A 72089-nucleotide genomic window follows, 5' to 3' on the forward strand; every position below is an offset into this window, starting at 1 on the left:
GGCAAAGGAAAGTACATAATGAGTCATAATTTGGTCTAAATCCTCAACCAACTAAGGGTGGCCGAAACATGCATAGACTCACTTAGGTTGCATGAAATCATACAAGCATATGAACCCAAATTCATTTCTATAACATTTATCATAAAGAACATCATGAGCATATTTGATTTAGGTTCTATGCTTCCTAGGTTTAGAAACCCACATTGGCCGAAACATACAAGGTCCAAAACTTGGTTACAAATAGCATGTAAACATGTGAACCCTAAACAATTTCCATGCATTTATCATAGGCAACCACATGAGCATATTAGGTTAAAGTTTCAAGCTTCCTAAGTCCACAAACATAGGTGGCCGAATGCCACAAAACATAGGTTCTAAGCATGTGAGTACCCTATAACTTTCATAGCATATCATAGAGAAGAACATAAACATGTTAGGGTTGAATTTAGGCTTGCCTAAGCCCTACATTTCACTTGGCCGAAAGTTCACCATGTGAAAACCTAACCCTAATCAACATGAAATCTCAAGTGCATTATGTTATCTTCATATCCTTTCATAAGGTAAAATATAATTAAGCTAGATTTGAAGTTGAGCTTCCTTAAGGTATTTAATCCCTTCATGGCCGAAACCCTAAGGTAAGGTCCTACTAGTTCTAAACAACATACAAGTATAAAACATCAAGAGAACATACATAACATATTATGGAAAACTTCATACTTGATACTTCTTCTAGGGTTTTTCAACCAAATACAAGCATGTGAGTACCCTATAAATTTCATAGCATATCATAAGAAGAACATAAACATGTTAGGGTTGAATTTAAGCTTGCCTAAGCCCTACATTTTATTTTGGCCGAAAGTTTACCATGTGAAAACCTAACCCTAAGCAACATGAAATCTCAAGTGCATTATGTTATCTTCATATCCTTTCATAAGGTAAAACATAAGCAAGCTAGATTTGAAATTGAGCCTTTCTAAGGTATTTAATCCCTTCTTGGCCGAAACCCTAAGGTAAGGTCCCACTAGTTCTAAGCAACATACAAGTACAAAACATCAAGAGAACATTCATATCACATCATAGAAGAGATCATAAGCATGTTAGTTTTTAAATTGAGCTTCCCTAGGGTTTTAAGTCTCTTCATGGATGAACCCTAAGGTGGGGTTTTACCTAACTCCAAGCCACATACAAGCATGAAATATCAAGGTCATATTCATAGCATATCATGAGGAAAGAAAACTTAAGCATGTGGGTTTTGGTTTTGAGCTTCCATAAGCTTTACAAGTGTCATGGCCGAAAGTTCCCAAAAGAAACCCTAGGTTGTTAATCCATCTAAACTCGAACAAAATCATATAACAACTTGTACCACAGGTGAGGGGATACTCACATCCTCTTGCTTGGTCTTTTCCCTAAGAGAAGATACCCTTTGTGAAGAGGAAGAAGAAAGCTTCTCCTTCTAGTGCTCCCTTTTGCTTCTCTTGCTTGTGAGAGATAGATCTTGAGGATCCCTTCTTGTGGTTTGGTTTTCTTAGGGAGAAAACCTTAGTTGGATTTTCGGAAAGGGGAGAGGGGATACTCTAGGTCACGGCAATGGTGAGGAAAGGGAAGAAAAAAATGAAAACTCTTCTTTGTTTTTCCTCTTATGCTAGGTGGGAGTAAGAAGCAAAAGAAACTTTGCTTTCCCTTCTTCTTAATTCATCCTTTATTCTCTTAATGATGAAGAAAATGTTTTCATTCATCCCCTTAGTTCCTCTCCTCTCATTCCCTCTTGTATCTCCACAAAAATGGAAAAAGAATGAGGAAGGAAAAGACAACTTGGCTTGCTTCTTAATCAAGAGAAGGAGGAAGAAAGCTACTTGATGTTTTCTTGCTTCCTTCTCTTAATCATACCTTTTTATCTTTATCTATAATTTCCATTCTTTATTCAACAATAACTTATGATGGTCTAGTGGTAATTCCATAATCCTTAGCTTAAGAAGGTTCAAGGTTCAATCCTTGATCAATTCTTTTTTTTTTTTATATATATTTTTGGTTCTATCTTATCTTCTTTTATTCTAAGAGAAAATCTCCACATATTTAGCTTAAGAAATTCGTGGGTGTTACAGTACCCCATACCTCATAGAAAGTTCGTCCTCGAACTTTAGAATAGCTCCGGGTACTTTTGTTTCATATCGTCCTCAAGTTTCCAGGTTGCCTCTTCGAACCATTGATTTTGCCATAGGACTTTTACTAAAGGTACTTCTTTGTTCCTTAACCTTTTGACTCCTCTATCCAGTATTTGGAGGGGTTTACTTTCATAACTTAGGTCCTCTTGAACTTGTACTGTCTGTGGCTCAATCACTTGATCTGTACTGGAAATACACTTCTTGATCATTGAGACGTGAAATACGTTGTGAATAGCTGCCATCTCCTGGGGCAGCTCTAGCTTGTACGCCACCTGACCTACTCTTTTCAGTATCCGATATGGTCCCACATATCGTGGACTTAGCTTGCCCTTCTTCCCAAATCTCATTATTCCTTTCATCGAAGCTACCTTGAGAAATATCGAGTCTCCGATACTGAATTCTAACGGCCTACGCCGTTTGTCGACATAGCTCTTTTGTCGGCTCTGAGCAGTTTCTATTCTCTGACGAATATTCTGTATAGCTCGGGTGGTGTCATCAATAAAATCTGTTCGGAGTCCCATTTCTTTCTTTTCTCCACCTTCGTACCAGCATATAGGTGACCTACATTTCCTTCCATACAGAGCTTCATAAGGCGCCATTCCAATGGTAGTTTGGTAGCTATTATTGTAAGCGAATTCCGCCAAACATAAATATCGGCACCAACTTCCTTTGAAGTCTAAAGCGCAAGCTCGTAACATGTCCTCTAGCACTTGGTTCACCCTTTCTGTTTGTCCGTCAGTCTGAGGGTGGAAGGCAGTACTGAACAATAGCCTTGTGCCAAGAGCCTTCTGAACACATTCCCAAAAATGTGAGATAAAGTGACCATCTCTGTCAGAAATAATGGTCTTAGGAATCCCATGTAATCTGATAACTTCCTTAACATATAATTGGGCCAATTGCTCTGTTGAATATGTCATCTTGATTGCTAAAAAGTGTGCGGACTTCGTCAGTCTGTCCACAATTACCCATATAGCATCATACCCATTTGTTGTCTTGGGTAGTCCCGAGATGAAATCCATAGAAATGTCTTCCCATTTCCATTCAGGAATCTGAATTTGCTGCAGTAACCCTCCAGGTCTCTGATGTTCTGCTTTGACCTTCTGGCAAGTCAGGCAAGAACTGACATATTGAGCCACATCTCTTTTCATGCCGAACCACCAGAATTTCTTCTTCAAATCTTGGTACATTTTGGTGGATCCTGGATGCATCGCATAAGGCGTTGCGTGAGATTCCACGAATATACTTTTCCGTAACTCTGGGTCATCGGGTATACATAACCGATCTCGGAGATAGAGTACTCCATTATCCGCGATACGAAATCCGTTATCCTTTCCTTCTTGAACCTCTTGCTTGATCCTTTGGGTGCTTGGGTCGCGACCTTGCTTCTCTAATACGTCGTCAAATAGCGTTGGTGCTATCATCAGAGTAGAGAGCCTTTCTGAAATGATTCCGATCCCATAACACATCTTTTCCCGTTGCTCCCCAATAAACTCGAACTTCAATTCGGCTTCCGGTTGGAAGACTAATTTTCTTTTACGACACTCGATTGAAGAGCCGTATTTGCTCAGGAAATTCATGCCTAGTATAATATCAAAATCCTGCATGTCGAGTTTTATCAGATCGTAGTAGAGTTCTCTGTCTGCGATTCGGATAGGCACGGCTCGTAGCATCTGATCGGAAGGCATCACTTCTCCCGAAGGCAAGGTTGTTAAGAATTTTCCATTTATGACTTGTGGTGGTACTTCTAACTTTTTCGTGAAGGATGTGGAGACAAACGAGTGGGTTGCTCCAGTATCAAATAATACAGTAACATACTGACTGAAAATAGATAGCTGACCTGTGACTACTGTAGAAGCACTCGCCACGTCCTCCTTGGTGAGAGAGAAAACCCTGGTATTCGTCGTCACTGGTGGGGCTTCTAATCTCTCTTGGCTAATCAGGGTCCCTTCCAGAGCTGCTTGCATCTGATGTAGTTGTGCGGGGGTACTCCTATTTTGGTCATTCTGCTGAGATGGTACCTGGAACCGGGTAGGGCAGTCTCTGACCATATGTCCTTCCTGTCCACAATTGTAGCACTTTCTTGTACCCTGGTGGCATACTCCGGAATGCTGCTTTCCGCAAGTGGCACACAGAGGGTACCTCGGCTGCTTATTTGCTGGACCACTTTTACTTTTGTTCTATTGTTTTCTTTTTCCAGCGGAATTTCCTTTCCAGTTCGTCTTGGTACTCTGCGATTTCTGTCCTTCCGTCTGTGCTAGACTCTTTCCTTTGTTCATCACCTTTTGATAATGTTCGGTGATCAAGGCACTGCTGACTAGCTCTTTCGTGGTTTGCGGTCTATTAACTCCGCCAGCCACATTCAAAGCTATTTCAGGTCGGAGCATCTTCAACATTAGTCTGACCCGTTCTCTTTCTGTGCTGACCAACTCTGAACATAGGCGTGCGAGGCGGTTGAAGCGCTTTACGGCGTCACTAACTGATAAATCGCCTGGCTGGAACTCAGTGAACTCATCATAATGCCGATTTGTCACTCGCATATGAAAATATTCCTCCAGAAACTCTGCTTCAAAATCTGCCCAGTTCATCAGATTGACTTGTCTCTTAGCCTTAACTCTTTCCCACCACATCCTTGCGTCTCCGGTAAAATAGAAAGACACGCACTTGATCTTTTCCGGTATGGGCCAATCCAGCAGTTCTACGATATTTTCCACCGTCTTGAACCAGGCCTGGGCGTCCCATGGCTCACATGTACCCGTAAAATTCTCCGGCTTTAGTCTCAGTCACTGTATCAAATAAGTCTCTTGTCGAACTACTGGAACAGGGGCTACTGGTGGCACCGGGGCAGCTGCAGGTATGACAGGCATAGTGTTTTGATTTGCTGGCGGGGTGACCGGATTTCCTTGCTGACCCATCAGAGTAGTGATCAATTGTTGTTGTTCGGTGATTTGACGCTGGAGGTCTGTGACTACCTAGGTTAGGTCTGGTGGAGTTACTGTCTCATCGGTTCTGCCACCGCATCTTCTAGTAGCCATGATTATCTTCATAAATGACAACAATGCTAGCATAAGTCGTTATAGTTCCTAACTAGACTAACATAAGGTAGTTATCATTCTTAACACGACCTAGCATAAGTTATCGTCAATCCTATCCTACCATCATATATCCCTAGACTAACATCATAACAATAAGATAGGCATGTATACTTAAATAAACATATCAGGCACAAAATAAAGTAAGCATAGAAAATTCTTACTTGGAGCGGCAGGATGGAGGCTTGATGTGTGTAGTGAGATGGCTAACCTGGCTCTGATACCAACCTGTAACGCCCGCCCCTTATCCCACTCCTGTCTAGTGAGGGCGGGGTTACTTTCTTTGACTTAGCTTACATAACCATACATACAGCGGAAGCATATATATTTTTTTCTAGAATCATACTAAGCATATGACATGAAATAACATGGTTCAACTTAAATAGTCATATTATTCATTTCTAACACATGCATAGGGAATCATGAAAGACATCACATAACATAACATATTATTCATAAGTTCACTTCAGCAGGTCATTTTATTTCTTTATCCAAGTCACCATCATATCGTAAGCATGGATGCAAGATGTCCTTTAAAACATGGGTAATGTCATGTGCAATATGCCTTTTAAAACATGATTTATGTCATGTGTGAGATGTCTTAAAACTGTTAGTTAGAGCCCTAGAGCCAATCATTTGATGATTGTATGGACTCATTGTATCATATTCTTATATATTAATAAAGACATTTGTTTGGTTATTATACTTATTTATATTAGTGCCAAATAGACTAAGTATAATAGTGTCCTTGAGTAGAAGCTTCATACCTATATCAATCGATTAGTTGAATCGATAGTGAGATGATATAGGGAACACTACTCTAAATCATTCCTAGTCGAGTATTAGCATTCAGGGACAATGTTAATGCAATAAGACTAGCATGTAGGTCAGCTCGATGACTTGATCTCACAAGTCATGGATATAGAGATATCAAGCTGACACATGGGTATACATTGGAGAATGTATACTGAATGACCCACCATGAGAAAGTATCATGGATCGTTATATGAGTGTCATATACTTTCTCATGTGGCTATTAGTATGTCTATTAGTCCTTAGACCTGAAGTCACCATGGATCCCTACATAAGGAGTTATGTACTTTGGTTTCGTCAAACGTCACCCGTAACTGGGTGGACTATAAAGGCGATTACTGGGTATGTAACGAATTATGCAAAGGGATGTGAGTGATGTAGATGGGATCTATCCCTCCTATATGACGGGAGTGACATCGATATTCTTGATAGAGTAAGACCACGAAGTGTATGGCCATACCCAAATGAGTCAATATGAGATATTGAGCTCATTTGATTGAGTGAGTCTACTTGGAGTTCAAGATTTAGATTGGTCAGAGGATGACACGGTCTATGCCTCACATTGATCAATCTAGATGTCTAGGATAGAAGGACACTTGTCATATATTGTGAGGAGTCACAATTAGTAGTCACAAGGTGATGTTGGATCTCGACATTTCTTGTAACTTGGGTAGCAATGATGTATTGCTAGATGCCACTCATTGCTTATGTTTCTAAAGGAGTTTAGAGACATTGCCAACGTTACAAGAACCTATTGGGTCACACACAAAGAACAAGTGGATGGAGATTGGGTTCATATGATGAACCAATTGGATTAAGTTCATATGATGAACCAAGATGATTAGATTCATTTGATGAATCAAATTGGATTAAGAGTAATCCAAATTGGGCTAATTGAGTTGGACTCAAGTTGATTCATGTATTCAATGAGTCTAATTTAGATTATGACTCATTAAATCAACTTAATTTAATGAATTAGATTCATTATATTAAGTTGGCTTGAATCAAATGGTTAGATTAGATCAACCATGGAAGAGATTTGGTCAAGTTTGACTTGACTTGAGAGGGAGAGGAAGAGTCAAGTTTGACTTGACTAATTTCCACATCATTAGTGAGATGGCAAGATGTGGACCAATGATAATGCTCCACATCATCATGGTATGCCACATCATGGAGGTTACAAGCCTCCATTCTCATTAATGTGGCCGGCCACATTAAATGAGTAGGAGTTACTCATGTGGCCGGCCACACAAGTGAATCAATGGGAATGAATTTTGATTTATTGCTCTCATTCATTTCATCTCCTTCCTCTAGCCATTTTCTTCTCCCTTTCCTCCTTCTTGGCCGAGAGTTTCAAGCAAGGTGAAGAGGAATGTGTTAAGGTCCAAAGAAAAGGGTGAAGTGAAGGTCACAAAGGAGGATACCTAGAGGAGTATGTGAGATTCCTTTCCTTTCTCTCCTTTTTCTCCCTTTTCAAATCCTACCCGAGAGCTCTAGAAAGTTCTAGCACAATTGGGGCTCTCTTCTCCATCCTTTGAGTGTGAAAGACACTCCTTGTTCGTGTGGATATCATTAGAGGAGTGTCTACGTTGATACTTTGGAGATCCGACACGTACCTTGGACGAGCGGGATTTGCGAGGGCACGCACCAAAGGTATAAAGTGTTTTCCTTTGTAGATCTACTGTAGATCATTGTTTATAACTTGTACTTGTGTTTTCGAAATTTTTCTTTGCACGGATCCTACGGCTTTGGGTGATTCGGGGTTTCTGCGACGCGAAAAGCAGTTTTCGCGGCCCGAAAAACCCAACAGTGGTATCAGAGCCACGTGCAAGGCGAGTACGAGTTTATTTTTTGGTTTTATGAAAACTAAAGTTTCTGTAATTTTCTGTAAAATTATGATTTTATAGTTTTTATGGGTAATTTTTCCGTAGAAGCGAAGCACAAGTGTCTCGGCACTTGTAGGCTTCGGCTACCGGAAAGATTTTTCCAAAACGGCTTCGTTTTGCCCCAAATCCGTTTGGGACAGCAGGCTTGGGTGCCATTAGATCGCAAAGCAGCAACTCACGATGGTTAGATCGTGGGTAGGGGTACTGCCCCTAACCCCGCAAGGGGATTTGCTCCGCGATTGCACCCGAAATCGCTAAAAACGAACCCGCAGGGAAGATTTTTCCGAAACGGCAATGTCTCGACCCAAATCGTTTTGGGACAGCGAGTTTGGGCGCTGTTGGATCGCAAAGGAACCCTCGCGATGGTTAGATCGCGGGTAGGGGCGCTGCCCCTAGCCCCACAAGGGGATCCGTTCCGCGATTGCGCCCGAAATCGCTAAACGGGACCGCCGGGAAATTTCACTTGTAAAAATTGTAAAAATTATTTTTAAAATTATAGAAAAATTATGAAAATATATAATTTTGAATTATATATTAATTTTGTGATAGTCATGGCCCAAAAACCCAATATGATTGGTTGTGTTGTAATTCATAATACGGCCTGCGTGCCGTTATGTGTTTGCGCGTGTTGTATGTTTTTATTTATTCGCGACCTGCGCGTCGTGCCTTCTCTTATATTCTTGTTGTAAATTAGATTTGGACTCGAATGTAACTCGAGTTTCAAATTGTAATGTACAAATTGGAGCTGTGGAGGGTCCACACGAGACGGAGTTCCGAGGCGGGCACGAGCAACACAAAGGTGGTCAAAGGGAGGAGCTTGGAGAAGCTGTTGACCATAGGTTGACCATTCGATCTTCTCATTGGCTTGAGAAGATCGTAGTAGGGCCATGACTAAATCACAAATATATATTAATTAGTTAATTGCTTATGTATATGATGCATGTTTAATAAGTAATTAATTAATTAGTGCCTTACGATTAGATTAGATCTAAGTCGTGCACATGATGCACCCTTGCGATTAGATTAGATCTAAGTCATGCACAAGATGCATCCTTTTCGATTAGATTAGATCTCGAGTGAACCAACTCTAAATGCCTAACAGTGCCGTGATACCTATCACTACCTCGATCACATGTATTGTTGAATCTGCCAAAGCAGAGCAATACATATTATCTTGGTAGGGTACGGAGGGGCAATCTTGGTCCCGCCTATCAACGCATGGGTGAATACAAACTCAATTAGATTGAGTATTCCTAGTTACTCGGTTGGATCGAGTCAACTATAGGCATTCTTCCAATAGTTGGAATGATAGGTCAAAATCACATCTATATTAACTCTCGGGCGTATTAGCCAAAGCTAACTCGAGTTTTAATATAAATGCGGATATTGATTTTATAAACAAGAGTTGCATAGAGATGTAATTGGTAATCGTTACCTACCGATCATACTAAGCCTTGGGCGTATTAGCCAAAGCTAACTCAAGGGTTAGTATGATGTGGATCTTGTCCCACAAGAATTATAGAATTCAGTGGGAGCATCATTTAATTAAAGGCCTAATTAAATGATTTTAAAAGAATATGATATTTATTTCTGCAAATTTTCTGTTGTAGATAACCATGACGTCGAATACGAACTCTTTCTCCCTGCGTTCTGTCCTTAAGAAGGACAAGCTCAACGGAGCAAATTTCCTGGTACAGGAACCTGAGAATAGTTCTCACTCAGGAACGTAAACTGTACGTTCTGGAGCAGCCCATTCCGGAGGCTCCTCCTGCCACTGCCACGCGAGCTGACCGGGATGCTTACAAGAAGCATCAAGATGACGCATTAGATGTGTCCTGTCTTATGCTCGCAACCATGAACTTTGAGCTTCAGAAGCAACATGAGTTGATGAGCGCTTACGATATGGTTGAACATCTTTGTCACCTATATCAAGGACAAGCAAGGCACTGGAAGAGGAACTCCATAGAATACCTGGAAGATCTTACGAAGAAGAGAAATAAGATTTCTACTTCAGGTATACATGTTATAGAAGTCAACCTCTCTATTTCTTCATCGTGGGTATTAGATACCGGATGTGCTTCGCATATTTGTACTAATGTACAAGCGCTGAGAAATAGCAGGGCATTGACGAAGGGTGAGATAGACCTACGAGTAGGCAATGGAGCACGAGTTGCTGCTATTGCTGTAGGAACTTATCATCTATCTCTTCCCTTTGGGCTTGTACTAGAATTAGATGATTGTTGTTATGTGCCTGCCTTGACTAAGAACATAATTTCAGTTTCTTGTTTGGACAAGAAAGGATTCTCGTTTATAATAAAGAACAAATGTTGTTCTGTCTATTTAAACGATATGTTCTATTGTAGTGCACCTCTAATAAACGGACTCTGTATTCTAGACCTTGAGAGCCCTATCTATAACATAAATACCAAGAGGTTCAAGTCAAATGACATGAACCAAACCTACCTCTGGCACTGTCGCTTAGGTCATATAAATGACAAGCGCTTATCCCAGCTCCATAAGGATGGTATGCTGGACTCATTTGATTTTGAATCATATGAGGTATGCGAGTCATGCCTACGAGGCAAGATGACCAAGACTCCCTTTAGTGGGCACAGCGAGAGAGCGACTGATTTGTTAGGACTCATACATAGTGATGTATGTGGCCCTTTCAATGTCGCTGCTAGAGGCGGTTATAGGTACTTCATCACATTTACTGATGACTTCAGTAGATATGGTTATGTGTACTTAATGACACATAAGTCTGAATCCTTTGAAAAGTTCAAAGAATTCAAGAATGAAGTACAGAACCAGCTTGGCAAGAGTATTAAGATACTTCGATCCGATCGAGGTGGAGAATACCTTAGCCATGAGTTCCGTGACTATCTAGTTGAGTGTGGGATTCTATCCCAACTCACTCCTCCTAGAACACCACAGTGGAATGGTGTATCCGAACAGAGGAATCGTACCTTATTAGATATGGTACGATCTATGATGAGTCACACAGATCTTCCGACATATCTATGGGGATATGCTCTAGACACGGCAGCTTTTATACTTAACCGAGTTCCATCAAAGGCCGTGATAAAGACACCATATAGGATATGGACTGGGAGAGATGCCCAGGTGTCTTTCATGAGGATTTGGGGTTGTGAGGCTTACGTTAGACGTCAAGTCTCAGACAAGTTAGGACCCAAATCTGACAAGTGTTACTTTATTGGATATCCCAAGGAAACTAAGGGATATTACTTCTATATTCCCAGTCAGCACAAGGTAGTTGTGGCAAAGATTGGGGTCTTTCTAGAAAGGGACTTTGTTTCTAGAAAGACTAGTGGGAGTGCGTTCGATCTTGAAGAAGTTCAAGATGCGAACAATAGCACTGATGCCTCGATGGAAGTTGAACTGGAACCACAAAGTGTTGTGGATGATGTTGTTCCACAAAGAGTTGAGAAACAACAACCAGTTCAAGTAGACATACCTCTTCGTAGGTCTGATAGGGTACGTCATCAGCCTGAGAGATACTCATTTCTCTTGTCTGACCATGATGACGTTGTGCTCATAGAGGATGAGCCTACCACCTATCAGGAAGCTGTGATGAGACCAGATTCCGAGAAATGGCTAGAAGCCATGAGATCCGAGATGGAATCCATGTACACCAACCAAGTATGGACTTTGGTTGATCCACCTGAAGGGGTAAAATCCATAGGGTGTAAGTGGGTCTTTAAGAGAAAGACTGACATGGATGGACTTATTTATAAGGGTCGCTTGGTAGCTAAAGGTTTCAAGCAGATTCATGGTATTGACTATGATGAAACCTTTTCTCCAGTAGCGATGTTTAAGTCCATTCAGATCATGCTTGCTATTGCAGCCTACCATGACTATGAGATATGGCAGATGGATGTCAAAACCATGTTTCTGAATGGAAACCTGCTCGAGGATGTGTACATGACACAACCTGAGGGTTTTGCAGATCCACAGCATACTAGCAGAGTATGCAAGCTGCATAGGTCCATTTATGGACTAAAGCAAGCTTCTCGGAGCTGGAATCTTCGTTTTGATGATGCAATCAAACAGTTTGGTTTCATCAAGAATGAAGATGAGTCTTGTGTCTACAAGAAGGTTGTAGGAGATATAGTTGTCTTCCTCATATTGTATGTGGATGACATACTACTCATTGGGAAGGACATCCCTATGCTTCAGTCTGTCAAGACCTGGCTAGGGAGTTGCTTCTCAATGAAGGACTTAGGTGAGGCATCCCGCATTCTAGGAATACAGATCTATAGGGATAGATCTAAGAGATTTCTTGGCCTAAGTCAGAGTACATACATTGACAAGGTACTCCTTCGGTTTGCCATGCAGAACTCCAAGAAGGGATTTCTGCCGATGTCACATGGCGTGAGTCTTTCGAAGACTCAAGATCCCTCTTCTAGAGAGGAGAGAGACCGTATGGATCAGATCCCTTATGCCTCAGCCATAGGATCGATCATGTACGCCATGCTATGTACTCGACCTGATGTCTCGTATGCTTTGAGCATGACGAGCAGATACCAGTCAGATCCAGGTGAAAGTCACAGGATAGCGGTCAAGAATATTCTTAAGTACTTGAGAAGGACTAAAGAATATTTCTTGATATATGGAGGCAATGATGAGCTGGGGTTACAGTGATGCTAGCTTCCAGACCGACCAGGATGACTATAGATCGCAATCGAGGTTCGTGTTTTGCTTAAATGGTGGTGCTGTGAGTGGAAGAGTTCGAGCGGGACACGAGTGATTCTACAAATGAGGCCGAGTATATTCTGCATCGAGGCGAAGGAGGCGCTTGATCCGTAAGTTCATCATCGAACTTGGGGTGGCTCCTAGCATCGCTGACCCAGTTGAGCTCTATTGTGACAACAATGGAGCTATAGCACAGGCGAAGGAACCTCGCTCACACCAGCGGACCAAGCACATACTACGGCGCTTCCATCTCATTCGAGAGATTATCGATAGAGGAGATGTGAAGATCTGCAGAGTACCTACAGAGGCTAACATCGCAGATCCCTTGACCAAGGCTTTGGCATAGAGGAAGCATGATGGTCACACTAGGTCATTAGGCCTTAGAGCCTATACTGATTGGCACTAGTGCTAGTGGGAGATTGTTAGTTAGAGCCCTAGAGCCAATCATTTGATGATTGTATGGACTCATTGTATCATATTCTTGTATATTAATAAAGGCATTTGTTTGGTTATTATACTTATTTATATTAGTGCCAAATAGACTAAGTATAATAGTGTCCTTGAGTAGAAACTTCATACCTATATCAATCGATTAGTTGAATCGATAGTGAGATGATATAGGGAACACTGCTCTAAATCATTCCTACTCGAGTATTAACATTCAGGGACAATGTTAATGCAATAAGACTAGCATGTAGGTCAGCTCGATGACTTGATCTCACAAGTCATGGATATAGAGATATCAAGCTGACACATGGGTATACATTGGAGAATGTATACTGAATGACCCGCCATGAGAAAGTATCATGGATCGTTATATGAGTGTCATATACTTTCTCATGTGGCTATTAGTATGACTATTAGTCCTTAGACCTGAAGTCACCATGGATCCCTACATAAGGAGTTATGTACTTTGGTTTCGTCAAACGTCACCCGTAACTGGGTGGACTATAAAGGCGATTACTGAGTATGTAACGAATTATGCAAAGGGATGTGAGTGATGTAGATGGGATCTATCCCTCCTATATGACGGGAGTGACATCGATATTCTTAATAGAGTAAGACCACGAAGTGTATGGCCATACCCAAATGAGTCAATATGAGATATTGAGCTTATTTGATTGAGTGAGTCTACTTGGAGTTCAAGATTTAGATTGGTCAGAGGATGACACGGTCTATGCCTCACATTGATCAATCTAGATGTCTAGGATAGAAAGACACTTGTCATATATTGTGAGGAGTCACAATTAGTAGTCACAAGGTGATGTTGGATCTCGACATTTCTTGTAACTTGGGTAGCAATGATGTATTGCTAGATGCCACTCATTGCTTATGTTTCTAAAGGAGTTTAGAGACATTGCCAACGTTACAAGAACCTATTGGGTCACACACAAAGAACAAGTGGATGGAGATTGGGTTCATATGATGAACCAATTGGATTACGTTCATATGATGAACCAAGATGATTAGATTCATTTGATGAATCAAATTGGATTAAGAGTAATCCAAATTGGGCTAATTGAGTTGGACTCAAGTTGATTCATGTATTCAATGAGTCTAATTTAGATTATGACTCATTAAATCAACTTAATTTAATGAATTAGATTCATTATATTAAGTTGGCTTGAATCAAATAGTTAGATTAGATCAACCATGGAAGAGATTTGGTCAAGTTTGACTTGACTTGAGAGGGAGAGGAAGAGTCAAGTTTGACTTGACTAATTTCCACATCATTAGTGAGATGGCAAGATGTGGACCAATGATGATGCTCCACATCATCATGGTATGCCACATCATGGAGGTTACAAGCCTCCATTCTCATTAATGTGGCCGGCCACATTAAATGAGTAGGAGTTACTCATGTGGCCGGCCACACAAGTGAATCAATGGGAATGAATTTTGATTTATTGCTCTCATTCATTTCATCTCCTTCCTCTAGCCATTCTCTTCTCCCTTTCCTCTTTCTTGGCCGAGAGTTTCAAGCAAGGTGAAGAGGAATGTGTTAAGGTCCAAAGAAAAGGGTGAAGTGAAGGTCACAAAGGAGGATACCTAGAGGAGTATGTGAGATTCCTTTCCTTTCTCTCCCTTTTCAAATCCTACCCGAGAGCTCTAGAAAGTGCTAGCACACTTGGGGCTCTCTTCTCCATCCTTTGAGTGTGAAAGACACTCCTTGTTCGTGTGGATATCATTAGAGGAGTGTCTACGTTGATACTTTAGAGATCCGACACGTACCTTGGACGAGCGGGATTTGCGAGGGCACGCACCAAAAGTATAAAGTGTTTTCCTTTGTAGATCTACTGTAGATCGTTGTTTATAACTCGTACTTGTGTTTTCGAAATTTTTCTTTGCACGGATCCTACGGCTTTGGGTGATTCGGTGTTTCCGCGACGCGAAAAGCGGTTTTCGCGGCCCGAAAAACCCAACAAAAATAGTATCATATAGTACTTGAAAATAATCTCAACATGAAGGGGCCCGGCTTAGTACCACATATATACATAATCCGCGCATCCTAAGTAGACCCAAGGTAGCTAGTCTTGAACCTACTAGGAACTAGACCCGTAGCTCGGCCTAGGGGCACGTAAAGAGTCCACCCTTTACTAGGCCCGTAATTCGACCTAGGGGCGCATAAGGAGCCCACCCTTTTGGTACAAGCCATTCAAAGTAAAATACATGTCAGATCATATCTTTATCATTTCATAACCTATTCGTGTCATTCATAGCATATCATATTCATGTCATTCATAGCATATCATGTCCATGTCATTCATATCATATCATGTTCATGTCATTCATAGCATATCATGTTCATGTCATTCATAGCATATCAAGTTCATGTCATTCATAAGGTATGCATAAATGGGCACATAGCCTTGCATACTGGGCACATAGCCATCATATTTGGGCACGTAGCCATCACATTTGGGCACATAGCCAATATAGGTATCATTCTCATGCATGGTTCATAAGCATAGTTAAACGAGCATATATAATATATCATGGAAGGAAAAGAAAACATAATCATTCATGGATCACGAGTTAACTTTTCCTAATTCATATCATGGCAAAGGAAAGTACATAATGAGTCATAATTTGGTCTAAATCCTCAACCAACTAAGGGTGGCCGAAACATGCATAGACTCACTTAGGTTGCATGAAATCATACAAGCATATGAACCCAAATTCATTTCTATGCTTCCTAGGTTTAGAAACCCACATTGGCCGAAACATACAAGGTCCAAAACTTGGTTACAAATAGCATGTAAACATGTGAACCCTAAACAATTTCCATGCATTTATCATAGGCAACCACATGAGCATATTAGGTTAAAGTTTCAAGCTTCCTAAGTCCACAAACATAGGTGGCCGAATGCCACAAAACATAGGTTCTAAGCATGTGAGTACCCTATAACTTTCATAGCATATCATAGAGAAGAACATAAACATGTTAGGGTTGAATTTAGGCTTGCCTAAGCCCTACATTTCACTTGGCCGAAAGTTCACCATGTGAAAACCTAACCCTAATCAACATGAAATCTCAAGTGCATTATGTTATCTTCATATCCTTTCATAAGGTAAAATATAATTAAGCTAGATTTGAAGTTGAGCTTCCTTAAGGTATTTAATCCCTTCATGGCCGAAACCCTAAGGTAAGGTCCTACTAGTTCTAAACAACATACAAGTATAAAACATCAAGAGAACATACATAACATATTATGGAAAACTTCATACTTGATATTTCTTCTAGGGTTTTTCAACCAAATACAAGCATGTGAGTACCCTATAAATTTCATAGCATATCATAAGAAGAACATAAACATGTTAGGGTTGAATTTAAGCTTGCCTAAGCCCTACATTTTATTTTGGCCGAAAGTTTACCATGTGAAAACGTAACCCTAAGCAACATGAAATCTCAAGTGCATTATGTTATCTTCATATCCTTTCATAAGGTAAAACATAAGCAAGCTAGATTTGAAATTGAGCCTTTCTAAGGTATTTAATCCCTTCTTGGCCGAAACCCTAAGGTAAGGTCCCACTAGTTCTAAGCAACATACAAGTACAAAACATCAAGAGAACATTCATATCACATCATAGAAGAGATCATAAGCATGTTAGTTTTTAAATTGAGCTTCCCTAGGGTTTTAAGTCTCTTCATGGACGAACCCTAAGGTGGGGTTTTACCTAACTCCAAGCCACATACAAGCATGAAATATCAAGGTCATATTCATAGCATATCATGAGGAAAGAAAACTTAAGCATGTGGGTTTTGGTTTTGAGCTTCCATAAGCTTTACAAGTGTCATGGCCGAAAGTTCCCAAAAGAAACCCTAGGTTGTTAATCCATCTAAACTCGAACAAAATCATATAACAACTTGTACCACAGGTGAGGGGATACTCACATCCTCTTGCTTGGTCTTTTCCCTAAGAGAAGATACCCTTTGTGAAGAGGAAGAAGAAAGCTTCTCCTTCTAGTGCTCCCTTTTGCTTCTCTTGCTTGTGAGAGATAGATCTTGAGGATCCCTTCTTGTGGTTTGGTTTTCTTAGGGAGAAAACCTTAGTTGTATTTTCGGAAAGGGGAGAGGGGATACTCTAGGTCACGACAATGGTGAGGAAAGGGAAGAAAAAAATGAAAACTCTTCTTTGTTTTTCCTCTTATGCTAGGTGGGAGTAAGAAGCAAAAGAAACTTTGCTTTCCCTTCTTCTTAATTCATCCTTTATTCTCTTAATGATGAAGAAAATGTTTTCATTCATCCCCTTAGGTCCTCTCCTCTCATTCCCTCTTGTATCTCCACGAAAATGGAAAAAGAATGAGGAAGGAAAAGACAACTTGGCTTGCTTCTTAATTATGAGAAGGAGGAAGAAAGCTACTTGATGTTTTCTTGCTTCCTTCTCTTAATCATACCTTTTTATCTTTATCTATAATTTCCATTCTTTATTCAACAATAACTTATGATGGTCTAGTGGTAATTCCATAATCCTTAGCTTAAGAAGGTTCAAGGTTCAATCCTTGATCAATTCCTTTTTCTTTTATATATTTTTGGTTCTATCTTATCTTCTTTTATTCTAAGAGAAAATCTCCACATATTTAGCTTAAGAAATTCATGGGTGTTACAAGACCGTAGTGTCTTGATACTTTTACCAAGGCATTTCTCCACATCAGCCTTATACTCTTTGAACTTATCAAAGCACTAGGACTTGCGGCGCATTAAATAAATATATCTATATCTTGAATAATTGTCTATAAAAGAGGCAAAGTATTCGAAACCACCTCTTGTCTGGATAGATATAGGACCACACAAATCAGAATGAACCAGTTCTAACACATCTTTGGCTCTATACCCCTTGGCCTTAAAAGGTCTCTTGGTCATTTTACCTTCCAAGTAAGATTCACAGGTTGGAAAATTTTCCAACTCCAATGAACCCAAGAGTCCATCAGCTATGAGTCTTTGAATCCTACTTAAGTAAATATGACCAAGCCTTAGATGTCAAAGATATGTTTGGTTCATTTTCGAAAGTTCCTTTCTCTTATGAGAATTAGAAAATGTGTTATTTGTTGGATCAAAAGCGCTAGAGGGGGGGAGGGGTGAATAACGCTCATGGCTATTTCGTGTTTCGGAGTTGGAAATCGTTCGAGAGTTAAAGCAGCGGAAACAAAAAGACAATCACACAAACTCGAGGAGTTACTTGGTTCGAAGCCTGTGGCGACTCCTACTCCAAGGCCCGCGATCGTTGATCGCTTCTAGTGGGCAACAACTATAAGCTCGTTAATGTGTTTACAAGATGAAGTACAGTGATTTAAAAGAAGCGACTAAATAATACCAACGACAGTAAGAAAAACTGAAGATTCGGAGCTCCAGGTCGTCGGTGTCAATTCGCAGCACTTCTAGGTCGTCTCGTTGCTAGCACCTTGAAGAAAGTAAGCTTAGAACTTGTTATATTTGGCTGTAGCTCGAATCCCTCTTTTATACAGTGCTGGAGGCGCCTCCAAGCCTGTCCAAGGCACCTCCAGGTCGCCGAGTCGCACGCATGGATCAACACAAACCTGGTCGCACCTTATCTGGTTTAAGGCGCCTTCAAGCCTTGGTCCAAGGCGCCTTCAGTCCCAAAGAAGGGGCCTCCAGCTCCTCTGGACAACTGGCTTCGGCTTGCACCCGAGGCGCCTCCAAGCTCCATGGAGGCGCCTCGGACACTGTTCATCTGAGGCTTAACTTATTCCTTTTGTACTTGCAAGATATGTTAGTCCCAAAATAATACGGTACCCTGCAAGACAAAGTTAGAACTGATATAAACATGATAAATTAAGAGTTTGACAGTCACCGGACTGTCCGGGTCTGACTTCGGATTTCCGACCGAAAACCCTAGGTCGACCCGACGCCTACTGTTCCCTCTACGGGGAACACGTCCTCACCTACTCTCCTCAGGAGAGATTACCTGATGCCAGTTCGATCCTCCAGATGGACTGGACTTTCCGCTTAGGGTTACCACCCCCTAGGACCTAGGGTTACCGCCCCCTAGGGCTTTTCTCCACCTAGGGTTACCACCCCCTAGGACCTAAGGTTGCCGCCTCTTTGGGTTTTTCTCCACCTAGGGTTACCACCCCCTAGGACCTAAGGTTACCCCCCCTAAGGTTTTTCCTTCACCTAGGGTTACCACCCCTTAGGACCTAGGGTTACCACCCCCTAGGGTTTTCACCTTGCCTAACCGCAGCTAGGACTTTTGCCTAAGTATCACTTAGGACTTTCTTGCAAACTCCATGAATATATTAGATAACAAATAATCTTAACTTTGAATCTCTTTGCCATTATCAAAACTAAAGTTCGATCGTCGGATGCTTCTCGCACCAACAATCTCCCCCTTTTTGATTATGGCAACCGAAATTCAAAGTTAAGAAAAAAGATGCAATAAAGAAAGGCATAACTAGCATAAATTTAGCACAAGGAAAATAAGTTAGTCCAAGAGTTTTATAAATTTTGTAGAATGCTCCCCCTTAATAAAAGCTCTCCTTAAATTTATAAATTTTCAAACTTTCTTTAATTCAAACTTTCTTTAATTTCCTTTTGAATTTCTTCTACTCTCCCCCTTTGCCATATATCAAAAATGAATAAGTAAGAATGATCAATGACCTTAGCTTATTTTGAGAAACTTAACTTTTAAAAAAGTTTAGAGAAGGAAAAATAGAGGGTTAACCAAAATTTGATAAGCACTTAGCTTTTTTAGAATTAATAATCATTGTAAAACTTTTAGCTAAGTGAGAATTTTTTTTTTGAAAACATGGCTTTTTCGTTTAAAACTAGCTAAGATAAAATTATATTGACTTTGAAAAGTAACTTAGCTAATTTTTTATATCAAAACATTTAGTTAAACTTTGAACAAATACTTAGCAAATCTTGAAAAAAGCTTTTTAAATATTTAGTTAGATTTGAAAGCTCTTTGAAAAATATTTAGCTGCTAAAACTTGAAATGTTTTTGAAAATATTTAGTTTTGAAAGGTAGTTAGCCAAAATTTATGCAAACTTAGGTTAAGTTTTGAAAGATTGAAACAAACAATTTTCGAAAGGTAAGTTTTGAAAATAGTAAGCTAAGTTTTGCAATTGGAGAGGCCTTTTTGAAAAAATATTTCATAAAAATTTTTTAAAGCCTTTTAAAAAACCATTAATTTCGAATAGCCTTTTTAAAAGCTTTTAAAAAGTTGGGTTAACTTAATTTTTGAAATAAAATTCAAAAAGTCCTTTAGTTAATTTTGAAGATGACTATAGAGGTTAAAAGAAATTTTAAGAATTTGAAAATCCTTAAAGGCAATGGAGGAGCAATAAGCTTAAGACCCTAATGTCCAAGCATGAGCTGGGTTAAATAGATTGTAAATTATTCAATTTTCTTTTGCAAGGTATCAGAGCCCTAAAGCGCTAACTGAGTCAATTTATAGTGTTAATATTCTTAACCAACTATCTAACCTTTAGATACTGACTGCATGCCTAGAGAGCAACAGTTTTTACTTGGTTAGTCAAGTTAAGTTAGTAATCCAGTTAGATTTGACTAGTGCTGGATCATTCAACTTGATTAATGTAAAGTTAGTATTTAACGCCCAGACTTACTATGATGCACAGAAATAAGCATTCTGGAGTCCAGGTTGTACCCTATGCATCTCACGTTGTTCTAAGTTTCTTTCAAACACAAACAAGTTATGCCTAGTGTGTTTGTGAGATGCTCTGGCTGAAGCTAGGGGAGCATAATATCTAATGGAAAGATTCTAGGCTAAGTCCAAATTTTGAAAGACTAATAAGACTGGGATTTTGAAAACATTATTTTTCCTAGAATTTGAAAAGTAAATTTTAAGATTAGGCAATTTTTGAAAAAAAAAATTTAAAGGTAGATGTAGGAAATTTGTTTGAAAATAAAGATCTATTCTACCCAACACATTCCTACTTGTCTTCTAAGTGTACTGAACTCGAGTTCAGGTAAGGGTTTTGTGAAGATGTCAGCTAGGCTAGATTTGGACTCAACATGGTTAAGTACAATTTCACCTCTAGCTACATGATCCCTTACAAAATGGTGTTTTACCTCTATGTGTTTAGTTCTAGAGTGGTGAATTGGATTTATCTCTAGTCATATGTCTGGAGCATCCACTATCCAACATCCATTGATCCAATTCTTTATATTCCACTACAACAAAAACCTTCATAGACATCAGTTTTCCACCGGTGTCTATTTCATTTTCGACCGATGTCTATAAAGTCGATGTTAAAAGTCTGTCATTTTAGACATCGGGTTAAAACCGGTGTAGTATCACTTAACGACACCGGTCTTTGAATCGGTTATTAACCGGTGTAGTATCACTTAACGACACCATTTCATCAACGGTGTAAAACCGATATAATATTAGTTAATAACACCGGTTTTGCAGCGGTAGAAAATCGATGTAATATCAGTATTTTTTAACAGTACAAATTTGATTTCTGAAATAATAACAAAAAAAATACACAAATATTCATAAATTACACAAATATTCTTCATTCAACATTATCCATAAAATACACAAATATTCATAAATTATATAAATATTCTTCTTAGAACAGTATCCATAAAATACACAAACATTCTTTTTACATCAAAAGCTAATAGATATCATAATCAAGGTAGAACATTCTTTTAACAACACATCAAAGTAGAACCGCACTTCAAATGTAATCTAGCATGCATTCAGCCCACTCGAACCGCACTTCATCAATTTCAACTCTGGAGTACTTGAGATTTGTAAACTGTAAAAACACATAAATAATATATTAGTAAACCAAGACCAAAAATCATAGTTGAAAAAGTAGTAAGAGCACCAGGTAACAAGATGACTAATTTGAATGCTTAAAAAGAGACATATTCATCATTTATCTCAACCACATCAATGCTTACTTCAATGCTTGCAATAAGGATCTTCAGTGGTTCACAAGGTATCAGAAAGTTGAATTTGCAGTTACAAATGAAGTAAAAGAATCATATTCAGCTGTCAAAAGATAACTAGGTCCATGCTCTTAGAGAGAACCATACAAAACAAAATGAAAGGTTTCGAACATAAAAAAAAAATGTTAGTCATGCCAAGACTGAGATCACTCATCTATCTATCATTTCAACCTAATAAATTAGTTACTTTGGTTTTGCAAAGTCTCCCAATTATGTAGGAACCTCAGTAGCTTTTATCCCAAGTTCAGAGAAGAAGAATAATAATGAGGAAAATCAATTTCTGTATTTACAACACTATTTTGATGTTAAATGTTGTTAACATGTTTGTTTAACGTTGTTGTCTCCTTGTTTAGGAGCATTCTTCATAGCCCGCATGAATTTTTAAACAAAATCATGTCTAGTACTGTTTTTCATTTTTCTTATTGATGGAATTGAACCCAAATCCATCGCTAAGAATTAATTTGTCTCTGGAGCACAAAAAATTATGAATTTTCATAACCTCAATCAAAGCATTAGTTTGCTTTTTGTTCTAGCATCTAAAGCAAAAGAAAGTACATAAAGGAGAGAGGATAAGGAATAACCATGACAAGAAACCAGGAAAATATATAATAACAGTAGTCCTTCAAAGACAATGAAAATCAAGCAACTAACTTAAATCTGAAGGTGATGCGTAAGTTCGAAAATCTTAATAAAATACTTTGAGTGAGGCCATATTGATAACAGGTAGTCGAAGATTGTAAACCTCAAATTTCATTCCCATGCTCTGATGAATCAAGGTATAGCAAGATTTTAAGATTTACGAACTACTAAACAAAAATATCATGAGGAAGAATCTATAGAAGTACCTGGACAACATGGGAAAATTCATTAAGGAATGCATTTTGTGTGGCTAGGGACAGATGACTGCAAGCCAAAACCTCCAGCATATGCTTGATAGCCAAATCAAGAACTCCAATAAAAGAATACCATGTAAGTAAATGGAAGGAGATAAGGTCAAAAGCATCAAAGATAAATGCACAAATATACAAACAAAGCATAGAGAACCTTCCAACATTGTAGTGAACATGATTAGATATATAACTCCAACCATTTTCTCTGTAAACGAAGAGTGCATTCCTGTAAGCTCGAATCGCATGTTGTCTCTACATTTTACAGAATGAATGTTTTACAATTAGCACATAAAATTTTGAACATGCTTTAAATATCTGAGACACAAGTTTCAATATGAAGATAAATTTGACATGCAATCGAGTACCTGATCAGAAATGTAGTAACGGTTTCCAGACAAAATAAGATGAAAACCATACTTGCGTAACATTGGTGGGATGGAAAGCAAATAGTAGTAGGATGCTTGTTCAAGCAATCGACCTGCCAAATAATTATCTAGTTTTGTGATCTCGTAACAGCAAACTCATGCATGTAAAATGGAAATTGTTAGCGTTGATGGCAAAGTCTGATGGAATGATGACTTATGGACTTGCAACAATACAACAAAGAATAGTGAACATATATATACCAGTCGTGAAGGCATACTCAGCCGATGTCGTATCCTTTTCCCAGTCCTTCCATCTGTGTATCTGCCCAAGAGAAGATTATCAATGCAAAGTGGATACTGCAACAGCTAAACTAAATCATCCTCAGGCAATGCTATGGAATTATTCAGAATGATACATTATGTAATCCACTACTCTGTCACTACAGATTCGCCTTTGCTCTTCTAAGGACCATTATAAGAGCACTATTTACCACATGAAACACAGCCAAAAAGAAGATCATAATGTGCAACTAGTGCAAGCCTGTGGCAGTAATCAGTTGCTCCTTTTCCTACAAGTGATCGCAACTGAACATTTTAGTGAAAGCTTCTTAGATTTTGTTTACAATAGATTATTTTCAACCAAACAATCAGAGAATTGGAAGTTGTTGTGCACTACTCACTGGGGGGCATTCAACCACTGAACCACCAGCAGCTAAAATCCTGCGCTTCAGCTGTGACTCCGTCAGCACCAGCGCGAGCAGCCGCCTTTTATTTCCGCCAGTTGACTCTGCATCAGGGCGACATGGCAGCATAGAATCTGCAACTACCTTTGGCACGCAGATTTTTACGATCTGGTCCTGACTAAACGTCAACAGCAAGGAGATGAAGCCGAGAATCATCAACTCTGCGAAAACCACAATGGATCACAGAGTTACAGTAATTCATCTATTCCGGATACCATGCACGTCGAAAGAGTGCTCCAATTTAGGTATGAACTTTCTAGTTTTACCGGCTTTCACCTTCTCAAGAACTTCAAAAAGAGTTCTCTTTTGCCTCTTGATAAACCACTGACAACGAAGTCAAAGCAGATGTAACTGTCAGTCATATGAGAAAATGATGCTGATGCAGGACAAGATGGAGTAGCATAATTCCAAGCTAGGAAAAAGATAAGCCATTCAAGGATCTGAAGTATGAAATTATCAGGACAATTTCTCACTTGCAGCCCCAGACATTCCAGAAACTGAAAGATGATTAATCTTTAAGATATAAACTGAGAATTTATAAAACCATGCTTCCTCGTGAAACATGACTGATAACTCGTAAAGAAACCGCTTTCGCTTCATTTAATTTCTTGATGTTACTGATAACTCCCAAAGAAACAACAAAGCAAAACAACTTTTTGTATTCGCAAACCAAGTTCATCCTGATCAAGATAGTTTAGATTTTTTTTTCCCAATACATACATACATAGATCAAGATTGAGACAAATGCCTCATAATTTTCCTTTAAAAATTATAGTAAAAAAATTAAATTCCTGAGCAACTTTCCTGTCAAGAAAAATACCCAAACACATATCAAACAAAGTGAAGCTTTGACTCACCTCCCCGACATGATGAAGTCCCTTCTCCAGTAACAGGGAGATGATGATGATGGCCAACTCAAAAATCGAGCAATCGACCTGCCTATCCGTGAGCTACGCCATAGGACTCAAAAATCGGCCCGGCGTCGAAGATGGAACCCTCAAACGTCATGCCTTTCTTAGGGTTAAATCGGCCACCCATGTCGCCGCTCCACCGCCTGCCTTGAACGTGCATCGCCTCATACCCCTCCCCCTCGAACCACCGCTCCCACTCCAGGTGGCGGCAAAGGGGGAGCCGTCGGAAGGGCGCCCACGAAGGCGAGGTCGTGATTGCCGGAGAGGTAGATCTGGCGCAGAAGGGGAGATAGCGGGAGGGGAGGGATAGGAGGAAGTAAGTCGATGCCCCTTCTGTGTACGAGCTCCTGGATCTCGGTGCTGTTCTCTCTTCCTTCGGATTCCCTCACGTTGCCGACCAACCGTGCCATGGTGGTCATGGGTGTCCTCTCATTGTTCGGATCTCGTTGGGCCCTACCTTAGCCGGGAAGAGCGAAGAGAGGAAGGAGGAGGAGGAAGAGAGGATCGGACAAGGAGGCAGAACGAAACGATTTATGCTACGATTTTGCTTAGGACCGAAGCAGATGGTTTTGATCATGGGAGAGGAAGGGGCGTCGATCCAGGAAGGGGTGTCGGGGAAGAAGGAAGGGGCGTGGATCGAAGGGGAAGAGGGAGATGAGGTTGAGAGAGATGGTCGGAGGTTTAGGTTTAGGTTTAGGCTGAGAGAATCAAGGGGCACGATATTGGTTTAGGTTTGGAGGGAACTTTGTGAAGTGTTGTAAATTTTAGCTGATGGAAAAATTAAATTATTATTTTTGGTTCATTAACACCGGGTTTTAAAAATCGTTGTTAAAACCGGTGTCTATTAACAAAAAAAAAAGGCGCTCATAGACATCGGCTAAAAAACCGATGTCTATGAGTGAAAATCTGCGCTCATAGACACTGGTTTTTGGAAAAATCGGTGTAAAATACTCAAAGACATCGGTTTTTGCTTAAAACCGTTGTTGTTCCACCGATGTCTATGAGGGTTTTTCTTGTAGTGTTCCTACACATAAAGTTATTGAATTGGAATCTATTAAATGAAAAGATAGTGAAGTTATTAATTTAGCTAGTTTTGAAAAAGATATTAAGGTTAATTAAATTTTGAAAAAGTATTAAGTTAATTAAATTTGAAAAACTTTTAAAGTTAATTAAGTTTGAAAAAGTTTTTAAGTTAATTAAGTTTGAAAAAGTTAATTAATTTTGAAAAAGTTTTTAAGTTAATTAAAAATATAAAGTTAATTATTTTTTAAAAAATATTAAGTTGATTAAAAATTTTTAATTTAATTTTAATTTAATTTAATTTAATTTAATTTTACTTTTAATTTTAATTTTAATTTAATTTTAATTTAATTTAATTTAATTTTAATTTTAATTTTAATTTAATTTATTTAATTTTTAGTCCTTAATCATCTCACCCGATCTGAATTTTTCAATCAGGGGAACTTATAATTATGTGAGATGAATTAGGTTCAATTACGGGGTTTGGGTTTGGTTTAACTTTATATTAGATTCAGGTTTAGCTTTGGGCTCAACAAATAGGCATTATTTGGATAAACTTCTGGGCTATGGTGAGTCACTTGGACATCATTAAAGTAACCATGTCTTCGAGGTTTTTCAAATAGTCCTATCCACTGAACTTAGTACAAAACCTTGGTCTAACTAGTTAGGATCCATAAATGATCGCTTCGGTCAGTTCCACTTAGCCAGATGCACCAGGTCAAAGTCATATCTTCCTAGACATGCATAGACTAAGCTTCCCTAACGTACTATCATCCAATACTTCACCAGTACCGTGGGTCAAGTTAAACTTAGCCTTTTTTATTCTAGTCCTAATTATCCTGTCGGGTAGGTTGTGTTTAGTTATCCTGTCGGGTAGGTTCCTTTTTTGAGGTGCCAGTTATTCTGGAGCCTCCATTATTGATTTTCCTTTAATTACATTATTTGTTAAAATAATATTTTATTTATTAAGTTAATGTTAATTTTATTTATTTGTTTGTTAAGATAATTTATTAAAATAATTTTAATTTAATTAAAGATAATTTTTATTTATTTATTTGTTAAGATAATTGAACTAATTTAATTATTTATTAGTTAAAATAACTTTTCATTTTGCTCCCCCTGGATCATAGCCTTAATAAGGTCTATCAAGGTAATGTACTTGATCCTTGGGGACCCAGTATTGACCAAGTCCAACTTAATTGACCAGGTTGGACTTGGGCACCCATGCTTGGACTAGTTTACTATTTGGTTTGTTGACTAACGATAGGTAAGACCGATATTTCCTTCTAGATTTAAAATCTAGTCCAGTTCTATTATAAACGGCTCTTTGAGCCCCAAGAATTAGGTCCAGGTTCTTGGACCCTAAAGAAAACTGTTCTAGGATAGTCTTCAAATCCTTGACTTGACTTCTCAGGTTGGAATTCTCTTCCTCAAGTTTTTGAACTTGAGTTGAGGTTCCAGTCTGAGCTGGGTCAGTCAATGATTCGGTATTAGTCACTTCTTTAAGGAGTGTTACCTCCTTTAGAAGCGACTTGATTCGAACTTTGGACTTAGCTACTTTATGCATTAAGTAATTGATTAAACTATATAAATGACTTTTACTTACAGAGGGGGTTGGCCCTTCGGAAATGGATGCGGATCCGTGACTTCTCTCGGACTCGGCTTCCGATTTGTCCTCGCTTTTGGTGTAGTCCCCGGCTATCAATACAAGGAAGCTAACTTGCTCGACTTCTTCGTCGTCGGATTCCTCGGAAGAAGATTCGTCCCAAGTTGCCTTCAGAGCCTTCTTCCTTCTTGGTTTCTTCGGGTCCTTTTGATTCGGGCAGTTCACCTTGATGTGCCCCTTCTGATTGCACCTGTAGCAAGTCACCTCGAATTTGACCTTTGAGCTTGTTTGGGCTTCTTTGGTCTGGATGACTGTTTTGACATCCTTTTTGTTGAAGCCTTTCTTTTTGTAGAGTTTCTTCATTAGGTTGACGAATTCGGTTGTGAGCTCGTCGTCGTCTTCTGAATCTTGTTCCTTTTCTGATTCTTGTTCGGTTCTACGTTTTGATTTTGACTCGCGTGCTCTTCCTGTACCTGCAATCAAGGCCAACCCTTTCTCGACCGGACGTGAGTTAGTCGTGAAGCTCAAACTCAGAAAACAACTCATCTAATTTAATAGTAGAGAGATCCTTAGAAACCTTGTAAGCATCTACCATGGATGCCCACAAGGTGTTCCTTGGAAAGGCGTTTAAGGAGTACCTTATGATGTCCCGGTTATCTACCTTCTGTCCGATCGCATGGAGACCATTGAGTAGTTCTTGAATTCGGGCATGGAGCTGGCTAGCCGTCTCACCTTCTTGCATTTTTAAGTTATACAATTTATTGAACAATAAATCTCGCTACCTTACTTTGGTATCGGAGGTCCCTTTGTGAAGCTCGATCAGCTTCTCCCATAGCTCCTTGGTGCTCGAGAATGGACCGACGTGGTTTAGATCCTCCTTTGTTAGTCCGCACTGGAGGGTACAAGTTGCTCTGGCATTTGCCTCCACCTTCTTGATTAATGCTGGTTCCCAGTCCTCGCAGGGTGTAGGTTTGCCGTCTTTATCAGTTGGTAGATCCAATCTAGTCTTGATGATAATCCATGTCTCGAATTGGATTTTGAGGAAATTCTCCATTCGTCCTTTCCAGTATCCGAAGTCTTCTCCGGTGAAGAGCGGGAGACGAACGGTGCTATATCCTTCTTGCTGAGCCATTTAGTTAATATGCAAAAACATAATAGAAGAGATTTCCCAAGACTACATCTTGGATTAGTAGTGCGGGAATAAGTTAAAAATAACGAACTCGAGTGGTGTTGCACCGACTTCGAGTTAAAACTGATTCGAAGGAAAAATAATTAGAATTTAGCTATTAAGCTAATTCTAATTGACTCCGTAAAACTGAAAATACCACGAAAAAATTACTTGAACGGTGGTTGCACCGATTAAAAGCGACCCCGCTCTGATACCAATTGTTGGATCGAAAGCGCTAGAGGGGGTGGGTGAATAGCGCTCGTGGCTATTTCGTGTTTCGGAGTTGGAAATCGTTCGAGAGTTAAAGCAGTGGAAACAAAAAGACAATCACACAAGAACTCGAGGAGTTACTTTGTTTGGAGCCTGTGGCGACTCCTACTCCAAGGCCCGCGATCGTTGATCACTTTCGGTGGGTAACAACTATAAGCTCGTTAATGTGTTTACAAGATGAAGTACAGTGATTTAAAAGAAGCGACTAAATAATACCAACGACAGTAAGAAAAACTGAAGATTCGGAGCTCCGGGTCATCGGTGTCAATTCGCATCACTTCTAGGTCGTCTCGTTGGCAGCATGTTGAAGAAAGTAAGCTTAGAACTTGTTATCTTTGGCTACTGCTCGAATCCCTCTTTTATACAGTGCTGGAGGCGCCTCCAAGCCTGTCCAAGGTGCCTCTAGGCCGCCGAGTCACACGCGTGGATCAGCACAAACCTGGTCACACCTTATCTGGTTTAAGGCACCTTCAAGCCTCTTCAAGACACCTTCAAGCCTTGGTCCATGGCGCCTTCAGTCCCAAAGAAGGTGCCTCCAACTCCTCTGGACAGCTGGCTTCGGCTTGCACCCAAGGCGCCTCCAAGCTCCATGGAGGCGCCTCGGATGATCGGACACTGTTTATCCGAGGCTTAACTTATTCCTTTTGTACCTGCAAGATATGTTAGTCCCAAAACAATACGGTACCCTGTAAGACAAAGTTAGAACTGATATAAATATGATAAATTAAGAGTTTGACAGTCACCGGACTGTCCAAGTCTGACTTCGAATTTCTGACCGGAAACCCTAGGTCGACCCGATGCCTACTGTTCCCTCTACGGGAAACGCGCCCTCACCTACTCTCCTCAGGAGAGATTACCTGGTGCTAGTTCGGTCCTCCAAAGGGACTGGACTTTCCGCCTCGGGTTACCACCCCGTAGGACCTAAGGTTGCCGCCCCTTAGGGTTTTTCTCCACCTAGGGTTACCACCCCCTAGGACCTAAGGTTACCCCCCCTCAGGTTTTTCCTTCACCTAGGGTTACCACCCCCTAGGGTTTTCACCTTGCCTAACCGCAGCTAGGACTTTTGCCTAATGATCACTTAGGACTTTCCTGCAAGCTCCATGAACATATTAAATAAAAAATAATCTTAACTTTGAATCCCTTTGTCATTATCAAAACTAAAGTTCGATCGTCGGATGCTTCCCGCACCAACATTATTAATTTCCATTTGTTGCTTTGTGGAAGAAATTGAATTTGAAGTATATAAATTACCAACTAATGCACTAGAACATATAATAACCCTATTTCTCTTTATAACCACATTGTTATTGAAAGAAACAAAATATCCATCCAAATACAGTTTAGAAACTAAAATTAAATTCTTTCTAAAACTGGGTACATAAAGATAATTTCTTAAAACCAAACTTCTATTTCTATCAAAAGATAAGTAGACGTCTCTCACTGCAACAGCCGCCACCTTAGTAGCATTACCCATGTAGACGGTTATCTCTCATTCAAATAGTCGTCGGGTTTCCTGGAACCCCTGCAAAGATTTGCAAACATGATCAGTGGCTCCCGTATCTACACACCAGGTGCTGGTAGATAACACCGCTAAACATGTTTCAACAACTAGAGCATGAGATATCCCTTTATTGTTCTCTTTCCTATGAGGACAGTCTGCCTTCCAATGTCCTGACTGCTTGCAGATAAATCACTTGCCCTTCATCTTCTTCATTCCAACTTTTGGTCCTGTACCTTGAGGTTTATTCACCTTCTTTCCTGAGGCAACCTGTTTCTTCTTCTTCTTTCCTTTCGGTTTAAAAGTAGGACCATTTTTAGCATAGTGAATATGAGAATTATGACGAAATAGCCCTTCTGCTGCCTAAAGTTCTGTCAGTAGTTCCACCAATGAATACATCCTTTTATTCATATTATAGTTTAGGCATAATTGCTCAAAACTTCTGGGTAGCATTTGGAGAATCATATCGATCTGGATTTCCCCATCAATTTCTCCTCCTAGGATTTATATTTCGTTCAGATAAGCCATCATCTTTAGGATATGGTCCCTAAGGGGAGTACCCTCTATCATGGTGGCTGTCATTAATTTCCTCATAGCTTCTTGCCTAGAGGCCCGATCCTGGTGACCAAAGAGATCCTTGAGATTGTTCATTATATCATAAACTGTTGGTAAATCTTGATGCTGATGTTGCAATACATTTAACATTGAAGCCAAAATGTAACACCGCGCCATCTCATCTACTTTTACCCATTTCCTATGATACTCAATCTCCTCTTGGGTAGATTCACCATTGGCGCATTAGGGCAAGCCTCAGTCAGTACAAACTTATAGCTCTCAACAGTTAGAACAATGTCCAGATTTCTTTTCCAATCTATATAGTTAGGACCAGTAAGTTTGTTCTCTTTTAGTATGATGGCCAGTGGGTTGAAAGTCATCCTAAGAATCACAAAAGTAACTTTGGTTAGGACTCTAAATTTAAAATAATATTGATTCCTCAAACAATACTATTTAAATTAACCAACACCTCAAATCACCGTGAATTTTGCATGCCACGATAGTGTGGACGTATACAAAATCAAACATTTGAAAGAGGAGGTTTTACCCATTAATTTTATTCTTGTCAACCTAACTTTTTGACAAATAAAATTAATAGTTAGTTTTCCTTCGGTCACACAAATAATAGCAGTGACTCCGATGGGGAGGATACTATTAGACGTGCCTAAGTGTATACCATTACTTGACACTTAGTTCATTAATAAGATTGTGCCCCTTCCGATGGGGAAGATCACACGCTCTTGATTAATTTCCTATAGTTATCCAAAATGGAAGTTTGATCTAGTGATCTACAAACAAACTCATCCGATATGGAGAAAGGCACTCAGAGCCAACGCACAAGTTTGTTTGCATCACATACAAACCAGTAATGGAGACCATGGAATTTATTTAAAAAATTTCTCTCCCACTTAGTTATTTAAGGTGAGGAATTTTAACCTATGCAAGCATACATCACATGCACACACACACATCACAGTAAATAAAAGCAATAAATTTGGAAATTAATTTTCCAACTATTATGGCCTTTTTCCATCACTGTCCTCCGTGTGCTCCAACCCTAGCTGCTGCTATTTTTAGCCACCGCCATGGGGTCCAATCGTCGCATCTATCTTGCTTCTTATTCCGCTACGCCTCTGGTCCTTCTGTAGCACCATGCCTCGCAAGGATACGATCCATGATAAAAATAGAATTTTACATATATCGATCCTATATTCCACGAAGGAATGTACATGTAATCTAGATCGAAAATAAAATTCTAAAATCCTAGGGCTAATACAGCTCCTGTTGTATTAGTTACATACAATCATGCACACATAAAAATAATGCCCTTGACATGTCCAAGGGTCCAATCCCACACAATATCTATATGTCATAATAGTTGGAGCCAGCAATCACAAAGTTAGCACATCCTACTATTATCCTGTCTAAATTATGTATGACATGTGCATAATCTATTTGAAAATCAAACACATAGAGCCAAACCCTAGCTATGATATCAATTGTTGGTTGGTCCTAAGAAGATCGTACCGGCTCCACTGCACAAAAATTGTGTACAAGTGTCGAACCTTTCCTAAACAACCTATTGTGTTCTTTAGAAATTAAATTAGGAATCGCAAACGGAACTTAACATTATTGATTCCAAATTTAACTTATCTATTCTTAATGATTTAGATTTGGATCGCAAATGATGCTTAACATTATTGATCCAAATCCACCTATGTTATAAATTCAATTAAATATTAATTTCCAAAATTGGCTTCCAGGTTAAACATGGTGAGGCACTAGGTCTTCTTGGAGATGGGAGCAACCACCACTTCCTAGACAAAGCCTTTTAAAGAAATCTAATATTTAATTTCCTTATATAACTCTAGGTTTAACCAAAAAGAATAATCGAATCAGAAATTCGAAAAATAAAAGAAAAACACAAGCTCGAAAAACTAGAATCTAATGCCTCTTGTGTTTGGAATTCTTACAAAGAAAATAACTAGCATGATGCTGAAGAAAATTATTAGTTATACCTCTTCTTGTAAGCTAATAACCTCGAGATCTTCTGCCGTATTCCTCACCTCGCCTTGGACATCGTGTGGGCGACGATCCTCCAAGATGAACACCACCCAAAGCTTTCTTCTTCCTTCTCTAAAATCCCGCCACCACCACCACCAAGGAAAAGAGAGCAAGGGGAAAGGAAGAGGGGAGAGGGTCGGCCACAAGAAGAGCTCCAACAAGAGAATAAGAATTGTTATCTCATGAGGCCTCTCCTCCCCCTCTTTTATATTATTTACCCAGGGCAAATAAGGAAAGATTTTTACAAAAAATTAAAATCTTCCTCTTGTTTTTCCTTTTCCCCTTTTATTTTTCCTTTTCTTTCCTCTTGATTGATTCAATCATCAATCATTGATTGGTTTAATTGATTGGCCGGCCCCTTGCTTGGGCACCAAGTAAGGGTGGCCAGCCCTAAGATAAAGGAAAAATAATTTTGTAAAAATTTTATAAGCAAAGAAGGAATGCTCTTATAAAATTTTACAAGCTCTCTTTTAATTTCCTAATGTGGATGTTAAAAAAGGAAAGTTTTAAAAATTAAAACCAAGTTTTAAAATTTAAAACTTCTTTTCTAAAATTTCCTTTTTTTAACATGGTTACAAAAATAGAAAGTTTCAAATTTAAAACTCCCTTCCTTTTTTTCTAAAACCATGAGGATGGTTTAAAAAGGAAAGTTTTAAAACTTTTAAACTTTCTTTTAAAACATGTGGCCTAATTCAAATAAGGAAAGTTTTATAATTTTAAAATCTCTCTTTTAAACTTGTTATCTACAAAGAGAAGATTTTAAAAATTCAAAACGCCCCTCCTAATTTGAAATATAGTGGTTGACCCCTCCTTTTCTTGGGCACCAAGCATAGGGCCGACCCTCTTGTGGAGATGGTGGCCGGTCCTTGGCTTGGTCACCAAACCTTGGGTCGGCCCCCCTTCTTGGACACTAAGATGGGCTTTTATTTGGATGAACTTGAGACTTTAACGAGGCTACAACAGGGACCTAGAGGAGAAATTGGTTTTGGCCTTCCGATGAGCTTGAGTATCCCGTGTTCGCCCTGAACACACAACTTAAGTTCATCAATAATAACTCATTCCACTAGAGAATTATTATTGCACTACCGCACCAATCCCAAATTACATTATAGGCTCCTTCTTATCATGAGTGTGTTAGTCTCCCTGTGTTTAAGATATCGAATGTCCATTAATTTAATTGAGTTACTGACAACTCACTTTAATTAATGTCTTAGTCCAAGAGTAGTACCACTCAACCTCATTGTCATGTCGGACTAAGTCCACCAGCGGGATTTAACATGACAATCCTTATGAGCTCCTCTTGGGGACATTCTCAACCTAGATTACTAGGACACAGTTTCCTTCTATAATTAACAACACACACTCTAAGTAATATCATTTCTCAACTTATCGGGTCTATTGATTTATCGAGCTAAATCTCACCCTTTGATAAGTTAAAGAAATAAATACTAAATATATGTGCTTGTTATTATATTAGGATTAAGAGCACACACTTCCATAATAACTAAGGTCTTGTTCTTTTATTAAGTCAGTATAAAAAGAACTTACCTTAAATGGTCCTACTCAATACACTTAGAGTGTACTAGTGTAATTTATTAGTCAAGATAAACTAATACCTAATTACACTACGACTATTCCAACGGTTTGTTCCTTTCCATCTTAGTCGTGAGCAACTGTTTATAATTTATAAAGAACTGATAACATGATCTTCTGTGTGTGACACCACACACCATGTTATCTACTATATAAATTAATTAAACAATCTACACTTAACATAAATGTAGATATTTTTGACCAAAAATGATTCTTTATTTCAAAATAAATGTTTAAAAAAGCTAGGCTTTTAGTATACACTCTAACAATAACATTGTAGGGGATCGGTGGCCGGCTAGAAGGGGGGTTGGATAGATGGCGCCCCCAAATAATCGCTTCCTATGTATTTGTTAGTTGCGCAATCGGAAATACAATAATAGAAACATAAATACGAAAGCTAAATACTAAAGGAAAGATTGCAAACAAACTGACCCGTCGATTTACGTGGTTCAGAGATAAGGCTCCTACTCCACGGTTGTCCGTAAGATGGACAATCCCTATCCGTTGGTGGATTACTCCCCGAAAACTCCGACTAGCTCAAACCTCCTTGTGGGTGGAGAAACCTCACCACAAACTCACCAAGACCTCTTGGACACAAGGGAAACCTTGAGCACTGGTAGACTACTAATTAGACTTTAACCAACTCTAATTTTGTTAACCATAACCAAGCTTCCAAGCCTTGGTTATATAGGTCACGGGTTAGAAAACCCCGTCTACCAGTTGACTGCCAAAACTATCAGTCGACTATCTTCTGTGGAGATTTGACCGTTACATCTCAACAGCTCAATACCAGTCGACTGGTAAAAGTACCAGTCGACTGCTCCACATTGGTCGAGCGAACAGAAGAATTTGTTCTCTCCCAGTCAACTGCCTAGTCGACTTCACCAGTCGACTGATAAAACCACCAGTCGACTGGTACCCGAGTACAATCTCTCAGCACTCGGATCCTCACCCTTACAACTCACTTGACTCTTCGTTGCAGCTTTGACCTCTTGCCTTCAAGCCTACTTCCTTTGGCTCTCATCTCTCAGATGCACCCAAGCTTGTGGTTAGTCCCAATGTCATCCTTCACGTATGCCTTGAAGTTGCTTCGCTCAGCCCTTGTCCTTGTTGCCCTGTCCATGGTCCCTCGGATGCTCCATCCTCCACCAGACCTGAAGCCATCAAGCTGAGTCATATGTGTATCCTGCAAACCCACACACTCATATACACATATCAAATACAAGGGTGAACCTAACTTAAACCCTTTGCCCAAACATCAAAACACATGGTCGCATGGACCATTGGGATTGCTCCAACAATCTCCCCCTTTTAGATGTTTGACAATACGTTTAAGTTAGGGAAAATAAATAGCAAATAAACATGCTAAAAGAAATGGACTTACGTTGCCAAGGCTACACACTTGGACTTACACCACCGAATGGACTTACGTTGCCAAGGCTACACACTTTGACTTACACCATCGAATGGACTTATGTTGCCAAGGCTACATACTTGGTTTTACACTGCCGAATGGACTTACGTTGCCAAGGCTACACACTTGGACTTATAATGTGAAATCAAAAATAATGCAACATGCATTTGAACCTATCTCAAGGCTCCCCCTACACCTAAGCTCCCCATTGAGCTAGGAATTTTATCACAAGGCTATTTAAGAACCTATCACAAGGCTCCCCTACACAAAGACACTTAAGGTTTTCCCAACTAAATATTACTTCTCCCCCTTTGCCTAATATCAAAAAGCTCCCAACAATATCCCAATTGTAGAAAACTTGATCATCAAATTGACCCTAAACTCGTGTATTTATTTCCCATGGATCTCATACACATATATGAGCTGACCTGGTCAAAATTCAGTGTTGAAAATAATTTCATACTAGTATCAGTCGACTGCCCTTATCGAAATAAGCTTACAGAGATATTCTGTACTCAAAAACACTGTTACCAGTCGACTGATAACTGTACCAATCGACTAGTACACTATTTTTTGTAAAAATCAACCTTTTTTGACCAACTTCAGAAATGCACTAGAAATTTCACAGACCTCCAAAAATTCTCAAATTTTATGGAAAGGTCTGTTTTACCCTTGTCTACTTCGAAAAAATACATTACAAAATGTATCTATCACCAATCCTAAGATTGACACAAATCCAAAACTAGCTAAATGGTTCAATTGAACCTTGACCTAAAGTCATAGTTTTGACTTCCTCTTGATGTATTCGCCCATACTAAACCACAATGTATCCCTAGCATTGGTTTATATGGCATCTATACATCCAAAATCAATTATCATGCTATATGACCCCAATGCTATATTTCTAATCATGAAATATAAACCAATTGTGCCAATTTCCTAAGGCTACTCAAATCCATCTCCAAACCACTTGGCCAATTCCATGACCCAATCTAGACTCCCAAGTAAAATCCACTTGAGATCCATTAACCATGGGTCCCAAATGGACTCTTTGAGCTCCCCCTAGAGCTCTTAGCCTTAGCCACCTCCCTAGGTGACTCATCCACAATCGCTAGGCCACATCGGTGCACCTCCGGTGATACTTGGCCTACAAACCTAACCTTCTTAAGCTTGGAAACCTTGTCCTTGGTTAATTTAACCTTACCTTTAAATGACTTTCTTTTTCCATTTATTGGCTTCTCCTTGCTATAGTCATATGGAACCCTAGAATAAGACTTTTCCTTAGCATTGGAGACACTAGATCGGTATCCTAGACCCGATCTATCATTGTTGGGTCTTTGACTACCCAACACCATACCTAAACCCTTAGATCCAGCATTGAATCTTTCTATGGTTTTCTCTAACTTATCAAGCTTTGCCTTCAAAGCTTGATTTTCCCTTTCTAGGTTCCTAAACGTAGAGTCAACATGTCCACCATGGGCATTCCTAGACCTACCCTTTCTAGGCATGTGTCTCCCCTTCTTGGGATTAATGCCTTGGTTCTCCTTAGATCTACCATTTCTAGATTTATCATGAATGGTTCTCCTAGGGTTATGATCTACAATTATCCTATTCCTATCATGATATCTAAATCCAAAATTTTTCATTTCTACATAATGACAATCATTATTTTTTCCAGCATGCATGGAGGAATTTAAATTTGACTTCAAATTTAACTTAGGGTTTACCTTACTCTTTACCTTTGGAGCTCCCCCTTGACATGAGCCTCCATTTTTCCTCCACTTCTTCAAAAGTGCCAACTGTTGGTTGCTACTCGGAATATCGTACTGGTTCCCTTATACAAAAATTTTGTATAAGTCACGAACCTTCCCTAACAACCTATTGTGTTCTTTAGAAATTAAATTTGGTATCGCAAACAGAACTTAACATTATTGATTCCAAATTCAACTTACCTGTTCTTAGAGGTTTAGACTTGGATCGCAAACGATGCTTAACATTATTAATCCAAATCCACCCATATTACAAATTTGATTAAATATTTATTTCAGAGATCGGCTTCCAGGTTAAACATGGCGAGGCACTAGGTCTTCTTGGTTATGGGAGCATCCACCACTTCCTAGACAAAGCCTTTCAACGAAATTCAATATTTAATCTCCTTATAATAACCCTAGGTTTAACCATTGAGAACAATCGAATCACAAGATTGAAAAAATAAAAGAAACACAAAATCGAATCATAAATTCAAAACCTAGAATCATTAGCCTCTTGTGTTTGGTATTTCAAAATCCATACAAAGAAAACTAGTATGATGCGGAATAAGACAACTAGTTATACCTTTCTTTGTATCCTATAGATCTCAAGATCTTCTATTGTATTCCTCTTCTTATCTTGGATGTCGTGTGAGCGACGATCTACCAAGACAAGACTCCACCAAAACCTTGGTTGGCCCTAGCTTGGGCTCCAAGCTTGGCTTGGCCGGCCACCTTAAGGTGGGTAAGAAGTTGGGTTTGGTGAATATAAGACTTTATAAATAAGAGGCTATAATAGGGACCGAGAGGAGAAATTGGTTTTGGTCTCCCGATGAGCTTGAGCTTCCCGTGTTCACCTCGAACACCCAACTCAAGTTCATCAATAATATCTCATTCCACTAAAGTGTTATTATTGCACTACCGCACCAATCTCATATTACTATATGAGCTCCTTCTTATCATGAGTGTGTTAGTCTCCCTGTGTTTAAGATATTGAATTCCCATTAATTAAGATATTGAATTCCCATTAAGATATCTAGCTCCAAGAGTAGTATCATTCAACCTTATTGTCATGTCGGACTAAGTCCACCTACAGGGTTTACATGACAATCCTTATGAGCTCCTCAAGGGGACATCATCAACCTAGATTACTAGGACACAATTTCATTCTATAATCAACAACAAACCATATAAATAATATCATTTCCCAACTTATCAGGCCTATTGATTTAACGAGCTAAATCGCACCCTTTGATAAATTAAAGAAATAAATATTAAGTATATGTGCTTGTTATTATATTATGATTAAGAGTACATACTTCTATAATAACAGAGGTATTATTCTTTTATATAGTCAATATAAAAAGAAACTACCTCAAATGGTCCTGCTCAATACACTCAGAGTGTACTACTATAATTTTATAGTCAAGATAAATTAATACCAAATTACGCTACGACTATTCCAATGGTTTGTTCCTATCCATCTTAGTCGTGAGCTACTATTTAAAATTTATAAGGAACTGATAACATGATCTTTTGTGTATGACATCACACACCAAGTTATCTACAATATAAATTAATTGAACAACTACACTTAGCATATAAATGTAAACATTTGACCAATGTGATTCTTATTTCTAAATAAATGTTTATACAAAAAGCTAGGCTTTTAGTATACATTCCAACAATCTCCCATTTATACTAAAAGACTATGCTGCCATATATCCTGTCATACATCTGATTCCCAACCCCTCAACATGCCCATAAAAAGCTCTTGCCTTAAGGGCCTTAGTGAAAGGATCTTCCAGGTTATCATCTGATGTAATCTAGGCGACAACAACTTCTCCTCGTTTATACGATGTCTCGCATTAGGTGGTACTTGCGCTTAATTGTGTTTACTTGCCTTATAGACTTATAGTTTCTTCGAGTTTGCTACTGCACCACTATTATTACAATAAATTGTAATAATTTTTGGGCAAACCAGGAATCATATCTAAGTCCATCATGAAGTTTCTAAGCCATATAACTTCTATGGCTGCCACAGAGGCTGCCATATACTCAGCTTCTATAGTGGAGTCCGAAAAAGCACCTATGCTTAACATTCCTCCATAATTATGGCTTCACCTCCTAAAGTAAACACAAAACCCCGAGGTTGACTTACTATTGTCCCTTTCAGATTATAAGTTGGAATTTGTGTAACCCACAGGGAGCAAATCATCTATCTTGTAAGCTAGCATATAATCTCTAGTCCCTCTAAGGTACTTTAATATATGCTTTATGGTAGTCCAGTGTCCCGGTCCTGGGTTACTTTGATATCTGCTAACCATGCCCACGAAAAAACAGATATCTTAGGCTCCCTACAGTTGAAGCATAAGGAACTTCCTTCATTTCTTCTATCTCTTTTGATGTCTTCGAAGACATCTCATTAGATAAAGATATTCCATGCCCAAAAAGGTAGAAAAACCTTTCATGGAGTCTTGCATTCTAAAACGAGCTAGGATAGTATCGATATATGAAGCTCAGGATAAGCATAACATTCTTTTCTTGTGATCCCTTATTACTTTGATCTCGATAATATGTGTGCATTCTCCCAAGTCCTTCATATTGAATTACTTAGACAACCATACCCTTACTTCTGACAACACTTTGATATTGTTTCCAACTAACAAAAATGTCATCTACGTATAGTACAAGAAATAACACCACGCTTCCATCACACTTCTTGTATACACAAGACTCATCCGGTTACTGAATAAATCCATAGGTCTGGATTACTTTTTAAACCGGATGTTCCAAGACCTTAAAGCTTTGCTTCAGTCCATAAATAGACCGATTAAGCTTACATACATGATGTTTTTTGCCTATTGCAATGAACCCCTCTGGTTGCTTCATATGGATGCTTTCTTCAAGACTTCCTTTAAGGAAAGCTGTCTTGACATCCACTTGCCAAATCTCATAACCATATGAGATAAAAGAATCTGGATAGACTTAAGCATGGCTACCGGTGAAAGGTTTCCTTATAATCGATACCCTTTTTCAACAAGTCTTACTTTGAAAGTTTCCACCTTCCCATCTGTCCTTCTTTTTCTATTGTAGACCTAATGACTTTTACATCATTTGGTGATTCTACAAGCTCCAGACTTTATTAGAATATATATTCTAATTCTGTATTCATTGCTCTTTGCCAAGATGCTGCATCTTTATCTTGGAGCGCTTCGTCATATGTTCGGGGATCAGGTTCATGTTCACTAGGGATCAAGTCCAAAGACTCTCCCAAAACATGAATCTTTCAGGTTGCCTAACAACCCTCCCACTACAACGAGGCACGGTATGTAATTGTGCATCATTTGTGACACGTGTTGCAGTTTCTTGTGGTATCTCATCTTGTACAGTTGGTACTAGATTAGACGTATCCTTTATTGTTTCCTTAAGAATAATTTTACTCATGGGCTTATAGTCCTCTTCTAAAAATCGGGTATTGGTGCTAACAATGACCTTCTGATCTTTAGGACTATAAAATAAACCACCTTTCGTCTCTCTAGGATAATCCATAAATAAGTGAACTTCTGTTTAACACATGTGCTGGACTACCCCAATTCTGAATATACTTCAGACTAGGCTTATGCCCATTCTACAATTCTATGGGAGTAGAGGGTTCTGACTTAGAAGATACTATGTTCACTGTCGTTTCCAGAGTATATCCCTAAAACGAATTTGGTAATTCTGAATAACTCATCATTGATCTAACCATTTCCATAAGAGTCATGTTCCTTCGTTCTGTCACACCATTCTGTTGGGGTGTACCCGGTGCAGACAGTTGGGATTGAATCCCGACTTCTGATAAGTAACTCCTAAACTCTCCTAAGAGGTACTCGCCACTACGATCTCACCGTAGTGTCTTGATACTTTTACCTCGACGTTTCTCCACATCAGCCTTGTATTCTTTGAACTTATCAAAGCACTTAGACTTGCGGCGCATCAAGTAAAATGTACCCATATCTCGAATAGTCGTCTATAAAAGAGACAAAATATTTGAAACCACCTCTTGCCTAGATAGTCATAGGTCCACACAAATCAGTATGAACCAACTTCTACACATCTTTGGCTTTATACTCTTTAGACTTAAAAAGCCTCTTGGTCATTTTTCCTTCCAAGTAAGACTTGCAGGTTGGAAAGTTTTCCACCACCAATGAACCCAAAAGTTCATCGGCTATTATCCTTTGAATCCTACTCAAGTTAATATGACCTAGCCTTAGATGCCAAAGATATAATTGGTTCATTTCCGAAAGTTATTTTCTCTTATTAGAGTTAGAAGATGTGTTATTAATTTTCATTTGTTGCATCATGGGAGTTTTTTGATTTAGAATATATAAATTACCAACCAACGTACTAGAACAGATAACTTCCCTATTTTTCTTGATAACAACTTTGTTATCAAAAGAGACAGAATATCAAGTTCTTTGAATAGTTTAGAAACTGAAATCAAGTTCTTTCTAAACTTGGTATGTAAAGACAATTTCTCAAAATCCATGTTTTATTCCTATCAGAGGATAAACTTCTCCCACTACAACAACTGCTACTTTTGTAGCAGTGCCTATATAGAAAGTGATTTCCCCTTCATATAGTTGTCGGGTTTCCTGGATCCCTTGCAATGAATTGCAGACATGATCAGTGACTCCCGTATCTACACACCAGGTACCGGTAGATAACACCACTAAATATGTTTCAACAACTACTGAATAAAATACACCTTTATTGTTCTCAGTTCTGAGAGGACAGCCTACCTTAGTGTCCAAGTTTTTATTTCCAATCATTATAATTTAGACTACCAAGTCTATTCTATAGTATAACAGCTAGGGGATTGAAAAACATTTGAAATCCTAAGAATCACAAAAATATTTCGTCAACATCAACACCTCAAAATCCCCGTGAATTTTGTATGCCACGTTAGTGTGGACGTATACAAATTCAATCATTTGTAAGAGAAGATTTTATCCATTAATTTTATTATCTTGTCAACCTATCTTTATGACAAACAAAACAAATAGAGGAAGGATGAGATCGCTGGCCACCACCAAGGAAGAAAGAGAGGAATAATAGATGTCTTATCATGGGGTGAGGCACCTCTACCCTCTCTTTTATATTCCTTGGTCTTGGCAAATAAGGAAAGTTTTAAACATAATTAAAACTTCCTTATATTCCTTGCCAATATCTAAGAAGGAAAATTTAATTAAAACTTCCTTATAAACCTTTAATGGTCGGCTCCTACCTTGTCCTCCAAACAAGGAAAGTTTTAAACAAAAAATTAAAACTTCCTTAATTGTTTCCGATAAAAAATTTTAATTAAAAAATTTCTTTCTTTAAATCCCTTAATGGTTGGTTATAAAAGAAAAGTTTTATAAATTAAAATATCTTTTTTAAAACATGTGGATGGTTACAAAAAGAAAAATTTTCTCCAAAATTAAAATCTTCCTCTTCAACTACAAATAAAGAAAGATATCAAATCTTTCTTTTAATCTTTTGTAGAAAGCTATAAGAGGAAAGATTTAAATTTTAAACTCTCTTTTAAAACCATGGCTTCCACATAAGGAAAGATTTAAAATTTATCAAAAAATAAAAATATTCCTTTTAACTACAAATAAGAAAAGATATCTAACATTTCTCTTAATCCTTTGTAGAAAGCTATAAAAGGAAAGATTTATAATTTTAAAACTCTCTTTCAATGTGAATGTGGTCGGCCACCCTTGCTTGGGCTCCAAGCTAGGGCCAGCCACAACTTGAACCCATCTAACCTTGGTTTGGTCGGCCCTAGCTTGGGCTCCAAGCTTGGCTTGGCCGGCCACCTTAAGGTGGGTAAGAAGTTCGGTTTGGTGGATATAAGACTTTATAAATAAGAGGCTATAATAGGGACCGAGAGGAGAAATTGGTTTTAGTCTCCCGATGAGCACCCCGAACACCCAACTCAAGTTCATCAATAATATCTCATTCCACTAAAGAGTTATTATTGCACTACCGCACCAATCCCATATTACTATATGGGCTCCTTCTTATCATGAGTGTGTTAGTCTCCATGTGTTTAAGATATTGAATGTCCATTAATTAAATGAGTTACTGACAACTCACTTAATTAATATCTAGTTCCAAGAGTGGTACCACTCAACCTTATTGTCATGTCGGACTAAGTCCACCTGCAGGGTTTACATGACAATCCTTATGAGCTCCTCAAGGGGACATCATCAACCTAGATTACTAGGACACAGTTTCATTCTATAATCAACAACACACCATATAAATAATATCATTTCTCAACTTATCGGGCCTATTGATTTAACGAGCTAGATCGCACCCTTTGATAAATTAAAGAAATAAATATCAAATATATGTGCTTATTATTATATCATGATTAAGAGTACACACTTCCATAATAACAGAGGTATTGTTCTTTTATTTAGTCAGTATAAAAAGAAACTACCTCAAATGGTCCTGCTCAATACACTCAGAGTGTACTAGTGTAATTTTATAGTCAAGATAAACTAATACCAAATTACACTATGACTATTCCAATGGTTTGTTCCTATCCATCTTAGTCGTGAGCTACTATTTTAAATTTATAAGGAACTGATAACATGATCTTCTGTGTATGACACCACACACCATGTTATCTACAATATAAATTAATTGAACAACTACACTTAGCATATAAATGTAGACATTTGACCAATGTGATTCTTATTTTTAAATAAATATTTATACAAAAAGTTAGGCTTTTAGTATACATTCAACACCAACTTCTTGAGCTCTTTCTTCTTTGTGCATTTGGTGTGGTAGTGCCCCATTTCACCACATGTGAAGCATCTAATGTACTTCTTCTCCTTCTTTTTGTTACAACTCAAATTAGATTTTAAAGAAATTGAATTGAGTTTAGAAGATACCTCTTTCTTACCCATTGGACTCCTACTCTTGTAGTGTCCCTTCTCATTGCACCTGAAGCACACAATGTGGTCCTTTGACTTTACTTCTGTGGAGGTGCTCATTAGGTTGATCTCCAAGACCTCTTCTTCTCATTGCATCTTGGATTCTTCTTCAACCCTTGAGGATGTTGATGATGCTTCATCTTCCTACTCCTCCACAGATGTTGAGCATGACTCAACTTCTGGTTGCTCCACCTCCTCTCCTTGAGCAATTGAACACATCTTCTTGGGTTCTTCTTCTTCTTGTGTAGGTAAAAGCTCTTCTCCTAGAACTTTCTTCACTTTGCTCCACAAATCATGAGCATTCTCGTATTCACTTACACGACTCACCACATCATTAGGCAAAATATCAATTAAAATTGATATTACCTTTGAATTTACCTTGGCCCGTGTGTTTTGGTCCTCCGTCCAATATCGTGGTCGGAGCTTCTTCCCTTTCTTGTCCTTTGAGACTTCAAATGACTCTTCCACCATCATCATTGTGTCCCAATCCATCTTGAAGAAGTTCTTCATCTTCACCATCCAAAAGGTGATGTCCCATAAGCTTCCTCCTTCATACTTCGGTGGATCAATCAAGCCAGTCATCCTTGCTTCCTTGGCGGTTAGTCCAATGGAGAGCATCCCGCTCTGATATCACTTGTAGGGAATCGCTGGTCGGCTAGAAGGGAGGTTGGATATACGGTGTCCCCAAATAATCGCTCCCAATGGATCAAGCAGAAATACAATAATACAAACACAAATATGAAAGTTAAATACTAAAGGAAAGAATGCAAACAAACTGACACGCCGATTTACGTGGTTCGGAGATAAGGCTCCTACTCCACGGTTATTCGTAAGGTGGACGATCCCTATCCATCGGTGGATTACTCCCCGAAAACTCCGACTAGCTTAAACCTCCTTGTGGGTGGAGAAATCTTGCCACAAACTCACCAAGACCTCTTGGACACAAGGGAAACCTTGAGCACTGGTAGACTACTAATTAGACTTTAACTAAGTCCAATTTCGTCAACCATAACCAAGCTTCCAAGACTTAGTTATATAGGTCACGAGTTGGAAAACCCCGCCTGCCAGTCGCCTGCCAAAACTATCAGTTGACTGCCCTCTGTGGAGATTCAGTTATATTACCTTAACTTATCAATGTCAGACATCCGGTCAACCCTTCGACCTGTCTGGACTTTATGGCAGCTATCCGATTCGCCTGTTGACCTAGAAAAAAAGGGTTGCTGTTAAGCTTAGAGCTCTGATACCATATTGACGATAGAATTCACGCATATTATTAATGATAGCATATGGTATATATAAATACCATTACAAGTGAAAATAGGAAAATACATAAATTAGGAAACAATAAGTATTTCCTAATAATAATTATTCTCTAATAATTAGGAAACAAATAACTATTTTCTAATAATAATTATTCCCTAATAACTAGGAAATAAATAATTATTTACTTATAATAATTATTTCCTAATAAGATGGATGGAGGCGCCAACCTTTTTCCATAGAGGATGATCGGCGACTTGGGCATCCTTTTCGGTGTGAATGAGATGTGTCTCATAGTCTTGTCCAACAAGCCAAAGCTCAATGTGAGAGGTCTAGGAAGAGTAGTTCTTACCATCCAACTACTCGGAAGAGAGTGGTGCAGTGATGTGGTTGGTAAAGATTGAAATATCCGGCTATGGAGTGCCAGAGATAGCCATTGATCAGCTTGGTAAAAGAGGGTACACAACGAAGAAAGGCTCAAGCGATGCAAGAAGATAGGTGAGGACGGTGGAACTGCAGGAAGAATAATTCCTGTCGTCGCCAAACTGCTGATCTTCCGAGCTTCTCTCTGTCTTCGGACTGCAGAAGAGGACGAAGGACGGTGTGCTTACGATGCAGGAAAATGCCAATGTAACGTCAGTTCGTGAAGAGGAGAGGAGGGCGGCAGCATTGGGCAATGTTGCGGCGCAAGGAATGACGACGCAGAAAAAATAGGATTTTTCTTTCAACCTCGCTTTGATACCACGTGGAAAAGTTAAATGAGAGGCGTTAGGAAAAAAATTCTCTATCTTATTATTAATATGTTTACATGTAGGTATTTATATGCATAAGGAGAAAAAAAAATCAATCTCAATCTCTACAATCAAGGGAGTACAATCAAAATCAAAATCAATCTCAATCTTAATAATTAAGAAAATTCAAATCAATTATAATCCCTATCATCAAAAGAATTTTAGAAGTATTTAACACATTCTAACAAGGAAGAGAAAAATGATAAGCTAAAAAGAAGAAACGATACATAAACAAAAGAAAGAACAAAATAAAACAAAGAGAAACCACGTTAAGGAAAGAAAATAAATAAGTAGCTAAAGCAGAATACAAAACATGTAGCACTTTTTTTTTCTTTAACTTATTCAATTATTATCTTTTTTTATAATCTAACTCTCCCAACCAACTAATTAAAATCGAGATGCTCTTATTTATATAGTTACTGTTAATTAAAATTCTAATGGGACAAGTGGTTAGCTCTTATTAATTTTTATATTTGACTTAGTAGGACTTACCAAATATATTATGATGATATCTATGGATACCATCAATTTTAGACAACGTCAAATGAACTTAATTATTGGATATTAACATGAGTAGGTTAATTTAAAGTACTTAATTATTTATTCATGTTGTATTACCTCTTTATCCTCTTGAATTTTCTTCCTCTTCTCAGTTTGTTCTTAATCTTCTTACTTGTTCTTCCTCTTTATTTTTATCTTCTTGCACCTTCTGTGGCATTTCTCTTTTACGTATTCTTCTTTATCTCATTCTCATTTAAACGAGGAAGAGGAAAAAAAATTTGATTAGCAATAATAATAAAAAAATAAAATTTATATAAATGTAGATAATAATTAATAGAAGATAAAATTTAATAACGTAAAAAGATTCATATAGCCAATAACACCTAATGGGATAAACTCTGATTGTTATTATTATTGTTGAATCCGTTAATTATTATAAATACAAGACTTAATTCACTAAGAAATAATTAGCTTAGCTTGCTTTTGTAATAAGACCAAATTGTTTATGGTTTCAATATTCCAATGACCCGTGGGATAACAAAACAAAGATGATGTGGATGTTAGAGAAGGAAGGTGAGAAGGTGCCTCTTCCCCTTCCTCTTCCAATCCAATCACCTTCCTCCATAAATGAAGGAAGGGAAAGAGACCTTCTACACTTATCTATAAGGTCGTCCAAGCAACCTAAAGTGAGAGGAACACAAGAGAGAATGGAGGAGAGAGGACTTGCTGTGTGCAAGGTTGAGAAAGGGTTCGTCCCATATCGGAAAGGTTATTGTGCAAGATTCGTCAATGTGCACAAGATTGTAAGAGGATAGAAGAACATGCAAGATTGGTTTGTCCAATCTCGCAAGAGGGATTTGGTTTGTGAACCATGAAGAGCTTTCCGATTCTGTGATCTTTCTTCCGTCAACAAGTTTTACCGGTGTCGATTTCATATCTGCGGGAGATCACTGTAAGTGTTTACATTTTTCGTGTTTACTATTTTTCATGCTTAGAACTGTCAATAATGGTATCAGAGCGATGCCTAAGCATGAAATAATCTCTTCGTCGAAATGAAAATCTCTCTGCCACCATCTCTAGGCAAGATCGTGACTGGGTTGCAATCTGCCGTAGTTGTCGAGCCCGAGAAGTTGCTAGCTATCGGCTTCCGTGGTCGGAGAGTGCCGGTGACCATGTCAGGAGGCTGACATTTGAAGGTAATGACAATCATGTTCGTCGCGACAAAGAAGAGAAGAAGTTGTGCAATCGATTAAACTAACGAAGCACAGTAAATCTGTGTAATCAATTCAAATATTTTTTTAATCGATTGAGATAATCGATTAAACGAAGATGAACAGTATTAATTACTGTTCATCCATCAACACTATTTGAAAACGATTGTTTTAATCAATTAAGATTTCATGCATGAATAGTATATTATGCTAATCATGCGTGAACCGATTGCTCACTATTTAATCAATTGAAATTGATTAATCAAAGTTCGATTAATTGAAAATTGAACTATACCATCTTGATCCCAGATCTGGTTCAAATCATTGGTTGGTTGAACCAGACCAGTTTAATTCAATAATACCTAGATCGAGCTCAAATCATTCGTTGGTTTAACCAGTTTAGTTTATTATTGAATTAATTTGGATGATTTTAATTACATAAGTTGGTTTAACCAAAATTATTAGACTTGTTCTAATGGGTCAGACTTAATCCAATAAGCATTGGATTGATAAAATAGATTTGAGTTTGATCGATAAGTCTGAAATTGACTTAAATGGACTTAGATTAATAGAACATAAGTAAGAAATCCAGTCCAGTTAGATTAGTTCTAATGAGGACATTGGACAGAGCTCAAGATCTGGATTCTCAATCAACCGATCAAATGGATCAGTCGATTTAGACTCCTATAAATCAAGAAGATTTATTTTTCTTGATTAATAATGTTGGTTTCATGCCTATATAAATTAAATAAAGTCGATTTTGTACTGGTTAGTTGGTTTTGTACTAACTTATTTAATTTCAATTTAAAGTTGGCACGGATGATTACCAATCCTGAAAACTCAAATAAGAAGAGTTTCTAATCCTGGATAATTACAGGATCTGGGCGTTGATTCGTTCACTGCCGAAGAATCCTAAGGTGATAGCACACCAGATATGGAGGCTCTCCGAAGGGAGAACATTATATGCACAGTGGTGTGTGGAGCTACTTCACCATGAGTTCCTAGAGGAAGATCCTGAAGAATTTGAGAAGGATCCAGAGGAAAATCCTGAAGAATCTAAAGAGGATTCTAAAGAAATTTCAATGATAGATCAAATTAAAAATCTTGAAATTGTTCTATCTGAGATTGCCTCGAATGAGTCTAGATTGAAGGGGGGCCATTGCACTTGTTAGTTAGAGCACTAGAGCCAATCATTTGATGATTGTTGTATGGACTCATTATATCATATTTCTTATGTATATAAATGCATTTATTTATGGTTATTATACTTACTTGTATTGGTGCCAAATAACTAAGTATAATAGCGTCCTTGAGTAGAACGTTCTTACCTATATCAATCGATTGGTTGAATCGATAGTGAGATGATATAGGGAACACTATTCTTAATCATTCCTAGTCAAGTATTAACATTCAGGGATAATGTTAATGCGATGAGACTAGCATGTAGGTCAACTCAATGACTTGATCTCACAAGTCATGGATATAGAGATATCAAGTTGACACATGGGTATGCATTGGAAAATGTATACTGAATGACCCTCCATGAGAAAGTATCATGGATCGTTATATGAGTGGCATATACTTTCTCATGTGGCTATTAGTATGACTATTAGTCCTTGGACCTGAAGTCACCATGGTTCCCTACATAATGAGTTGCATACTTTGGCTTCGTCAAACGTCACCCGTAACTAGGTGGACTATAAAGGCGATTATTGGGTATGTAACAAATTATGCGGAGGGATGTGAGTGATGTAGATGGGATCTATCCCTCCTATATAATGGGAGTGACATCGTTATTCTTGATAGAGTGAGACCATTAAGTGCATGGTCATTCCCAAATGAGTCAATATGAGATGTTAAGCTCATTTGATTGAGTGAGTCTGCTTAGAGTTCAAGATTTAGATTGATTAGAGGATGACACGGTCTATGCCTCACATTGATCAATCTAGATGTCTAGGATAGAAGGACATTGTCACATATTGTGAAGAGTCACAATTAGTAGTCACAAGGTGATGTTGGATCTCAACATTCTTGTAACTTGGGTAGTAATGATGTGTTACTAGATACCGCTCATTACTTAAGCTTCTAAATGGGTTTAGGAGCATTGCCAACGTTACAAGAACCTATAGGGTCACACACAAAGGGCAATTAGATGGAGATTAGGTTCATTTGATGAACCAAGAGGATTAGGTTCATGTGATGAACCAAATTGGATTAAGAGTAATCCAAAGTAAACTAATTGAGTTGGACTCAGTTTGGTTCATGTGTTAAATGAGTCTAATTTGGACTTAGACTCATTGAGCCAATTTAATTCAATGAATAGAGATTCATTAAATTAAAATTGACTTGAACCAATGGTTAGATTTGATCAACCATGGGAGAGAAGTGGTCAAGTTTGACTTGACTTGAGAGGAAGGTGAAAGGTCAAGTTTGACTTGACCATTGCCACCTCATTTGTGAGTTGGCATTGAGTGGGCTAATTATGATGTGCCACATCATCAAGGCTAGCACATGTGTGTGCCACCTCATGAGGGAGATCAAGAGTTGCGACTCTTGATATCCCATGGAGGTTTAAAAGCCTTCCTTGAAGTGGCCGGCCACTTTAACACTCTTGTGTGAGTTTCATTTTGTTTTGTAACCTCCTTCTTCCTCCTCTCATCTTCTTCTCCCTCTCCTCCACCTTGGCCGAACCTTCAAAGGTGCTAGCACACCTTTTGTTTGGTTTTTCTCCACCTAATCGTTCGTGTGGATACGTATAGAGGAGTGTCCACTTGAACACTCTCGAGATCCGGCAAACTTGGACGAGCGGGATAAGCGAAGGGCTTCACATCAAGGGTAATCTCTCTACCATGTAGATCTAGAGTAGATCTAGGTTTAGAAACTCATACACGTAAAGTTTTTGAAATTATTTTCTTCGCACGGATCCGTTGGCATGGGATTTCGAGGTTTCCACAACGCAAAAAAACGGTTTTTGCGGCTCGAAAATCCCAATAGCACTAGTGTCTGTCCTAGTAGAAGTGGTGTCAGGATATCTCGTTTGTAAGAGTTCTATTATTGTTACTGTCATTATGCATGAACAATATTAGTTTATTTAGTTCATGTCCGTTTGTTATATGTTAACATATGCGACATGTTTATATAAATGATATGTTCATTTATATGTTGATTACTTCATGATACATGAAAAATGATTAGTTCATTTTATTAAATGATTAGTTCATTTTAATTAAAGAAATCATGATAGAATGATGATTAGTTTATTCGTTGGGATGTATGTAATAGTATTAATCAATGTTGATTTGATTGGACCATACAAATGATGAGTGGAAACGTAGTTATCACGTGATTTTGTAAACCAATTCAAATTAATATTGAGTCAATCATAAATTACATGCATGTGAATTGCACTAAATACTAAATAATATATTTATTTATGTAAGATCATGACAAATAAGAATATCATAACTAATATCAGGATAACTACAAAATCTGGCAACTCAAGATATAATATGTTCTTGAGGAAAAAGAAGTTCTTGAGGCTAATAAAAATGTTATGGAAGACCTGTAGATCCCACTACACAGAACAGACGAGATCTCAATGCCTATAGAGCATGGAAAAGGAAGGACTCCATTGCTAAGGGAATATTGATTAGTTCAATGATGGATGACCTAGTATTTGAGTATGAGTCATTACCATCGGCTCATGCTATCTGGGTAGCCCTTAAAGAAAAGTACAGTGGAGGAAGTCTGAGCAAGCTTCAAAAGCTAACAATTAAATTTGACAGCTACATTAAGCGTCCGAATCTTTCAATGATTCAACACCTCAAGGAGATGTCGAACATGATTCAGGAGCTTAAAACTGCTGGTCATAAATTGACCGATGAATAATAGGTTCAAGTAGTTATTTGTTTCCTTCCATATTCTTGAGAGACCAAGAAGCAGACCCTAACTCACAGTGAGAGTATTAAAACTTTCATTGACATCTCACGCCATGTAGAATTGGAGGCAGAGAGAGTTGAATCCGCAAGGATTTTTGGACTAGCCTATGTGGCTATTGGTATTGTTGGATCATCTGGATCCAAGAAAAAGAAATGGTTCAAGAAGGGAAAGGGAAAGAAGAAAGAAGTTGCTGCTGTGGGATAAGGCCCAATCAAGAAGAAAGGAAAGAAGACTAGATTGAAACAATGCAAGTGTATCTTCTTTTCTTGTGCATTTTGTTGCTAGTCCAGTGTTGTTAGCTAATTCTTATCCTTTGTGGATTATAGATTCAGAAGCAACCAACCATGTAGCTCGGGAGTGAGTTACATTTGTGGAGTACCATCGGGTACCAGCTAGCAATAAATGGGTATATGTAGGAAATATTGCAAGAATTGAAGTCAAAGGAATTGACACTTACAAGCTCAACCTACGTGGTGGGCGTACCCTATTTCTACATAATGTCTTGTATGCTCCTGAGATTCGACGAAATTTGATTTTCGTCATTTATCTTCTTGATTTAGGTTATTGTGTAAATTTTTATAGCTGTTGTATGGAACTTCGAATTAACTCTATGTTAATTGGGTATGGTTATGTAACAAATGGTTTTATGGTTCTTGATGTAGAACCAAATAATAATGATGGTTGTTTTTCAAACATTGCTCTTACTAGTAATGTCGACGTTAATGATGAAATTTGGCATATTAGACTAGGACATATAGGACAAGAATGAATGAATACATTAGTTAAGGAGGGCCTTTTTAGGCACTCATGCTAAGATAAACTTGTCTATATGTGAGCATTGTCTTGCTAAAAAGACAACTAGGAAACCATTTGGTAAAGTTATTTGGGTTGAATCACCATTACAATTAATTCATTCATATATTTATGGTCCAATGAATATAAAGGCTAGAAATGGGAGTTCTTATTTCATTATATTTATTAATGACTTCACACATTTTGGTCATATGTATTTGATTTCTCACAAATTTGAAGCATTAGATTGCTTTATTCGTTACTTGAACGAAGTTGAGAATCAATTGAAAAGTAAGGTTAAAATCTTGCACACTGACCGTGGAGGTAAATATTTGTCTGATCAGTTCAAGACAATATGTAATGAAAAAGAGATTATTAGACAGCTAACTATCCCTGGAACTACACAGCAAAATGGGATTGCTGAAAAAAGAAATAGGACTCTTCTTGAAATAGTTAGGTCTATAATGACGCAAGTTAATTTATCAATCTCCTATTGGGGAGATGCATTATTAGTTGCAGCCTATATACTTAACAAAGTGCCTTCAAAGTCAGTTCCATCTACCCCACATGAACGTTGGACAGGCAGAAAGTCAGATTTGAGTAATCTGAGACCTTGGGGTCAGCTACATACGTTCATGATAAGACTCACGAACATGAAAAATTATGACCCAGAGGTAAGAAGTGTATCATTATAAGGTATTCTAAGACTTCTAAGGGTTATGTTTTTATTAGTGAACGACAAGATGGAACCATCTCTGAAATAGAGTCAAGAGATCTACTTTTCTTGAAACTGAGTTTCCAACACGAGGTGAAGTTGATAAGACAATTCCTCTATATGAGATAGAGGAGGAGGATAATGTTCCATTATCAACAAATCAGGAGATGCCTGAATCTAGTCAACCTAGTGGGAGTAATTTGCCACTAAATGAGTCAGTTTATCAACAGTCTAACCTATGAAGAAATAGTCATCTGATTGTTCCTCGGAGAATGTTTGATATTGAGAATGAGGCATTGATGATTTTCCTAGTTGATGATGAGGAACCTCGAACAGTTGAGGAAGCTTTAAGAAGTTCAGTAAGAGAAAATGGAAAATTACAATGGATGAGGAAATGGAGTCAATGAGAAAGAAGCAAGTTTGAGATTTAGTCGACCTTCCTCTGGGCTGAAGGGCTATTGGAATAAGTGGATTCTCAAAATAAAGAGGAAAGAAGATGAATCGATTAATCGATACAAAGCCTGATTAGTTGCAAAAAGATATACCCAAATAGAGGGTATTGACTTTGAAGAGACATTCTCCCCAGTTGTGAAGTTTGTGTCAATACGTGTCAACCTAGCTATAGTAGCACAATTTGACATGGAATTACATCAGATGGATGTAAAAACGGCTTTCCTTAATGGTAATCTTGACGAAAAAATCTATATGGTACAACCAGAAGGTTATGTTGCTGAAGGGCAAGAGAATAGAGTATGTAGACTTAGGAAGTCTATATATAGGCTAAAGTAAGCATTAAGACAATGGAACATGAGATTTCATGAAGTCATTTTGTCTTATGGTTTCGAAATAATCAATGAGGATCATTATGTTATAAAGGAAAAAGAAAAATTTATCATTTTATCATTATATGTTGATGATATGTTAATAGCTGGAAGTGACATAAAGTGTGTGATAGAAGTCAAATGTTGGCTTTCATCGTAATTTAACATAATAGATATGGGAGAAGCAGAGTACATCTTAGGAGTGAAGATCATTAGAGATCGATCAAAAAGGATTTTGGGTTTGTCTCAAAAAGCTTATATCACTAAGATACTACAACACTTCAATATATCAGATTGCAATATCGAACAGACACCTATAGCGAGAGGTACTGTTTTGAGCAAAAGTATGTTTCCCAAGACTCCTGAGGAAATAGCCGAAATGAAGAAAAAACTACATGCCAGTGCTATTGGTAGTTTAATATACACTATGTTGTGTACTCGTCCTGATATAAGCTATGTTGTTGGCTTAGTTAGTCATTTCCAGTTAAACCCAGAATCAAGACACTGGAAAGCGGTAAAGAGAATATTTAAATACCTCAAAAGGACAACAGATTATGTATCTGGTTTTTTTTAAGGATCTAAGATGAGCCTGAGTGGCTACACAAATGTAGATTGGGCAGGAGACCTTGATGATAGAAAATCCATATCAAGCTATATCTTCTTGCTAAATGGTGGCGTCATCTCATGGAATAGCAAGAAGTAGGCTTATGTAACCTTGTCGACATTGAAAGTTGTGTGGCTTGCGCATCAGTTGTGCAATAATCTGTCTAGTTGAAAAAGGTTCCTAAAGCATTTGGAGATTGTTGAGGACAGTGGAAGTCCTGTTACAATGTACTATAACGGCCAAGTTGAGGATCCCAAATATCACAACAAAGACAAGCATATAAAATTAAGTATAATTTTGTAAGGGATATTATGGACAAGAAAATGATAATTCTTGAGTATATCCCTACATGTACTATACTTGCAGATCCTTATACTAAGCCATTGACTAAAGAGTCATTTCAAAGAATGGGAAGTCTTTGTGACTTCGTAAAATGTAACACGTTGTAAAATGTCATGATCTATTCAGTGTATAAGTTGTTACATTTTGGATTAAAATCTCGATGAGCATGTTGGCAGGTTGAGATTAGTACACTCACATGGACAATCATCTCTATTTGTTGAGTATAAATAGAGGTAAGACTGTTACTTATGGGATAGCTTATGTAGCTGTGAATAGAGACATACCTATAAGTTAAAGTCGCCTTGATAATTGTGTCAAGATGAGATCATTTATGTAATGATCGAAGTAAATGAACCCACCATTTACTAAACATACTAAAAGCTAGATTAGAATTCATATGTTGAATTCAAGATTAGACATTAGGTATATCTAGATCGAAATCTATACGATGTTAGAATTTGAGAACAACATGCGCTCTTTTCAGTAAAGAGAATAACATCGTGGCATGTGATTCATACCACATATGCTATGGCGACAAGAAGTGTAAAATACCGAAAAATGACGAATAATAATAAGGGAATTTTTCAGAATTTTTGGAAAATTTTCGAGAATTTTTTGGAGCTCGTATGGACGAGTTAACGGGAATAAAAACGGGGGCCGGGAAAGCCTGTTTAGGCTACCCATTTAAGCGAGGAAATGTTTGAATATTTCCTCTTCTTTTATTTTGTTTATTTCTTCGTTTTCTCCCCGATCCTTGCCGAACCCATTCCCCCGCCTCCTTTTCTCCCGATCTCCTGCCCTAACCGCACCTCTCCGTGAAACTGCCGTTCCTTCTCCTCTTTTACTCCTCACTGCTGCCCTTCTTCTCCTCATCTGAAGCGCTCTTCTGTGATTTGCACTCTCTCACCATTACCTCCTCCACACTAGCGACGCCGACCTCACCTTCACCTCCTTCCCGAGCCGCCCCGTGCCCTAGATCTTCCGTCGACGCCTTCTTTTCGGTGACACCCGAGCACTGCCGCCGACCTTTTGCCCTAGCGTTGCTGTCGTGCCACTGCCGGTCCACTGCCACCACCCGTGCACTGGTACTGTCGCCGGATTCTTGATCGCCTCTGACCAGTAGAGAGGAAGGTCGAGCCCTAACGCCGGTCAATTTCCCCTCTGCCCTAGCGTCGGCAACCAAGCCCTGCTTCCTCAGTTCTTCTTATTGTTATCGCCAGTTTAGCCCTAGCCAGTATTCAACAGCCGCTGGAACTAGTCGCCGAAGAAGGAACTGCTAATTCGAGGGTAAGCCAACCTCAATCACCTTTCTCTTTTGATTTGCCATCATGCCCTAGTTCCTGGTGCTTGCTGTTCTGATGCTTGGAAAGTTTCTTTGTGTTGCTGCCACAGAAGCCACAGGGTTCCCGGTAGCAACTTCGCTGTGACTTAGGCAACAAATTTCCAGCATCAATAGGGGGCTATGAGAATTGAGGTAAGGTGAAGTGCAATTATTTCTTTTGTTGTAGTGTGTACTGATTTGAAGGAAAGGTGTATAAATTTGTTTTGGTATTAGGTTCGTATTTGGAAGAGTTCAAGTTGATTTAGGTTTAGACCTAAATCAAATTGTATAGTGAAACGAATTAGGGTTTTGGTAAATAAGGAATTTCTTTAGCTATGTGATATATATGTAGCTAAATTAAATGTGGCTATTATAGGACATTGATTTGAGACGGTATCTCGATGAGTATCTCGATTAGCGGATTGGACCTTTTCGATTGGAGGCGAGTACTTTGACTTATGTCTTTTGATATGCATAATAATGTTTTTAACATATAGCAATGATTGTGTTTTCCATTTTTTCGGTTGGTCACTACATGATCTGATTCATGCTTGCTTGTTTACTTATTACGCACTGCATGTTAGTACTTACCTGATCATACCTGCTTTTAGAGGTAGTGACACAACCATATTATACATTATGTTCAGGACCTAGGGTTTTTTGATACCCTATCTGATCTGTGTACCTTTCATTTGATACATTGTCCTGTGGTACACATTTTATATTTATATATGGATCTTGCTATGTTATTCATGATATTGCCATGTTTAGTGTCATGCATCATTTTGCATGATTGCATACTGTGTGATAGTCTGCTCCATTATTGTCGAGCACATCATCAGTTACATGTATCCGTACACACCACCACTCATGGGTTAGTGGTAGATCAGACAGGTGTGTGACAGTTCTGTTGTTTGGCTCCGTTGGTCTGGTGACTTAGCGTGGTAGCCGGCAGACAGTTCTGCTCTGTTTGGCTCCCCTGGTTTAGTGTAGCAGCGTGGTAGCCGGCAGGCGGTTGGACTCTGTTTGGCTCCGTTGGTCCGCTCATGGGTAGTGTGACGTAGCGTGGTAGCCGGCAGAGATTTCCTCCCCATCATTGTGTACTGGGAGATGAGAGCAATGCGCTCCCCCATTTATGATTTGGGGTAGGAGTATGTGTGTACTCCGACAGCATCCCGTCCACTCGGTCACTCATCAGGGGCAGTGATGTCAGAGTGCACGGTTATCACAGCCCTACCCACTCAGACTCACCATTGTGTGTGAGATGGCTGACTGGCGTCAGGGTTAACTATGTCATTGGCATCATATGCATGATGCATTTTTTGTTTGTGTTTGCTGCATTTATTTGCTGCATTTATATGGATGCATATGATTGACATGCATACAGGATTATGACACTCTCAGTCTGACGACCTATTATCCTTATACCTTGGTCCAGGTTAGTACAGCTTTTCTCCTGCATTCCTCAGTTGCATTTATCTTTCTTGTATCAGGAGACTGTACGCATGATTAGTGCTATTGGTTATATTCTTTATTATGCATATCAGTTGTACCTGCTAAGTGTTGGACTCACACTCTCCTCCATTGCTATTTCAGGTTAATGCTGTCAGGAGAGATTTCCAGTTGCTAGCCCCCTGCAGCCACGAGGCTATTTATTTATCTTTTGGCTTTATGTGCTAGACTATGTTTTGAACTTGTTATGTTTTGAATACTTTAGATCCTGTATGGATTGCTTTATTTAGTCGATGACTTCCATTCGGATTTGTTTTACTACATGCCTACCTAGATGACAGAAGAGGTGAGTGGATTTATTCCGTCGGATTTGTGCGTTATGGGTGTAGTGGTGTAGGATTGTTTTCGAGTCATCGTATTTCTGTTCTGTTTGTTTACCACTAAACTGCGTGGTTGTGTCAGCCAGAGGCTGAAAATTGATATAAACTGCGTGGATGGTGTGTTTGTTTGCTTATTATTATTGTTATTATTCCAGCCGCATGTGGCTGAGGTATATGGTGATGTAGTAAAGTTTCAGATTGTCCGCCGTACAGGGGAGATGCTGCCAAAATTTTTTCGGACAAGGACTCCTCCGGGGCATGACAATTTAGTAGTATCAGAGCTTAAGTTTTACGATCTTTGTTTTCGTATTTTGGATATTTGGGATAACCTGATACCAATTTATTTCGTATCAGAGCGCCAAGGTTTGGCGATACTTGTTTTGATTTTCGTGTTACGAATCTTGAGATTTATCTGATACCAAATTATTGGAATTGGTATCAGAGCAGGGTGTGATACCTGCTTTTGGTATTCTGGATATTTTGTGTTAGCCTAGGTTTCCGAGTCAAACTGGGTATTGATTTCGGATTTATATGGATTTACAGTGATTTTCATGTTCGGAATTTTGAGGTCAGAAGTTAGGGACTGGACAGCGATGGAACATCTTCAGACGACATATAGGTATGATGTTTAATTTTATAGTTTATGACATGTATTAGCATTCTTTATTTAGTACCTGTCTGGTTGTTGTAACACATATTACATGTGATGGGTTAGCCATTGAGCATGGTTGACCTTAATAGAGATCAAGGATTATAGTCTCTGGTGATTTTTCATATCATACCATCAGTAGTTTTAGCTTCTGTTACTACTAGTAGGAGATAGAGGCACGTACCAGCCTCTGCTATTATTAGCTGGGTAATGGATGATACCTACATATTCCTGTTGACTTAGCCAGTAGAGTTTTTATACTCATATCTTTTGGATATTAGGATACCCGATACGATGAAAATTGGTCATTGGGGAGTTATCATGTTTGATCATTGTTGAGAATGGTTTGAGGTTGAGAGATATTGTGAGATCAGATATTGTGATGTGTTGATTTCTAATGATTTATGAGAGTAAATGTTATGTGGTTGTCTGATGATCTATTACTAGATATTTGTTTTGATGATCTATTAGTGGATAACTATTTTGATGATCTATTATTTGGGTTGTCGTTGATGGTGACATAGTGAGTGTCATGTATGATATTCACAGGTTTGATGATTATAGTTGGTGATCAGATTATAAATCGGGTGCTAGAGAGTTTACGGTTGAGTGTGCCTATGAGATTTTAATAAATCTGGTTAGTTGTGGTTAGTTAACAGGATGATAAAATTGATATTTGCTTCCTCTGATATTGGACTATGTGGATAAATAATGATTTGATGTTTTGAATGCTAACTTGCTCGCATGGGGAGTAGAGACTTATTCATCTGATATTATGTGGGCTGATATTTTTGAGGATAAAAATGAGAGTGTCTTGATGTTCTTGAATTCTGACTTTTTCTTTTGGGTCGTACACATTTATACATATGATATTATGTGGGTTGACATTTTCTAGTATGAGTTGATGTAATTAGTGTTGAATTGACAAATGAACTGATTTAGTTATTTGACAATTTATTTGGGGGTCAAGTTGTAACTTGCTCTGGTGTCTATAAAGATGGATCCCTTCGGATAGTTCTGTATGGATTATGGATGAATGAACTGGTAGGATTTTTGTTATGCTGTCTTTGGTTGTCATAGTTGAAAATTTTTCTGGGTCTGCTGAGTGGATATGTTGACCGTTGTGTTTGTTTATAAAAGAAATTCATTTCTCTTCTCAAATATATATAATCTTTTTAAAATTTCCATGAAGCAAAATGTCTCTAAACAGTGTATGAGTCGGGAAAACTGAGCAGTATTCTAAAGATGTACTAAACCTATGTTTAGTATAAGATGGTTTCGAATTTGCATGGATTTCTTTCAAGTATTACAATTATAATGGATACATGTATGGAACATGATATCTGGTTGATTATGATTGGATTGGTTTGTGAATCCTGGCAAAATTTTTGATCATATAACTCCATATGAATGATTAGTAATGGTTTCAGATATTGAGGATATAAATTTTATTGAAGTGTTAAATGTAACCAATTTTTCATCAATGTCATGGCTGGATGAAAATGGTTGAGTATTGTGTCAAATTTGGATAACATATAAGGTAAAATAGGGAATGTCAGGTTGATTGGATTAAGTATGTTGATTTTTATATATCTATGAGGTGTGTACATATGATTATTATGTGTTGTAGTAGTTCTTGATAGACTGTTTAAATTGCACGTAGTGGGTGTATACTTGTCCAGTTATGATTATTGTGGGTTTCTAGTAGATTATACCCGAGTGGTTAAGCATACATGTCTGATTGTTTATTGGAGGTATTTCGTCGATTAAATCTATGTTGTGAAATGTGCACATGTGTTTGAGTGTTTTATTGGAGGTATCTTATCGATTTAATCTGAGTTGTGATATGTGCAGATGTGTTTGGTGTAATATTCGAGGTATCTTGTTGATTATGTTTGATCTGTGTGTACACTCGTGTCTATTATGATTTGTTGGAAGTATCACACTGATTTATACCTGTGTTATGAGTGTGTTAGGTGTGTACTAATTAGAGGATCATGTTGATCATACCCTAGTTGTGTGTGCACGTGTGTCAGGTGCATTATTGGTAGTCTCATGATGATTCTACCTATGTTGAGTGTTTATCATTATGTCTTTGGTTGTACACCTTGTCAACTACTTCTTCTACTAGTGAGTGACCCACTATGACGTGGAGAGAGTTGACAAGGGATTTGATATTCTTACTAGGTTGTTATACCCTTGGCTGCCCACAATAATATGGGGTAGAGTGATCTCATGTAGTCTCTAGTTGGATAGTCAGGTGTCTTGGACACTTGTGGGATGTTTGTGGTGGAGCGTTGCTCCCACCTATTATGGATTTCTTGTAGCGGAGTATTGCCCCTATGTATATATGGTAGATACATATTACGGATTTGGTTGTGGTGGAGCGTTGCTCCCACATATTGAGGATTTCTTGTGGTAGAGCGTTGCTCCCACATATGTGGTATTTTCTGTGATGGAGCGTTGCTCTCACATTGGTGGATTTATTCTTTGGTGATTTATATTATTGGTGATTGGATTTCAGATTTATTGTCAGAGGTCTTATGGTTAGGAATGTCTTTAGTACGGTCATTGTGAGTTCTTGATTTTACCATTAGAGCTTGCGAAGCTTTAGATGTTTTCAGGGACTCGATGATTTCTGGTATTTCTAGGATGTTTGGATCGGTTTCCATTGTCTTTGTTGATGGTGTTGTGGTCTATTTCGGATCTGGTCTATTTCGGAACTGGGGTGAATCACGTACACATCTTTGCATAGTTCTAGAGATATTTCGACGAGAACATCTATATGTGAAGATCAGTACTACATATTTGGATTGTCTTATATGAGATGTTTGGGGCACACGGTCACCAGTAGGAGTATACCGTGGTTCCACAGGAGATAGAGGTTGTTACCGTTGGGAGCAGCCGAAATCAGTGCAGGAGATCTGCAATCCTTGAGATTGGCAGGATATTACAGACCTTTCATCGAGGGTTTCTCCCGTATAGTTATGTCACTGACACGCCTGACTAGGAAAGGCGTGAATTTCACGTGGTCCGAGGATTGCGAGACCAGCTTTTAGGAGCTGAAGCGGAGATTTGTGTTGACTCCGATTTTGGTTTTACCTTCTGGAGAGGATTGGAGCAGTAGCTTACCAGCTGGCACTACCACCGTCCTTGGCAGGCGTGCACTATGTATTCCACGTATCTATGCTGAGAAGATACGTACCCGACTCGACGCATGTGCTGACAGATATCTTAGTTCCAGTTCAGCCTAACGTCACTTATGAGGAGATTTCGGTACGGATTCTGGACCGGAAAGAGCGTCAGTTGCGGAACAAGACTATCCGGCTGGTTAAAGTCAGATGGCAGTATCATTCGGACGAGGAGGCTACTTGGGAGCTTGAGGATACTATCCGAGCTCGATATCCCCATCTTTTCACTTGAGGTATGTGATTTAATTTACCGTTCAACATTTATACTCTTTACTTGTTGTTAGTATTTGCTGATGGTAGATAACGAAATTTGGGGACCAAATTTTTATTAGTGGGGGAGAATGTAGAATACCGAAAAATGACGAATAATAATAAGGGAATTTTTTGGATTTTTTGGAAAATTTTCGAGAATTTTTCGGAGCTCGTATGGACGAGTTAACGGGGATAAAAACGGGGGCCGGGAAAGCCTGTTTAGGCTACCCATTTAAGCGAGGAAATGTTTGAATATTTCCTCTTCTTTTATTTTGTTTATTTCTTCGTTTTCTCCCCGATCCTTGCCGAACCCATTCCCGCGCCTCCTTTTCTCCCGATCTCCTGCCCTAAACGCACCTCTCCGTGAAACCACCGTTCCTTCTCCTCTTTTCCTCCTCACTGCTGCCCTTCTTCTCCTCATCTAAAGCGCTCTTCTGTGATTTGCACTCTTGCACCGCTACCTCCTTCTCCACACTAGCGATGCCGACCTCACCTTCACCTCCTTCCCGAGCCGCCCCGTGCCCTAGATATTCCGTCGACGCCTTCTTTTCTGTGACACCCGAGCACTGTCGCTGACCTTGTGCCCTAGCATTGCTATCGTGCCACTGCCGGTCCACTGCCAGCACCCGTGCACTGGTACTGTCGCCGGATTCTTGATCGCCTCTGACCAGTAGAGAGGAAGGCCGAGCCCTAATATCGATCAATTTCCCCTCTGCTCTAGCGTCGGCAACCAAGCCCTGCTTCCTCAGTTCTTCTTATTGTTATCGCCAGTGTAGCCCTAGCCAGTATTCAACAGCCACTGGAACCAATCGTCGAAGAAGGAACTGCTGATTTGAGGGTAAGCCAACCTCAATCACCTTTCTCTTTTGATTTACCATCATGCCCTAGTTCCTGGTGCTTGCTGTTCTGATGCTTGGAAAGTTTCTTTGTGTTGCTGCCACAGAAGCCACAGGGTTCCCGGTAGCAACTTCGCTGTGACTTAGTCAACAAATTTCCAGCATCAATAGGGGGCTGTGAGAATTGAGGTAAGGTGAAGTGCAATTATTTCTTTTGTTGTAGTGTGTACTGATTTGAAGGAAAGGTGTATAAATTTGTTTTGGTATTATGTTCATATTTGGAAGAGTTGAAGTTGATTTAGGTTTAGACCTAAATCAAATTGTATAGTGAAACAAATTAGGGTTTTGGTAAATAGGGAATTTCTTTAGCTATGTGATATATATGTAGCTAAATTAAATGTGGCTATTACAAGACTTTGATTTGAGACGGTATCTCGACGAGTATCTCGATTATCGGATTGGACCTTTTCGATTGGAGGCGAGTACTTTGAATTATGTCTTTTGATATGCATAATAATGTTTTTAACATATAGCAATGATTGTGTTTTCAATTTGTTTCGGTTGGTCACTACATGATCTGATTCATGTTTGCTTGTTTACTTATTACGCACTGCATGTTAGTACTTACCTGATCATACCTGCTTTTAGAGGTAGTGACACAACCATATTATACATTATGTTCAGGACCTAGGGTTTATTTGATACCCTATCTTATCTGTGTACCTTTCATTTGATACATTGTCCTGTGGTACACATTTTATATTTATATATGGATCTTGCTATGTTATTCATGATATTGCCATGTTTAGTGTCATGCATCATTTTGCATGATTGCATGCTGTGCGATAGTCTGTTCCATTATTATCGAGCACATCGCCAGTTACATGTATCCGTACACACCACCACTCATGGGTTAGTGGTAGATCAGACAGGTGTGTGACAGTTCTGTTGTTTGGCTCCATTGGTCTGGTGACTCAGTGTGGTAGCCGGCAGACAGTTCTGCTCTATTTGGCTCCGCTGGTTTAGTGTAGCAGTGTGGTAGCCGGCAGGCGGTTGGACTCTGTTTGGCTCCGTTGGTCCGCTCATGGGTAGTGTGACGCAACGTGGTAGCCGGCAGAGATTTCCTCCCCATCATTGTGTACCGGGAGATGAGAGCATTGCACTCTCCCATTTATGATTTGGGGTAGGAGTATGTGTGTACTCCGACAGCATCCCGTCCACTCGGTCACTCATTAGGGGTAGTGATGTCAGAGTGCACGGTTGTCACAGCCCTACCCACTCGGACTAACCATTGTGTGTGAGATGGCTGACTGGCGTCAGGGGTGACCATGTCATTGGCATCATATGCATGATGCATTTATTGTTTGTGTTTGCTACATTTATTTGCTGCATTTATATGGATGCATATGATTGACATGCATACATGATTATGACACTCTCAGTCTGACGACCTGTTATCCTTATACCTTGGTCCGGGTTAGTACAGCTTTTCTCCTGCATTCCTCAGTTGCATTTATCTTTCTTGTATCAGGAGATTGTACGCATGATTAGTGTTATTTGTTATATTCTTTATTATGCATATCAGTTGTACCTGCTGAGTGTTGGACTCACACCCTCCTCCGTTGCTATTTCAGGTTGATGCTGTCAGGAGAGATTTCCAGTTACTAGTCCCCTACAGCCACGAGGCTGTTTATTTATCTTTTGGCTTTATGTGCTAGACTATGTTTTGAACTAGCTATGTTTTGAATACTTTAGATCCTGTATGGATTGCTTTATTTAGTCGATGACTTCCATTCGGATTTGTTTTACTACATGCCTTCCTAGACGGCAGAAGAGGTGAGTGGATTTATTCCGTCGGATTTGTGCTTTATGGGTGTAGTGGAGTAGGGTTGTTTTCGAGTCATCATATTTCTGTTCTGTTTGTTTACTACTAAACTGCGTGGTTGTGTCAGCCAAAGGCTGAAAATTGATATAAACTGCGGGGATGGTGTGCTTGTTTGCTTTTTATTATTGTTATTATTCCAGCCGCATGTGGCTGAGGTATATGGTGATGTAGTAAAGTTTCATATTGTCCGTCGTACAGGGGAGATGCTGCCAAAATTTCTTCGGACAGGGACTCCTCCGGGGCGTGACAAGAAGGGTAGTAGGAGAATGGATCCCTATTTTTCTACTATGTGAGACCTTTGAGATTATAAGTTAAACTCAGTTTTTGCCCTTAGTGACTATTTAGTTGTTTACTTGAAGTTTTAATCAGTATCTGTTACTTTAGCATATATCCTATGACTATAGATGATTCAGTCTATGGAACAGAACTAGGAAAGCGACTGATTGAAATGAATAGATTCTAACTAAAAAGGAAGATTAAATAGATTTATATCTTTTGATGTTATTCACTGGTCGACCCGTTTCTGTTATGTATAGAAATGAATGTGAATATTGAATATGGAACATGCTCTTGGCATAATGGTCATTGTAAGGGATTAGAGATGTTCATATTGATGTAAACGAAGATTATTTAATCCGGGTAAAAAGCAAGACATGGAAATTTCCAAGATAATGGTTGTGTGCCACTGGGAGATTGGATGTTTTCTGGATAACGGATATGTTCCGCCAGAAGAGAGGCTATGTGCCATTACGAGAGTGTCTCTAATTTATTTGAAAGAGTGGCTAAGTAAAGTGTAACAACTTTGTTAGCAGTGATTGCTCAGAGAACAGCTATGTAAGGTGTAACAATCTTCTTAGCAATAAATGTTCAGTGTGCTTGTTGTCGCACGAACCATTTTCCCTAAAGTATGAATTGGATATTCTTATTTATTCTTTGTTACTAATTAGTATTTTGCTCTAGCCTTCATATAGTCTATGTGACTTATTTGGTCTTTGTGACCAATTAATGTTTGGCTTTGGCCCTGTGACATGATCATCTTGTAGTCTATGTGACTAACATGGTCTATGTGACCAGATAACCTTTATGAATTGACTTGGACGAGTGGGAGATGTTAGAAGGAAGGTGAGAAGGTGCCTCTTCTCCTTCCTCTTCCAATCCAATCACCTTCCTCCATAAATGAAGGAAGGGGAAGAGACCTTCTACACTTATATATAAGGTCGTCCAAGCAACCTAAAGTGAGAGGAACACAAGAGAGAATGGAGGAGAGGGGACTTGTTGTGTGCAAGGTTGAGAAATGGTTCGTCCCATATCGGAAATGTCACTGTGCAAGGTTCGTCCATGTGCACAAGATTGTAAGATGATAGAAGAACATTCAAGATTGGTTTGTCCAATCTCGCAAGAGGGATTTGGTTTGTGAACCATGAAGATCTTTCCGATTCTGTGATCATTCTTCCGTCAGCAAGTCTTACCGACGCCGATTGCATATCTGCGGCAGATCGATCTAAGTGTTTACAGTTTTCGTGTTTACTATTTTTCATACTTAGAATGATCAATAGTGGATGCGTAAAACATGTGCATGCCGAAAGTAAGAAAAAGTGTAGAACCAAGGTTATGGAGGGAAATATTAGAATGGTGACTTGTACCATGCATCTTTAAAAAGGAAGAGTCAGATAGATCAACTACATAAATTGAAGTAAAACCTAGACAGTGCATCTATATTAGAACGAAGTAGGATGCTATGAGTAGGGATCAAACTATAGGTTAATTATAAACCATAACCTTGAGAAAAAAAAAAGAATATGTCCATCAGGTAAGCAAAAAATAGGAAATAAAAATGCAAATAGGTAACTATCATTATTTACCAAGTTGAAAGGGCATGATAGCTTCCACTGGGTTTAGAAATACATGTAAATAGAATTTAACAATTATAATAACTTCTCAAAAGCTGTTATTAAGAATACTTCCACTACCTCAAAAGACAAAGCATTGAATGAATGAGCCAATCGATGTAGTGAAAAGAAGTTTATTTGCACAAGCTAACTAAATTTATCATCCTAAAAATGTATAACAAACATTCCTTAATTAAGGTTTTGTTGAATGAGAAGTAGAAAAGAAGTATTTTACCGTAATTTAGTCTAGACATTGGTAAGGTTTACATGGTCGTGTTCAAGGAAAGCAATGAATTTTGTGAAGTGTAACCTGGATGTAAAAAGAATATGCCCAGTACATGGCCATATAGCTACAGATTTTAGAATTTTGATAAATTACTAACAAAAAATTAAAAGTTACTTTGGATGAAGATAAGAAATGAATTAATGTACCTCACATTGGTGAGGTTTAAAAGATTTTCATCAGGAAATTAAGGAATCCCTTGAAGTAATATTAGACAGAGGTAGTACAGACTAAATGGCCATCAAACCAGAGATTTTTTATAGTTTATTAGATAGAGCACTACCAATATATTAATATTATATTTAACTTGGTAATTAGGTATTCCTACTGATACGGTGCATGATAGAAGAGTCGGATAGCTGACATGGACAGAAGTCAAGCCCGTGGGAAGGTCAGAAGTCAAGCCCCCATGGTAGTCAGAAGTCAAGCCCACGTGGCAGTCAGAAGTCAAGCCCATGTGGAGGTCAGAAGTCAAGCCTACGTGGTGATCAAAGGTCCAGTCTACGAGGCGGTCGAAGGTCAAGATTATAGAACGGTCATGGTTGGGTCTATATGACACATGGCAAGTAGGAACTCAGAAGGCAGGACGAACAGGTCAGGATAGGCGGACTAAGGCTTATAGGTCAGGACTTACAGGATAAGACATGCAGAACAAGATACACGAACTAGGACGTACAGGTCAGGATAAGCAGACAAAGGCTTACAGGTCAGGACTTACAAGATAAGACACACAGAACTGTTAGTTAGAGCCCTAAAGCCAATCATTTGATGATTGTTGTATGGACTCGTTGTATCATATTCTTGTATATATAAATAAAGGCATTTGTTTTTGGTTATTATACTTGTATTGGTGCGAAATAACTAAGTATAATAGCGTCCTTGAGTAGAACGTTCTTACCTATATCAATCGATTGGTTGAATCGATAGTGAGATGATATAGGGAACACTACTCTTAATCATTCCTAGTCAAGTATTAACATTCAGGGATAATGTTAATGCGACGAGACTAGCATGTAGGTCAACTCGATGACTTGATCTCACAAGTCATGGATATAGAGATATCAAGTTGACACATGGGTATGCATTGGAGAATGTATACTGAATGACCCGCCATGAGAAAGTATCATGGATCGTTATATGAGTGTCATATACTTTCTCATGTAGCTATTAGTATGACTACTAGTCCTTGGACCTGAAGTCACCATGGTTCCCTACATAAGGAGTTACATACTTTGGCTTCGTCAAACGTCACCCGTAACTGGGTGGACTATAAAGGCAATTACTGGGTATATAACAAATTATGCGGAGGGATGTGAGTGATGTAGATGACATCTATCCCTCCTATATGACGGGAGAGACATCGATATTCTTGATAGAGTGAGACCACTAAGTGCATGGCCATGCCCAAATGAGTCAATATAAGATATTGAGCTCATTTGATCGGGTGAGTCTACTTGGAGTTCAAGATTTAGATTAATTAGAGGATGACACGGTCTATGCCTCACATTGATCAATCTAGATGTCTAGGATAGAAGGACGCTTATCATATATTGTGAGGAGTCACAATTAGTTGTCACAAGGTGATGTTGGATCTCAACATTCTTGTAACTTGGGTAGTAATGATGTGTTGCTAGATACCGCTCATTACTTATGCTTCTAAATGGGTTTAGGAGCATTGCCAATATTACAAGAACCTATAAGGTCACACACAAAGGGCAATTAGATGGAGATTAGGTTCATTTGATGAACCTAAATGATTAGGTTCATATGATGAACCAAATTGGATTAAGAGTAATCCAAATAGGCTAATTGAGTTGGACTCAATTTGGTTCATGTGTTAAGTGAGTCTAATTTGGACTTAGACTCATTTAATCAATTTAATTCAATGAATAGAGATTCATTAAATTAAAATTGACTTGAACCAATGGTTAGATTAGATCAACCAAGGGAGAAAAGTGGTCAAGTTTGACTTGACTTGAGAGGAAGATGAATGGTCAATTTTGACTTGACCATTTGCCACCTCATTGGTGAGTTGACATTAAGTGGTCCAATGATGATGCTCCACATCATCATGGTTGCTTAAGTGGAATGCCACCTCATGGGAATTACCAAGAGTTGTGACTCTTGGCATCCCATGGAGGTTACAATTCCCCTTAAAGTGGCCGACCACATTTGATGAGGAGTCAATGCATTTTGTGTGCTTGTGTGAGTAATTCCATCATCTTCTTCCTCTCTAGTTTTCTTCTTGCTCTCCCTCTCCTCCATTACTGATCTCTAAGGTTGCTAGCACATCCTTAGAGGTTCTTCTCCATCTCTTGCTTGTGTGGATACACATAGAGAAGTGTCTACTTTGACACTTTCGAGATCCGGCGAACCGAGGACGAGCGGGATTGCGAAGGGCTTCGCATCAAGGGTAAATTCCTTCTCCTTGTAGATCTAGTTTAGAACTAGTGTAAGAAACTCGTACTCGTAATATTTTTCAAAATTTTAATCTTCGTACGGATCCGGTGGCTTGGGTTTCGGGGTTTCCGCAACGCAAAAAGCGATTTTTGCGGCCCGAAAAACCCAACAGTGGTATCAGAGCTACGTGCGAAGCGAGTACGAGTTTAGTTTGTATTTTTTATGAAAAATTACAGTACTGTACTTTTCTATGAATTTCTGATTTTTATAGATTTTATGGGTATTTTTCTCGTAGAAGCGAAGCACAAGTGTTTAGACATTTGTAGGCTTCGACTACCGAGAAGATTTTTCAAAAAGGCAAGGTTTCGCCCCAAATCGTTTTGGGACAGCGGACTAAGGTGCTGTAGGATCGCTTAGGGATACTCGCGATGGTTATATCACGGGTAGGGATACTGCCCCTGACCCCGCAAGGGGCTTCGTTCCGCGATTGCGCCCGAAAACCGCTAAACGGGACCGCCGGGAATTTTTACTCATAAAAATTGTAAAAATAGTAGTAAAAATTACAGAAAATTATAGAAATTACATAATTTAGAATTATGTATTATTTTATGATAGTCATGGCCCAAAAGACCCAATTTGATTGGAAATATTGTATTGTAATTCATAATATGGCCTGCGTGCCATTTTGTGTGTTTGCGAGTGTTGTACTTGATTCACGGCCTGCACGTCGTGCCTTTCTCTATTTATTCTTATTGTAAATTAGTTTAGACTCGAATGTAACTCAAGTTTCACCATTGTAATGTACAAAATTGGAGTGGTGGAAGGTCCACTCGAGACGGAGTTACGAGGAGGGCGCGAGCAACACAAGGTGGTCAAAGGAAAGAGCTCGAGAAGTTGTTGACCATAGGTTGACCATCTAATCTTCTCATTGGCTTGAGAAGATCGTAGTAGGGTCATGACTAATCATAAAATATTTAATTAATTACTTGTGTGTGTATATATGATGCATGCTAGATTAAGTAATTAATTAGTGCCTTAACGGTTAGATTAGATCTAAATCTTGTACAAGATGCACCCTTAATGATTAGATTAGATTTAAATCATGTATATGATACACATCATCGATTAGATTAGATCTAAATCACGTCGACTCTAAAATGCCTACCATGCCGTGATATCCATCACTACCTCGATCGCATGATGTTGTTGAATCTGCCAAAGCAGAGCAACGCATACTATCTTGGTAGGGTGCGGAGGGACAATCTTGGTCCCGCCTATCAACGCATGGGTGAGTAAAACTCAATTAGATTGAGTATAACTAGTTAAATCAAGTTAACTGTAGGCATTTATCCAATAGTTGGAAGATAGGACAAAATCACGTTTATATTAACTCTTGGGCGTATTAGCCAAAGCTAACTCGAGTTTTAATATAAATGCGGATCTTGATCCTATAAACAAGAGTTGCATAGAGATGTAATCGGTAATTAGTTACCTACCGATCATAATATGTAACACCCACGAATTTCTTAAGCTAAGTATGTGAAGATTTTCCTCTTAGAATAAAGGAAGATAAGATGGAACCAAAAATATATATATATAAAAAAAAAAAGAGTTGGTCAAGGATTGCACCTTGAATCTTCTTAA

At 38.6% G+C, this 72089-nt stretch overlaps 2 long non-coding RNA genes across 2 annotated transcripts; both read right to left on the reverse strand.

Annotated features, from left to right (window-relative positions):
• Positions 1 to 23819: 23819 nt before the first annotated feature.
• LOC122039645 lies at positions 23820 to 24092 on the reverse strand. The gene is made up of 2 exons (XR_006128296.1): positions 24048 to 24092; positions 23820 to 23936 (listed from the first exon to the last, which is right to left on the reverse strand). It is a non-coding gene; the product is annotated as an uncharacterized LOC122039645 (long non-coding RNA).
• Positions 24093 to 24214: 122 nt separating this feature from the next.
• Positions 24215 to 24996, reverse strand: LOC122039646. The gene is made up of 3 exons (XR_006128297.1): positions 24968 to 24996; positions 24377 to 24434; positions 24215 to 24271 (listed from the first exon to the last, which is right to left on the reverse strand). It is a non-coding gene; the product is annotated as an uncharacterized LOC122039646 (long non-coding RNA).
• Between the last annotated feature and the right edge of the window lie 47093 nt (positions 24997 to 72089).

Source organism: Zingiber officinale, chromosome 2A, assembly GCF_018446385.1.
Source record: "Zingiber officinale cultivar Zhangliang chromosome 2A, Zo_v1.1, whole genome shotgun sequence".
NCBI lineage: Eukaryota > Viridiplantae > Streptophyta > Magnoliopsida > Zingiberales > Zingiberaceae > Zingiber > Zingiber officinale.